Source organism: Protopterus annectens, chromosome 13.part0 (genome assembly GCF_019279795.1).
Source record: "Protopterus annectens isolate FY-2018-M chromosome 13.part0, PAN1.0, whole genome shotgun sequence".
Classification (NCBI taxonomy): Eukaryota; Metazoa; Chordata; order Ceratodontiformes; family Protopteridae; genus Protopterus; species Protopterus annectens.
Window position 1 is genome coordinate 1,015,632,130 of NC_056747.1, and position 72,089 is coordinate 1,015,704,218.

Sequence of the window (72,089 nt, forward strand, 5' to 3'; positions counted from 1 at the left end):
TTTGACAACAACTTTTATTTGCAAAAAACTGGAGTAGCCATGGGCTCCCCTTGTGGGGCCAGTGTTGCCAATCTAGTCATGGCACAATGGGAACACGATTACGTGTCCACTAACTGCCCATTTAAAGACCAGGTGATTTTTTTTACACGCGTTACTTGGACGATATTTTTATCCTCCTGGACGGTGACTTGCCCACGAGTGAAGCGTTAGTGGACTATTTTAATTCAACTACACAGTTTTTGAAATTCACTGCTAGTTTCCATACTGAAGCCATCCCATACTTGGACATTTTACTTTCTAAAGACACTAGCTTTCACAAATATACAGCTAATATATATAGGAAAGTAACGTACTCCAACTCATTCCTGCACTACACAAGTTGTCATCCTTTTCATCAGAAGCGGGCGATCGTCAAAGGTCAGCTAGTGAGGGCAGCCCGCATTATCACATTGGATAGTGATTTTGCCAATGAATGTGGACACCTAAGGAATATGTTTTTACACCGGGGTTACCCACATGAAATGTTACACACTATTATAGAAGAAGTGTCGTCTAAGCGTCAGTGTCATTTTTATAAACCAATCTTGAATAGAGAATTGGTTCTTATGAATGACACTGAACCCTCGAACACAAACTTAGTAAATGTCCACACAAGTAGGCATCCTTCTGAATGTTTTGGTGTCACATTCATAACAACATACAGTCTCAATAGTAGTGACTGTGTTCAGGCACTATGTAAAAATTGGGACTTACTCAAAAAGGACAACACAGTACACCAAAAACTTGGTAATCACCCATTGGTTGTTTATAGAAAGGCAAAAAACCTCAAAGCCCTCCTTGAACGACATAATATCAAAAAACCAATGACAGCTGGCATGTTTAAATGCCAGGCGTGTAATTTTTGTCAATACATCTTGGAATCCAATAGATTTAAAGTTCACGATTACGAATACAAGTTGAACCTAAGAGCTAACTGTAACTCAAGAATGGTGATCTACTTAGCTATGTGCCAAACCTGTACAGCTTTCTACGTGGGCAAAACAGAATGACACCTACGTGACCGCATTTATGAACATACTTATGCGATCAGGAAGCAGAAACTTGACAATGCACTAGCAAAACACATTTCAGTTTATCGCAACCATATGTTTAAATTTTTGATTATTGACCAGATCACACAGGACTTCAGGGGTGCTCCTCTCCCACTTAAGTTAGAAGAGCGAGAGCTGTTTTGGCAAATTAGACTCAATGCATACAGTTCACCGGGTCTGAATGAGAACTGTTCTTTAAGTAGTGTTCTTAAACTTAGGAGCCTTAATAGGTAGGCTGTGTCAGGTTACCTTCCACACTAGCACGACACAGTTATTCTAATGCTCTTGAGCACCTTGGTTCAGTGACCTTATGTGTATTTTTTGCTGAGTATTTTTTGCTCAGAATTTGTAGTTTTATCTTGATACTTTACTTATTACCAATTATGTTCAGCACACTTGATGTGCTTCAACATACACAGTTTAGTGCACTAACATAGGTATTTGTATTAACTCAGTTTTACAAACACCAGCGGAGTTTTTATGCACTTGTAATTATTATTTCTTTGCCTCATTAGCTTAGTAGTAGGCTAGATTTATAAATTTTTTATAGACAACGCTAGTTGTACTTTTAGTCTGACTATTTGGATTTTTAGCTTTTACTTTAAAAGCAGTTTTTAGTCTAGTTGTGTTTGCAAATAGGGCGTGTCTTGTACGTCAGCTTTCACTTTAAGTAGTTAATTGACTTTGTAAGTATTAGCCCAGAGAGTATTTAAGCTGTGACTTTTTGTTTTTCTTGATCTGAAGAAGTTTGTTTATTGGAATAAACGAAAAGCGCTTTATCATTTCGTTCTGTGCTACTGTGTGGTTCCTTGTGTATTTTTGACAAGTCCTTAAAAATCAGTGTAACCAGATGTTCTATCCTCAAAAACTCAAATAAATCTTTGTCCACAAGGCCTTCAGCCAATAAATGTTTCATTTGATATCTTACCTCTGAAATTATTCTGTTCAGTACTAATGGGGAAATGAGGGTATAAGCAGAAGAATCTGATAACAGGCTTACTAATTTGTCTTGGTAGAAGCCCTTATCTAAAACAACCACTGCCCCCCCCCCTTATCTGCATTTTTAATAATTATCTCACTGTTATTCTGTAAGCCCTTAAGTGCTTGTCATTGCTTGTCTGTCAAATTATAAAAGTTCCTATTGCACCCTTCAGATAAATAATTTAAAACATCCTGTTCACAAACCTTAATAAATGTATTAATTGTGTGATTAAAGACAGGAACAAAAGTACTGGGTTGTCTCAAAGTGACCCTAGCTGATGAATTACCATCAAACATACTTTGTAACATCAAATTGCTGCCAAATAACATAATGTCCAAAATTATAGCATTAAAACTGCTTGCTGTGCTCGGAACAAAGGTTAACTCCTTGTTCAGTACATATAGCTCATCCACAGGTAATACATAATTAGATAAATTAAAAACAATATCATTATCACCGGTCATTCTGATGTCCTCCTCTTTTTGAGTTCTCTCTGCTCGTTCAATTGACATGTCCAGTCCCCTTTTTTCTTGACTGGAGCTGGTAGGGTAGCGAAAAAATGGCAATTGCCGTCAATGCCCTGATTGTCTTTGGGCCGTGCTCCCTGAAGTGTATAGTGTTCACTATTCATCGTTAAAGACAAATTTCCAACTGTATTGGCTGAATCACTAGTTTCCCCTTGTATATTCCTACTAGGAGCTATTACTTCACAAGCTGTCCCCTCGCTTTGCAAACTCACAGGATGGTCCTGGAGTACAATGTTTTTCTTTGTAGAGAGAATTATTATAGACGGACACAGGGGGTGGCCATGGGCACCCCCTGTGCAAACACTTATACCAACATGGTTCTTATTTTTTGGGAAAGGCAATTTATTCTAGGACAGACCAATAAATGGAGGGATAAGATACATCTATATAAACGCTTTGTGGATGATATATTCTTGTTGTGGGGGGGGGCAGAATTTTTTAATTTTGTCAGCTACCTAGGATCCACCACAACCTTCCTGAAATTTTCTATGAATTATTCAACAAAAGAGAGAGATTTATTGGACATCAGATTGCAGCAGGATGCAGGGGGGTTTAAAACCACACTCCACAGGAAAGATTGTTGGAAGAATAGCCTGTTGGCAAGGGATAGTATGCATCCCCGATATACTTTCAACAACATCATTAAGGGTCAGTTAGGCAGAGTCTCGAGACTATGTGGAGAGGAGCAGGACTTTACAATAAAAATGGAACAACTGAAAGATAACTTCATTCAGAAGGGCTCTGAGGAGCAAAATGTGGAATAGACCTTTACCAGGCACAAGATTTATAGGCAGGACAGAATGAGCCCATGGTTGAAATCTAGGGAAGTGGACAATCAGAAGAATTTAAATAAGAAATTACAGAATAAAGGTCCAAGATGTATGCTTGCTTATAGCAGCAATATACATGGGGTCTGTGAAATAATTAGGAACAACTGGAAGATCTTAGCCTCTGATGAGAAGATGAGAGCAATAGCTGGCACTCAGCCATCTTTTGGTTTTAGGAAAAACAAGACCCTGAAGGATCTGCTGGGTCATGAGGATAATGGTGTTCATAGACATATAGTGGAAAGGAAAGGGACTAGACCTTGTGGTTCCTGCAAGGCATGCTGCTATATAAATTCACACACTGATTTTATTCACCCTAGCACAGGAAGAAATTGTCATTTTGAAGTAAATGCTAATTGTAGATCTATGAATGTTATCTATCTAGCTACCTGCCAATCCTGTAACTGTTATCATATAGGAAAAACAAATTGTATGCTAAAAACAAGGATATTGAATCACTTGTCAGCCATAAGGTTGAAAATGAACATAATGCTCTTTTTAGACATATTTCAGCATTTGCAGGACATCATTTTAAATGTATGGTTATTAGGGCTATAAAGAAAGGGAACAGAGGGGGCGATATAGTAAATAAAACTGAAATTGAGGAAACTAGGTGGATCATAGAATTGACAGCCCATAGGTTTCCTGGCCTCAGTGATGTCATTCCTATTAAGCCCGCCCTTAAAAAAGGCGGGTTCAGTATTGAATAGTGATTGGTTGTCAAGGATTTTAAATATTTGTCTTTATCAGTAATGTATTGTCTGAAGAAGGGTAATAACCCAAAAGTGCTTACATTGATTTGGAATGTATTTGCCGTTTTAACTGCTATTTTACCTGCTGTTTTTATACTGGATTTTTTGTCAAAAGATAGACCTAGAATTGACTAACACGTGACACACAGGGAAACCTTAGTCAGGTACACACTGACAGATGCAATGTTAGGCCATCTAGTCCAGCTCTGTGCTATGCACAGCACACAGCCATCATGTTAGAGCCATCTCAGTAAATTCAAACAGTAACACAATGTACATATTACTTATTTTGTGATGCAACATTAGACTTTTCCTGAGGTCTGCATCAACTATTCTGAGCCATTACTTTAATTCAACCAAGGTTCTGGACATCTGACTAAAGACATGGAATCAAACAATCAAAGAAACTTGTGTTTCCTTGGGAGTCCCTGAGTTTCCCGTTATCACAAGATCATCTACAGGTGGAGATCAAGGGCTAGCCTTTAGTAAACAGTTTAGTATTAAAGTCAAAAATGGCAGATCATCGGTGGGGAGTACACATCAGCATTAAAAAACCCTGCTGAAAAAAATGACAACTGTACAATGTTTATTTATTTCTTTGTTTGTTTGTTAGCCAGGGTAATAATTTGATCCACATGGACCTTCTTCAGACTCAGTCTAGAAACAGCTTATTTGCTCAGGATCACATGGTAGGCAAATGGAGGTTTACAGAATCAAACTCTGAACTGGAAGCAGCTTATTAACTGCTCATAGCCTTAATTGACTGCATTTCCCTCATGTTAGGGGTTGGAGACACAGCAAACTATTAGGGGACATAGTCAAAGCTGGCAAAAAAATACCATTTTTACTGAGGATAATGGTTTTGGGGAATGAGCTTCCAAAGGCAATAAGTCACCAAGAAAGAGTGGGACCTAGTTTGTTGAACAAAATGAGGTACAGCAGCCTGCAATGGGGTGGCAAACATGTTGCATCTAGAGTACTCATTTTTGATAAGTCCAAATGTATAAATAGTGCATGAGAGCAAAAATCTAAATAGTTCAAGTAGGTGAATTGACCATAAGTAGAAATTCCTTTACCACTGTTGTAGCCATAACATCCACATTGTCTCTGCTCTTAAGAACTTTCTCAGCTCATTCTCAGGACATGCTGGCTATTTCACAATATCCAAGCAGATTATACTACACCAACATATTGTTATACTGCTAATTCTGCCCAATAGGAATTAAGAAAATTCAGAATATACAAGAAGGAGCTAAGAAAGAATATGGCATTAAAGCAGCAGGACAAGACTCACTGCATACTGTGAAACAGTTGATTAAGGTTATGGAATGAGGCATGCAAGGCACAAAGACTATGCAGCTGTTGTGGTTACAGGACTGTAGGAAGATGTTTCGCTCACAGTGTCATTTATCCTATGCTTTTTGAACTTCACAAGATGTTTACCAGAAAAGTATTAACAGTCTTGAAATCAGTATTAGTGATAAATAATCTTCCTTAATTTTGATTTTTTTCAAACAGTATTACTATCTGTGCATAGGTAAGCACTAGGCAATCAGTCTGTAGATCATTTCAACCCTAGCCAAAAAAATCTATTGAAAATGTCCCTCTAGCCAGAAGTTGGGCAAGACAAAATACACCGGGAGAGAATCCGAGGCTACCCATCAAATTATCTAGATTTACCATGAAGGTAACAAGGGTGCTACTCTTAGACATGTAGTGGAAGTTGTTCCACAGGTGAGGGATATGTTGGGATATGAGTCTATCACACTGGTATGTCTTATTTATCTCCTGATGAAGGTTTAGTTCCTTTAACTATATGATGTACCGTTCGTTCTGTGAAGGAATAGGAGATCAAATAAGGTTGGATCTTTCATGGCTCGAGAGGCTGGACATAGATCTACACAAGTAGTCTGTAAGAGACTGACTACAGAGAAAGGGCTTCCAGTCTCTCATGATAACTAAGAATTTTGAGGCTACTGATCTTTTTAGTTATAAAGCTCTGAGGTCTCTCAAGTTGTGTGATATGTTTAGATAAATACATGCCAAATGGTGCATTATATTCAATAATGGGTCTGATAAGATATGAGTGAAGGGAAAATAAGAGTTCTTTGGATCAACTGGAGATGCCTTTGGAAATTAGATTGGCCAGGTAAAAGGCTTTCCGAACTACTATCGAGACATGATGGTTAAAATGTTAAGGAATTATCAAAAAGAGTACCCAGATCCCTTACAACACTGTCTGATTGGAGGGGTGTATCTACTATAAGTGAAACTGATTTGTTTGCCACAATAAACTATGCTACATTTTTAGGTTCATAGGTTCATAGGTTGGTACTAGGCTATCTGCCCTAGGGCATTTATAAGCCTAGCCAGAGTGTGTTTGGCTTTCGCCACCCTTTTAGATTAGTTGACTGTGCCTCTGTATAGTAGGTCACAGAAGGTAGCCCTTTTAAGGTTAGTTTACTGTACCTCTGTCAAGCAGGGACACAGAAGAGATCCCAGGGGTAAACTTACGATCTCCCATCCACTCGTCAAGATTTCTCTTGAAGAGGGTCAGTGAGGGGCTCTGCCTAACATTTATTGAGATTTTGTTCCAGAGTGAGGGAAGCCTCTGGGATATGAATCTGTCCCTCCAGCATGTCCTATTTATTTCTGTGCTGAGGTTCAAGTCCCTGGAGCATGTAGCGCTAAGGGATTTGGATTTCCTGAGGTGAAGCATGTCCATTAATTCTGGGTTGGACATGGCTTAATACGTCAGACACAGATCACCTCTGAGTAGGCGGTATGCAACTGAGTAGAGCTGGAGTTTCTTTAGCCGAACTGCATAGGGCATCTGTTTGAGCCCCTTGATCCTCTTGGTGAGATACTTTTGGGGTCTTTCCAGTTGCTGTAGGTGTCGAGTAAGGTACATCCCAAATGAGGCATTGTACTCAATTATGGGCCTGATAAGTGATGAGTAGAGGGGCACAATGACCTCTCTTGATCTAGATGTGAACCCTTTCGTGATAAGGTGGGCTATATAGAAGGTCTTTCTAAGCACTTTGGCAACATGATTGTCAAAGGAGAGATTGCTATCTACTTGGGTCCCCAAGTCCCTAATTACTTCTTCCATACTTAATGGATTACCACCTATGTGGTAATTTGTGGGAACTTTGTTTTTCCCAAAGGGGATGACTATGCACTTTTTGGCATTTAGCTTTAGGCCATGGCTCTGGCACCAGTTATCCATCTCTGTGAGGCCCTTTTGGAGGATGCTTGTGTCAGCCGGAGAGTCGATTATGGCACCCAGTTTGCAGTCATCTGCGAACTTGGTCAGCCATAGTCCACCCATGTTAGCCTGTACCTTGGAGAAATATTTACCGAACAAGAGAGGTCCCAGGACTGAGCCTTGTAGAACACCACTTGTAACTGGTTTAGAGTCTGACATGGCACCTGCTATTCTGACCATGTGGGTTCTATCCCTGAGCCAGTTTGCAACCCATCTTGTGACATAGGGGTTGATATTTAAGCTGGTGAGCTTATTTATGATGCCCGAGTGGGGTATTGTGTCGAAGGCTTTTGCGAGGTCCAGGTAGGCTGTGTGGACTACCTTCCCTTCATCTATGGCTTTGGTAACTGTTTCAAAGAAGTCAACCAGGTTCAAGAGGCAAGATCTGTCCTTAAGAAGCTGAATTGGGTAGGATCCAGTGCCTGGAGGTTCCCAATGTCTTTGTTTATGATTTCCATGATGATACGCTCCATAGCTTTGCAGACCAGGCTAGTCAGGCTTATAGGGCAATAGTTTTCGGGGTCTGTTGTGGCACCACCTTTGTGGAGTGGGACCACTGTTGCTGTACGCCATTCCTTGGGTACATATCCCGTAGTAAGGCTGAGATTGAACAGTGACTTTATATGAGGGTTTAGTTCTTCTTGGAGCTCGTGTAAGACGCAGCCCGGGACACCGTCTGGTCCCATTGATGCTGTTTTTTTTGCTTTGGAGAGGGCAGCTCTCACCTGTGCATGTGTGATATCAGGAAGGCTACACTCTGTTGGGATAGACATTTTCTCTTTTGGGGAGGAAGGGGGGGAGAAGTTTGCACTGAACCTTTCTGCCAGGATGTTGGCAATGTCTGTGGGTTCAGTGTATTTTTTGTCATTTTGCACTAACTCAGAGCATATCTGGGAGTTGCCTCCAGGTTTCTGACATAACTAAAGAAGGCCTTCTGATTAACTTTAGTGTCTTGTGCAATTTTTCTTTCGAAGCTGGCCTTAGATGATTTTATGAGGAATCGTAGTTTCTTGCTAGTACTGATCAGTGACGCCTTCCCTTTTTGGGATTTTGCTCTGTCATGTAGTAGCTTTCTCCTTCTGTTGTATAGCTTATTTATGGCCAGGGTCCACCAGACAGGTCTCCTGCCTTTGGAGGAGTGAGTCTTGGTTTTATTTGGGATAGCATGCTCCATGCATTCCTGTAGGTGTCCATAGAATGCTTTAGTAAAGGATTCTGCATTTTGGGCCGTATTTTCCACTGGCCCAGGGGCTTTGAAGGATTCCACCTCAGTTTTGAGAAGTGCGAAGTTTGCTTTTGAGAAGTTCTTCACCGTGGTTTCCTTGGCTAGGGGTGGGGATGGAATATGGATGTCCAGTGAGATTTGTTTAAGGTCTGATCTTACCAATGAGGGGTATACCTCTGGTGTGGAACATAGAGACCCCATGTTGGTGGTGACCAGATCCAATATGTTTTCTCCTCTTGTGGGAGTGGTGACCAGTTGTTCCATAGCATTTGAGTTTATAAATTCTAGGAACCGTTGGGCAAGGGTGTTTGGGCTTGAGTAGTTTTCCCAATTGATGTTTGGGTAGTTGAAGTCACCCAATATAATAGTGTTTGGAGAGACCTTCATATTCTCCAGAGTTCTCAGGAAAGCCGAGTGAGGTTCCTGTGTTTGGGAGGGTGGTCTGTAGCAGGCTACAAACTGAAAGGCAGTTTTGCCCACTGTTAGTTGCACATGGATGGTCTCCGATGCTTCGTGCAGTGCCACTAACCTGGAGGTGTGGGTATCTTTGATAAATATGGATACTCCCCCTCCTTTTGCGATTCGGTCCATGTTTTGGGGCCGGAAAGCATGGTATGAAGTATAACCTGTTAGTGCTGGGGTGCTCTCGGGAGCCTTGAACCAGGTTTCTGTTACTGCACAGATATCGATATTCTCCATACTGAGGAGAGTCTCAAGTGCGTGCATCTTGAGGTTTAGACTTCTGGCATTGAGCAGCCATTTAATTGCATTTAATTTGAAAACATTGTCCTTGCACCATTTGTTAACATGGTCTAAGCTTTGTTGGGGTAATTGTGAGTCAGCTGAAGATTAAATAACAGCACCCAATTAAAAGTCATCTGCAAAATTATTTAACCATAGCCCAGAAGTGCTGGCCTGAATGTCTGAGAAATACATGCAAAATGGAAGAAGGCTCAAAACTGAGCCCTGTGGTATACCACTGGTAACTGTTTTGCTTTCAGAAGTGGCACCTGCTATTCTAACCATATGGAATCTCTCAGACAATCAGTTAGCTATCCATTGCACAAGATAAGGATTTGTATTCAGATATGCAAGTCTATCAATAATGCTTGCAGGGGAATAGTGTCAAAGGCCTTGACCAGGTCTAGTTATGCTGTATGCACTTCATAACCACTATTCACTGCTTCAGTGACTTTTTCAAAGAAATTAATGACATGTTACATAGAGATTGCAGTCTATTGGCCCAGACTGCTGTACAATCCTTTGCCATCAAGAGTCCCCTCATTGGGTCATCACTGCCTTAATCCAATTGAACTTGCAGCTGACAATCATAAGTCAACCACACAATCTTATTGCAAAGAGTTTCTCATTGCTAATGATGACCTGTATGCTCTGATCTCCAGCTTGCATACTATCACATATCATTTGGACCCATACCATGCTGAGTTTGTGATGGCTTGCTTATAAGGAATCAGTCCTTTTCTCTACAAGAATGTCTTCACCTCTCTGTGGAAGGAGGCATTTTCATCTCACCTAAAGGAGCCTTAAGTCACTCCATCCATAAAAAGACTAGCATAGACTCTGGCAGCCTTGACAACTATCAATCAATCTTGACCTTTCCATTTATTGGTAAGGTTTATGAGAAAGGTTTCTACCAACAGTAGGAGTCTTATTTGAGCAGCCATGGTGTTTGCGTGATCTATTTCAGTCTGGATTTAGAACAAGGCACAGCACTGAGAGGACTCTCATTAGAGTTCTTAATGAGCTCCTAGTAGCACGAGATCACAGTCATTACTCAGTTTTGGTTCTTCCTAATCTTTCATTGGGTTTTGATTTAGTGGATCATACCATATTACTTGGACCATTGGGAACACTAGTGTGGTATCTCTAGTGTTGTTCTGAAATAGTGTACCTCCTACCTTTCTAGATGCATCCAGAAGGTGGTGCAAGTGACAAACTCTTCTTCCTCACTCCCCTTTGATTATGGGGTCCCACAGGGACCCACTAGGGGACAAGTCTGCCTCTTATCCCCTCAGGTGACTGTGACTGCCCTCTATCATCTAGCTAGTACCTGAAACTCATCCACAGTTGGTTGTTGAGTAACAGACTTAAGCTCAATACCTCTAAAACCGTGTCCATGATAGTACATGATAATAACTGTCCCAAGTTGTTTGTTACTATGGTGACAAACTTTTATTTGTGTCCAATGAGCAGGATCTTATATAGTCTTTGATGACAGACTAATGCTAAAGGACTGCTAAAGGACCAGATTCCTGCTATGGTCAAGTCATAGTGTTTCCATCTGCACAATATCACCTTGATTAAGCACTTTATTCCAACTTGTGACCTTCCCACTGTGGTGTATGCACTGGTGTTCTCCATTCTTGATTATTGCAGTGCCTTATACATGGAGCTGCCAGAATCAGAATTTGCCCACCTACAACTAATCCAAAATACAGCAGTTCTTTTACTGACCCAGGTCTTTAGGTACCATCACATTACACCAGTTTTGTGGAATTTGCAATGGTTGCCAATTAAACAGGGCATTATATACAAGATCCCTTGTGCCGGTATACTTCTCCCTTCACAGCCTGGAACCACCCTATCTACATGACCTTTTATACAGGTACAGGCCTTGCAGGATTCTGCTCTCTGGTACACATGATTGTTTATCTATCCCATCCTACAATTTGGATTCTTCTAGTTGCCAGTCATTTATCCACCAAGATCTTCTTCTGTGGGAACTTGTTCCTTAGCTGTCTCCAAGATAGGGTTGCCACCTTTTCAAATGCCCAAAGTGGGACATTTTTGGTACAAACATCAGATTTTGCAGGGCAAAACATACCCACAGCCAGTACAAATGACAGAACTTCACTTTTTTTCCTAAATAAAAGCTTATTCTTGTAGCATTTTACTTGCTTATTCTGATTCTTATAACATTTAGGTGTCTCAGATACAGAATAACTGTTTTATGCAACTATTACATAAAATATAGGAAATATTTTTTCCTAAAATCTCAGGACAATTGGGATTTTTTCAATTTTTTTGCAGGACACAACTGCCCAAAGAGGGACTGTCCCTCGCAAAGTGGGACAGGTGGTAAGCCTACTCCAAGATTGTCCTACTCTTTATTTAATTGGGGTCTAAAGAAACATTTGTACAATTTTCTATATGGTTGATCAGTTGATATGTTTTTCATAAGAATTTGATGTATTTTATTGTTATTTGAATTGCTATTTATTTCTATTTATTGGTTTAATATTTCTGTTTTATTTATTGTAAATTGTCTGGGATAAGGCACTTAAACTTAAAGCTGAAGTTGAAGATTCCAAAAGGAATTTGGAATGGAGTAACATGCCATGCTGAGCATTTATCCCATACCCAATCCAAACCCTAGGGCTCCACCAGTCCTCATTCTGCAATATTAATGGGCAATGGCAGAGTCCTACATCTGATTCTAATAGGCTTACAATCCTGAAAAACTTCAGAGGCCACCACTTTATGACCCTGAAGCAGTGGCATAGCCCACTGAGGACAATGGGCCATTTCCATGAAACAACAGTTCTACCTGTATGAGGGACTTAGTACTGCAACCTGTTGAGAAGCCAGATTTCCTGCAGTAGCAAGTTGCACAAAAAGGTGGAGCTACTATACAGGATAAGCTCATGGTCATGCAGCTTCACCCGTATGGCAGCTCTGGGTACCAGAACTGCTATACAGGTGAAGCTGTGGTACAAGGCAGCTCCAGTCAAACTCGACAGGCCCACTAACTCCTGAAGTAGGACCGAACTATAATAGAAAGGGGACACACACACACACACACACACACACACACACACACACACACACACACACACACACACACATATTTCTCATATTCGTTCGCTATAACTCCATATGCACTATGGGTAGATATTTTCCCTTTCAAGCTAGATGGGCTTGATCAGTCACACACTGATTTCAAAGATCATCTGGTGATATCTCTCATCATCTCATCTTTATTATTTGAAAGAGAATTATATTCTGTCAGGAAAGAAATGTTACATTCTGCATAACATTAAAAATAGTTAGCAGGTACATTTAATGCACAAATAGCTTGATTTTAGCAGGCATGCACATCTAAAAAAGCACATTTTGTACTTGTGGTTAATGCAAGCATCTTGGGGAATATTTAGCATAGAAAACAGCTTTAAAAGCATTTTATATACTGTCCTTTAAAACATACAATTGGTACTAAACTGATTATGAATTATGATAATAAGAAGAATGTACGCCAGCATTAATAAATACTTTAAAGCCTCTAGCAGCAATTTTCAAAATACAGTCACTGGGCTGTTTATCTATCTCTAGAATTATCACTGATCTTGATACCACACTGGGATTCGTATCTCATGTCTACTCAAGGTAGTACAAACTGTCTGGAACTCCAAAAGGAAATTGGTTAGACTGGGCGTATGACAATAGGAACTCTGTAGATAAGTGTGCTCTGTTTGACATATTTCTTGTCCAGTGTTTTATGTCTAATCTGGGAAATTGTCAGAAAGCTCCATTTGATTATATGACTGCTAGTTCTGTGGCTTGACTCCATCATCTGAGATTCATTATGGTTAAGAAGCCTCCTTTTCAAACTGTTTCTATCCAATTATCCTACTGATGATCATATAGATCATTCTGTGATCAGGCATTACCACAGTCCTGCAGTTCTGGTTGGTGCTGGAAGTCCCCATGACTATACAGCACATCTACAGGCAGTACAAGGACAGAAGTACTGGCCATGTCATTTGGGTATGCACAAGTCTGTTGTCAGGAGATGCATTTATAAGTAAAACAGCATTATTGCAAGACAGAGTTACATCACAAGTAACACAGCCACCAAGGGGAGAGTATAAACAGATACTGGGGCATGCACAGGCACCAATGACCTATTTAAAGGAAAGAACAAAGCTGACAAACAGTGCCATGGATGTGGCAGAGATGCCAGCACAGAGGCTGGAGGCAGTTTTGGTAGATGAGTTACCAATGCCAGCAGTAAGAACAGTGAGGAAGAGAATGATTAGTGAGTGTATTGACAGGGTGAGGCTATGGACAACCAGGACAGGGAGGTCTGAAGAATAGACTAGCTCTGTGTCAGAGACAAACACCATCTAAGCCCAGAATATGCAATAGTATTCGGTAAGTATCCGCAAGTGCACCTTTAAACTATGGTGAATCAGGAGAGGGTATTACTGAAGCAGGCAAGATAACTAGGCGTTCTGGCAACATGCAAATGCACAAAATGAACATGCACTATGGCAAAGTGACAAAAAGATTGATGAATATATGACAGCATTACTATGCAAGGAGTCTAGGAGGGAAAATGGGGGAGCTCCAAGCAGGGATACATGAAGGAAGGGTGGATATTGCATCATGGGTGTGTGGGTTAGTGACAAGAGGGTTGCTACAGGGAGATTTCTGGCTATACATTTGTTATAAATGACCGAAAAGGAATAGATGTAGGGGGCATAGCAGACTAAGTAAGGAAAGGCATCAAATGCAAAGGGAAGGGTAAGGATTAGAACCTCAGGTAAGCACCCAGATGACTGATGTAAATAATGACGAGAGGACTGCTGGAGAATCAGTATAATGTACTGACCTCCAGACATGTCAAGGGAGAACGATGGTAGACTAGGGTAGGGGGGAAGGGGGATATACTCATAAAGCATCTGAATCTGCATGGTAGAGATGGACTGAGAGGTGACAAAGCTCTAAGAAAAGGCCAAGTGGTGCTCATCAAGTTAGTGTGGAACTCTACCAGAAAGGACAGATGTCTGGATGTGGCTGTAACCAATGTTGAGGGGATTAATGATATCCAAGTGAAAGCACTATTAGCCAAAAGTGACCACACCCGCACCATTATATGGTTTAGAGTGGAGAGACAAGGTTAATAAGCCATAACTGATGATGCTAGCTTTCTGGTTGTGGATTACATTGAACTTGGGGAGAGAGTAAAGATTTAATTAGGGGAACAGAGACAAAATGGGGGGCTAACAAGCTATGGGACTGGATCAGGGATGAAGAACTGCTGTGGACAAAGGTTTGAGGAAGAGGTAGAAATAAAGTAAGAGGAGAAGGTCAGTGTGGATATGTAGGAATATGAAGTGCCAATAAAAGTAAAATACAGGATATAGATTTTGCAGCTATGTTGCAGCTATGCTGCAATAAGTGAGAGCATTGTGATTTAAATACAGGATCTGTGCTCATACAAACAACTACAACTCTATTGCTTCCTGAAAATGCACCCACTGGCTGTTTCCATCTGGTCTGGTGCTATAGATTTGTAGTCTAAGTTACAGTAAATGAAAGTATTGTAATTTACTATGGTATATATGCTAGTACAAACATCTACTGCTGCATTTTTGCCCAGAAATGCAGAACTGGTGATTCTCCACCTGGTGTGGTGCCATAGATTTGTAGCCTAATTTACAATGGTGTGATTATTGTGATTTACTGCAGGTTCTGTGCTGCCTTTAGCTGCTCGTATCCTGTTTTTATTAATTCTGTTAAACATTGCTTGATATAAATTGCACTTAAAAGTGTCCTCTGCCTGTTTATCTGCTGCTATCCCTGCTTGTATGGGAGATGATTTGTTAGTGTTCTCCCCAGGCACCTTGCTTCATAGCCTCAGTTTCCTTCCTGCTGTTTCCTCCTCTGAATACATAACTAGTAGCTTTTCTGCCATTGTTTTACAGTTGGCTGTAATTATAGCCCACCTGTGACCCAGGACTTGTAGTTTACATTCACAGTGATGAAAGAACTATGTTTGGCTGCATGATCTATTTTCAGAGCTCCACTAGTTTTAAGTTTAGAGCCATTCCAATTGGTTTTCTCCCTTAGCTCATATTGTATAACTTGAGTTGAGCTCATCCAGAGTGTTTGAATCAATACTCTGAACAGTGTGATAACCCCTGAAAACTGAGAAAAGACCTGCACTGATTGTAGAGCCCTCTGGTAATTCCAAACAATGTATTTTGACAAAAATAGAAGGAAACAAGTTGTGCTGGCTATGCTCATTAACCACCATCATTGGACTTGCTCTACAGTTGGTTATATGTACAATATATTTTTCTCTAAAAGAAGCCTTGGTAAAGCAAATGGGACTCAGTGTTCTAATTTTGTGACTACCATAATCTGTGCTAAGCACAATTAAGATACTCATAGTCATAGTAAACCACACCTTGTCTATGAAAACTAAATTTTACTGTTTTCCTAAACTGGCAAACCCAGTTGATACTGTCATCTGATACCCTACAATCCGGCTACCTCCCCAACAGTATAGACAGCCCCACCCCCAACCATCACTCCTGTTGGATCCATGAACCAGCACTTCATCACAATGTCTGTAGCCGCCTGATTGAAATGGGTATCATGAGACAATGTAAGAATTATCTCATGCTGTCCGACAATCCCCTATCACTTAAACAGCATAATGCTGTGTGTTAGAAATGTAGTTATATAGGTTCATAGGTTCATAGGTAGGTACTAGGCTATTGGCCCTAGGGCCCATATAAGCCTAGCCAAAAAGGTACCCTTGCTTTCGCCACCCAAGAAAATTCTAATGTTCTTGGAAACCAAAATCTCACACACAGACAACCAAAAAATCAGGTTTGTTAGCAGTGTCCATACAACACATAATTCATTATATGCTGGGTTTCTTAAGTCAAAGACCATCTTTCCTAAACAACAAAGACCTCCAAACGTAACACAGACATTAAACACCCTCAGTAACAATCTCTGCCTGAAAAACCTACCACCTCATATAGCACTAGGAGTCCCACAGTCTTCGATTCTAAGCCCATAAGGCAAACATCCACCCAAACAAATATTCTAGTCGTAGCAGACTCACTTGTAAGCCATACAGATATACTTCTTATCAGGCTGAACAAGGAAATAGTCACAGTCAGTTGCTTGTCTGGTGCTAGGATTCATCATATCATGCATGCACTCATGTCCTTGAACAGCAAGTACCAGCATGTCATAGTACACGTGGATGTTAACAACTTGACATATACTTCCCTGGACTACATGGAGATAGACATGATGGAGCTTTCTGACTATGTGCTTCAGTAGGTATAAGCCTAGCATTGAGCATCAATCTACTGTCTCCAAGGCTGATGCTGCGATATAAACAAAAAAATAATCAACTTCAATAAATGGATTAGATTTTCATGTCATTCAAAGGGAGTACACCTTTTGTCAGACTGGGAGGACAGGATCAACAGACCGCGCTACTTTGCCTGGGATGGTCTGTATCTGATTACAAATACTGGCTAAGACATTTTACACCCCATACTGCCTTTTTAGGCAATGGCAACCATATATACCTACCAATATAACTATGAGCAAAGGATAATATGAAGGTGTTACTAATAAATGCTCACTGCCTAAACAAAAAACTCTACTGCCTACTGGCCCTCCTCACCTTGGAGGATTTAGATGTCTTTGTAGTGACCAAGGCATGGTTTAAATTCCAGAAAAGTACTCTGGCTCTGCAGGGCTATAATGCCTTACACACATTTAGAACAGCTACTATGTAGAAGGGGTCTATATTAGAACCACGAAAACTCAGTTCAGCGAATGTCATTTTACATCGAAAATGCTGTTCAACGAACTGTTGTAGTGAGATCGCAATACAGTGAAGCTCGAAAAATTTGTCCTTTCCTCACTGTAGTGCAATCTTGGAGTTGGTATATATATAATTAGCGGGGGGGCTCAGCCCCCCACAAGAGTGAATTAGACGAATGGCATTTTCTATGTAAAAGTCGTTTGCTGAACTGACTTTTCATGGTTCTAATATAGAACCTGTAGGAGGGAAGGATAAAGTCCTACCACAAATACACAGGGTAGTAAGGGAAAGGACAAGAAATCAAATGCCATCATGAAAGCATCAAATAGAGAAAACTAGAAAGCAATTAAGAAGTGTCACTGTTAGAAGAGTATAGAAGAGGGAACACATCAACAAAAATACTCAGAAAGCTAGATGTGATAAAAGCAATGCACAGTATTATAACGGATCAGGCTTTATCATGCACTATCGCAAATAATAGACTAAAAATATCAGCACAGGCAGCAAAACTTAGAAGATACACATATAAATATAAAGGAAAAGTACAAAATAAGCAATTTGATGACACAAAAAAGTTTTGTAGAGAACTGGGAAACAAGGTGAAAGGAATTGAAAGACCACCAGGAAAGAATAGATATATTTTGGAGAAATATTTATGAAGATCCTGTGGAACATATCAAAGATGCTAAACGGATGTGAGACGTAAAAGAAAAAATTAGAAGTTCAAATGTACAGGATATGAGATGAGATTAAGTAATGGCCAGAGAGAGTGAAACAAAGTTAAGAAAAGCCTCTAACTGGAAAACCCCAGGCCCAAATGCAGTACCTAATTTTGGGCTAAAAGTATTAACATCTCTGCATGAAGATTTAGCCATGAGTAAGAACTATTTATATGTGCACCCCAAACAGACACCAGCCTGGCTAAAAGGAAAAACAATGTTCCTACTCGAGTGAACCTGTAAGCTACCCTAAAAACTATAAATCAGTAACTTGTCTTCCGACGACATATAAACTATTATTTATTTATTTGACATTTGTTTACCTGGGTGGTCTGACTGGGTCTACAGAACCTGTTTTCATCGCAGGCCTGGAGAGAAAACCTCCACATACAATACAATACAAATACAGTGTAATCCAATATCCAATGACATTAGAAATACTATAAAAATAAGTTGGAAGAACATAAGCTATGCTACAAGATATTACAATATATACTACACATCTAGGCAATTCTACAGAGTTAAAGCATTATAGACAATAATAGTCACTCTCACCAGATACAGACCCTATGAGTAGATAGTGTCCAAAAATAGTATGTATGTAGGCAGTGCAATGTATGACATTGCCTGTTATAGTACATGAAAAAATAGAATGTTGATTTCAGTTAGGAAAATAGCCAGAAAGTTGGTGATGCAGAATGGATAGCAAGAGAGTTAAGAAGAATAAAGGTATTACAGTCTGAGCAGTAGTTTAAGATTATGGTGTAGAAACAGAGAAGGAGTTATGAGAACGTTAGGATCTTGCAGACTATGAGGGAGTGAAATGTGACAGATGAGGAGGATGAGGCTAGTGTGGAAGAAGAGGAAGAACTGAGCATTAGGCAGGCCTTATGCAGGAGCAGAGCCATGTATTTTTGAGATTTTTTTTAAAGAGGCTTTGAAATGTGTTAGGCCAGGCATAGACCTGGTAGCTAGAGATAGTGAATTCCAAAGTATAGAGACAGAGTATGAATACAGAGAGTGACCTGGTTTTCTTGTGGGCTTTGAGATAGCTAAGAGATTTTTGTCTTCTGATCGTAGGGATTGATTTGGTGTGTAAGGTGTGACTAGACTGGCTAGTGCAGGGCAGGCAGCAGGCTTGAAAATAAGGTTGTGCAAGGTGGATAGCTGAATAAAGGCAATTTGGTTGGGGAGCTCAAGCTAGTTTAGTTCTAGTAGCGGTTTACAGTGGCGTGTGTGATATTTAGAGTTCATGGAAAACTTTTTAATTTTGTTGTAGCACTGTTCCATCTTGCTTAGGGTAGCTGTTTGTAAGTTAGTTAGGATAGGAGCACCGTAAAGAAGGGGGGAAGTAAAAATGTTTTTGCAAGGTTAGTTTTGGTTGCTGCAGTAAAGACATGTTTGTTTCTATACAAGAGTCCCATTTTTGGATACATTTTCTTTACCTTTTGCTGTATATGGGGGTCAAATGAAAGCTTATTGTCAATGATAACGCCTAGAAGTTTGTTTTCCTGCACTATTTCTATGACAGTGTTGTCAGATGCAAGGTTGTTGAAATGATCAGTGACAGGGGAGGTGTTTTGGGGGCGAAAGAGTACTAGTTTAGTCTTTTTTGGATTAAGAAAGAGTTGCGCATTTCTTAGCCAGGATTCAACAGCAGTAAAGGACTGCTGAGTTTTTGAAAATAGTTCTAGTAGTGATTGCACAGTACAGATTATGGTGGAATCATCAATGTATTGAATGAGGGTTTCAGGGTGAGAGGCAGTGTGAAGGTTGTTTGTGAAAATGTTGAAGAGTAGGGGTCCAAGGATGGAGCCTTGAGGGACTCCAGTAGGGTTGTGGAGAAAGGGTGAGAGTTCATTGGACCATTTCACTGCTTATGATCCTTGAAGTAGCTCTGAAACCATTTTACTGTGTTATATGAGAAGTCTAAGTTAGACAGTGTGTTCAATAGTAAGGGTGAGACACTGTGTCAAAGGCCTTGGAGAGATCAAGGAATACTGAGGCAGTATAGCAACCTGCATCTCTGGCCATGTTCACGGTGCCTGTAAAGGATAATAGAGCTGTAGCTGTGCTGTGGCATGGTCAGAAGCCATGTTGGGTTTTGGTTCATAGGTTCATAGGTAGGTACTAGGCTATTGGCCCTAGGGCCTATATAAGCCTAGCCAAAAGGTACCCTGGCTTTCGCCACCCAAAAAAATTATTTTCCTGTGCCACTGTCGAGCAGAGGCACAGAAGTGATCCCCAGGGTGAATTTCCTATCTCCCATCCAATCATCAAGATTTTTTTTGAATCCATCCTGCATGTTCTGTTTATTGTGGTGACAAGGTTTAGGTCCCTAAAGCATGTAGCTTGGAGGGATTGGGATTTCTTTAAGTGGAGCATGTCCAAAAGCTCTGGGTTTGGCATAGCTTTGTGTGCTAGGCAGAGGTCACCTCTGAGTAGGCGATATGTGACGGAGTAAAGCTGCAGTTTTTTGAGACGGTCTGCATAGGGCATCTGTTTGAGACCGGTAATCCTCTTTGTGAGGTATTTCTGCGGCCTTTCCAGTTGTTGTAGATGTCTTGTGAGGTACATACCAAAAGGGTCGTTGTACTCTATAATGGGTCTAATGAGTGATGAGTAGAGGGGAACAATGACCTCTTTTTTTCAAGATGAGAAACCTTTTGTGATGAGGTGTGCCACGTAGAAGGATTTCCTGATTACTGTGGCAATGTGATTATCAAAGGAGAGACTACTGTCCACCTGTGTCCCAGGGTCTCTTATCACACTTTTGGTGTTAAGTAGACTACCACCTATGTACCCATGGTACAGAGTTTTTACCAAAAGGGATGACAATGCACTTTTTGGCACTGAGCTTGAGGCCATGGCTTTGACACCAGGCATCTGTCTCAGTGAGGCCCTTTTGTAGGATATCCACATCTTTTGGAGTTTTGATTATGGTTCCCAGTTTGCAGTCATCAGAAAACTTCATTAGCCAAAGATCGTCTGTGTTAAAATATTGTTTTGCAATAGGTATTGCATTACCTGCTGATGGATACCATTCTTGAGAACTTTGGATATGGGTGACAAGATGGATATAGAACTATATACTGGAATTGATGCAGACAGAGTTTATAGTCATTTAGAAGAAAACTCAATTATGGCAATAGAACAAAAGGGTAATAAAAGAAAGTCATATGGAACAAAGGATCATTTGTTGTTAAATAAAGTCATTGTGGAGAGCTGTAAAAGGGAAAGAATCTAAGTATGGCATGGATAGACTACAAAAAAGTACTTGACAGTATCCCACATTCATGGATAAAAGAATGCTTAAAAATGTATAAGATGCATCCTACACTGGTAAACTACATCTCAGCAACCATGAAACAGTAGAAAACCACTTTGCAGTTAAACCATGGTAAAGAACAAATTATTATTCCAGGGATACACATCCAAAGGGAGATATTCCAGGGTGACTCTGTCACTGTTGCTCTTTAACCTTGCCCCTAACGCATTACACTGTCTGCTTAACAGCTTAGGCCATGGCTATAATTTGGCTCCCAGAAAGCAAAAAAGTGTAAAGACCTCTCATCTTCTCTTTGTTGATGATTTAAAACTATATAGCTTATCAGATGAGGAACTGAAACCACACCTGCAAGTAGTCAAAACTTTTTTCAGATGATATAAGAATGTCATTTGGTCTTGATAAATCTGCAAAAGCAACCTTTAAAGCAGGAAAGTTGCAGCACCATGAAAACATCAGTTTGGGACAGGAATGTAATATAAAAGAACTTGAGCAAGAGGGAGTGTATAAATACTTGGGAACTGATGAAGGATAAACAACAAAACATGAACAAATGCAAATAAAACTCAATAAGGAATATTTTAGAAGACTTAAATTAATTCTGAAAACAGAGTTGACATCTAGTAACAAAGTTCAAGCTATAAACCAGTTTGCTCTTCCTGTCATAACATACAGTTTTGGAGTGACTGACTGGCACCAAAAGGTGTTGAACAGATTAGACAGGAAAACAAGAAGGATGCTTCATGCTCACCAAATGATTTATAAACATCAGTGCATACCAAGATTATATATTCCCCATTCCAGAGGAGGTATGGGCCTCCTTGAAATTGATTACATATATAGATCTGCAACCGTGGTACTGCATACATATCTGTTGACCTCACAAGACCCAAACATGGTGAAAGTTTTGAAATGAGGACAATAAATCTAAGAAGACTTCTCTTCTTAGTGTAGCAGAAGCATATTGCCATCAAGCGGGAATGGAAATCAAACCAGAAGTAGATAAAAATCAGTCAGCAAATGAATGTGCCAAAAAAACAAAAGAAAGAATATAAGGTGAAGGATCAGATGAGAAGGCAAGAAATGTGTAAAATGCATAAATATACTTGCAAGTATAGAAAACTCCTGGAAGAACCTCATGTTGATCAGGACTGAATGCAGGAATGGTTAAGGAGAAGCAAATTCAAACCAAAGGAGGAAAGGTTAATACTGGCGGCCCGAGATTGTGGACTACGTACATGTTGGTTTACAAAGTCCATTGAACATGTGGGAGAAACAGACAAATGTAGGTTTTGTAAAACAGATTTGGAAACAGTTACACATCTTGTTGCTGGTTGTGATATACTAATGGCAGAAGGACTGTTTACTGAAAGGCATAATAATGTGGCAAGATTGTTGCACTGGGGATTGTGCAAACATTATAATATTGAATAGCTAAAAAACACTGGAAACATGAGCCACAAAGCATTGTAGAAAATGAAGTTTACATCACATGGGATCACCCATTACCAACAGGCCAAATGACAGATGCGAGGAAACCAGATGTAGTCGTCCATGAAAAGAAAAGAGTAGCATTGATCATGGAAATCGCTACCCCCAGGGACTACAGTGTCTTGCATACAGCGACACACAAAATCATAAAATATCAGGATTTGCAGGCAGAAATGAGAGCAATGTGGAAGACAGATACCCAGACAGTTCCAACAGTAGCAGGAGCAACAGGTCTTATAAAAAAGAATCTACAATTGTATTTAGATATGTTACCGATAAATGTAGCGCCATAAGAATTGCAGGAGTCATTACTGGGCACATTGCGGATGCTGCGAAGAGCACTTCTGGCTGACATCAAAAATTGAAACTGCTTATAAGACTGTTCCTAAAGTATCTTATTGGTGATATATAACTAAAGGTTTATTGGCTACCTTATCATCAGAATATAAGTCAAATATACTACATTCAGTTACATTAACATCCCACTCGCAATACTGGAGAATATTTAACTGGAAATATCTACATAAATCCTTTTTAACTCCTGAAAAAGTTTCAAAAATCAGCTCATCTAGTAACGTGTTATGCTGGAGATGTCAAGCTTCACCAGCGCAGATTGGTACCATGTATTTTTATGATTGTACTAATATTAAAACATATTGGAATAAGATCAATAATTTTTTACAAGCAATATATTCAGATTCATATATCTTGACCAGATCAGTAATTTTATTAAATGTAACTAAAAATCTTCATTTGAAGAACACAGAATTGTATTTACTCTGGACAATACTAGCAATAGCTAGAAAATGTATAACTAGGAGATGTAACTCCAACACAGCGCACACCATGGAGGAATTTCTCTGTCTGCTGAAGAAGTCTGCATTAATGGAGATCAAAATTAAAGAATTAAGAATCCAACCTAGGTCATTAGTTAACAACCCATGGAGAAAAGTACTGACTTTGACTGAAACTTTACAACTGAAACCAGACTCTTCCTGACAATCTATACATAATGTAATATTCTTACTATTTATATTTGTTCTGGTATTATCTTAATCTGCTATTGTCAGGCTGAATGTAAATATTGTATATAGTTAAGACATTTTTATTTAAATTGTAAACATTTTTATACTATGTTATATGATTAAAATAAAAAAAATGTTGAGTAAAAAAATAAATAAATAAATATATCATGTAAGACTTGCTGAACTCCAAGACTGCAAATAGCTTGCTTGTAATGATGTTGTACTGAACTCAGGAAAGTGTGAGTATTTTTCAGATGTGAAATATAGATATGTGACTGAATTAGCTATTGTTTTTCAGTAATGTAAAAAGATAATCACACACTTGCAAATGTTTTCCAGTAATGAAATATTCATGTTGTGAAATGTATAAAAAGTGTATAAAGTTTGTAGTTGTGATTTTCTTTAAAATGTACATCAGATGTGAAAATAGAAAATATTACAAATGTTTATGCAAAAAAAAAAAAGATTGAAACAATACTAATTTCATGAACTGTAATCATACTTTGACTTAGGAATGGGGCCCATTAGAAACCCAAAAGAGTTGGAGAAATTAAAAACAGGAGGGAAAAAAGGTGGAGGGTCTTGATATTTATCAGGAAACATCTTACATCTAGACTGGTTAAGTAGCATGATGCATTAGGACTTTTTTGCGTGCAACTCACTACCACTCCCTTACCATATTATAGTCTTATTAAAGAATTTCCTCAATTACCCAAGATAGTCAGAGTGCCTAATTACAACAACTGGAGTTCCTCAGCATTAACCCAATGCCATTTTCCTGGGTGACTTTATCCAGCTATAGCCTTGGAAATCTGCACCACTACTAGTTCACAAGCACAGAGATTCCTGGACTTTGTTAATACAGATACTCTGGATCACCTAGTGAGAGTACTCACTAGGAGAAACCACATTCTTGTCCTTATCCTTTACCAATATGGGCGCCTCATGCTCTGCCCCTTATGTATTATCTCTACTCATCAAGTCAGACCATAAAGTGGTTTTCCTAGCAAGTTTCAAATACCCCCCACAACTATATTAAGCTCTGCTGAGTATGCAAAAACATACACCACTAAATAGTACCAGCACATCAACAACTGCTGCATAGCAGCAGCTGTACCTTGCAGGGACAAGCAGAGGGCTAACCTCTAAAACAAGCCTGTCTGGTGGAACCACAACATAAACAAGTTTTACAATAAAAGAAAAATAATCATGGCCAAATATCAAAAGAGTAGCCCATAGCAGGCTAGATCCATCATCATTAAAATAAATAAGTGACTCAGGAGTTTAATCAAAACCACCAAAGCCTAGTTTGGGCCAAAGATAAGCCACTCATGCTAAGGACAATCATAAAGCCTTCCTTAGCTGTGTCCTCATCCTCAAGAGCTCTATGCAGTGATGTGGACAACACCACCACCTACACCAAAGCTGAATACATAGCAAACTTAATAGCTAATAAATGTAGCTCCAACGTCACTCCTCTTTCACCATATTTTATCTCATAAGATATTCCAGAAACTGATACCTTCCTGTCTTCAGTCAGGACCAGGTCCTGAATGTGCTGTCAAATGCCAGGAATATTGCATCAATGAGTCCTGACAATATCCCAGGATGCATCATAAACAGCATGAAGTATGACTTATCCCTGCCCCTAACAGCACTGCTCAACATCATCCTCCACACAGACTTTGTACCAAGCGAATGGAAGACACCAACGGTCATACCTCTGCACAAGGAAGGGCCATTTTCTGAACCAGGTAATTACTGACCCATGAATCTGACCAGTCTCATTTGCAAGGCCATGAAAATATACACTATGGAATTAATCAGTAAGGATACAGGGAACCTCCAAACACTGGACCATCTCAGTTTGGGTTCTTAAAGCCAAGTCTTGATTACTCAGCTTAGAAGACTTCTTTTAAAAGTTCACTAAAGCAATGGACAAAGGAAAGGCAGTGCATACCACCTACCTAGATCCAGCCAAAGCTTTTGACACAAACAATACCTCACTCAGGCATAGTGGAAAAGCTTACCCAATTGGGAATAAACCCCCGCATTACCCGGTGGATTGCCAACTGGTTACAAATAGACCTCAAGAGGTCAAGATAGTGGAAACTACCTCCACAAAAAGACCAGTCAGCAATTGAGTCCCACAAGGCTTGGAAACTGGGACCGCTCATGTTTTTTGCATCTACTTCTCTGAAGTAAGGACAAATACCAAGGGTGTCTTGTTGACAAAATTTGTGGATGACAGCAAGTTTGGAGCAGTCATTGAATCCCCCAAATAGCTCAGCCATGCTGCAGAAATGTTTGATCCAAACAAATAACTGGTGCCAGAGCCATGGACTAAAACTATATGCCAAAAGAGTGCATTATTGCATTCTTTCAGAAAGCCATCACTCTGGGAAATTACCACATTGACAATACACCCCTCAAAGTCAACCCTGTAGTCAAGATTTGAGAACATATATTTACAGTAACCTAACATTTGACCAATATGTGTCCACAGTGGTTAGAAAGTTATTCTATATTGTGCAGTTTACAAGTAAAGATATAGCCCCCAGGTCCAGGAATGTCATTGTCCCCCTCTACCCTTCTCTTATCAGTCCAGTCATTGAGTACAGTGCCCACTTTGGCATGTATCTGGCCAGGCATGTGCAATAACTCAAATGGCCACAGAGGCACATTTATTCAGAGCTTCTCTGTGCCTGGCTCGGACACCTATGACTACAAGACTTGGATTATTCTAAACTCATGTGGATTACAAAGGTGATATAAGTATTTTTTGCAGCTGCTCTTAGTGTCTCAATATTATTTAACACTTCTCTGCTCCATTTATTGATTTGGTTGAATTTATCACTGTTTCTAGGCCTGCACTTCTTAAAGAAACACCATCTGTTTGTTACTGTACTGCTCTTAGGTTGTTTTAACAGTATTCTCATATTCCCCAACCTCCTCTGGTACTGAAAAAGCTGTTCTGAGTTTGTCAAAGTTCTCATGAGTCTGCCAAAATGTTCTCTTATGTTGTGCACTTTTTTTCTGTATTTTGCTGAATATTTCTCAGGGTTAGTGAACTTATTTAGAAGGATTCCTGATACTGCAGGAATTCTGTAAATCATTTGTTACTGCACTCAATACCAATTTTTTTTACATTAGGAGGGGTCTTTTGCACTCTGGTGGGAGCAGAGTTGAATTCAACCCATCGAAGTGGGAAACTGCTGGTTTAAAGTTTATTGTGTTTTTATCTGATTGGCCTGAGGGATTAATTGTGTAAAAGTCTTTCATCCTGCTGGTATAAAAGCCTAGCTATGTGCAAACATGGCTCCCCCTGCCTAGTATATAAGCAAACCTCTCTAGTTTAAAATCCTTTACAGGAAATGCTTTTGTTAGCTTTCCACTGTTCACAGCTGCTCAAAGAGCTGCCAGTTTATGCAGAAGGCTGTACCACTGCAGGTCATCTAACTGGAGCTGCTCAATGTTTGGCGACTTTTGCCAGAGGTCTGGAGAGATTCCATTGAAATCCAAAGCATCCACTACTAAAATAAAAAAAATACTTTTTGTGTTTTCTTTGCACTTTGTTGGCAGTATTTTATCATTTGCTGCCTCATTTTGCTGATTTTTACTGTATTTTTCTGCACTTTAAAAAAGCTGTTCTGTTGCATTAAATAGCTAGTACATAGCATAGGCTACAGTCACATCTGCTGAATCTGTATTGTATTGTGACACTTGAACATTATTCCAGCTATCCTACATTAGGAGGGCCCTGCCTGCACCCTTGTAGCAGAAGTGTGTAGTCTGAGCCTCATCTGAGTTGGACATTACTGGAGGAAAGCTCATTGTGTACATTGTTAGTTTAGCTTAAAAGTGTTTAATTTCACCTGTATTTAAGCCTTGCATTTGTGTGGGTTTACCCTCTTTTATCCATAGCTGCTCAACATTTGGCAACCTTTACAGGGGATCTGGAGAAATTCTGCTGAAATCCAAAGCATCCACTGTTAAAGTAAAAAAATAAGTACCTTGTGAGTTTCCTTTGCACTTTGCTGACTGTATTTTATCATTTTGCTGCCTCATTTTGCTGTTTTTAATGTATTTTTCTGCACTTTAAAAAAGCTGTTCTGTCGCTTTAAGTAGCCAGTATATAGCACATACTAAATTCAGATCTGCTGAATCTAAACTGTATTGTTACACTTGAGCAGCATTCCGTCCATCTTACATTAGTAGAGGTCCTGCCTGCACCCTTGTAGCACAAGTGTGTAGTCTGAGCCTCATCTGAGTTGGACATTACTGGAGGAAAGCTCATTGTGTGCTTTCCCTTTGGTAGTTTAGCTTAAAAGTGTTTCTTTTTACCTGTATTTAAGGTTTGTGTTTGTCCATAGGTTTGCACTGCTCAACGTGGTTCAGCAGTGCCCTGTATGGATACAAAATCCTTGAAAGACAATTTTCTCCTAGAGATCTGTTAATAAACTCTCTCAAGCTTCCCTGCTGCTTTGCGGGAAACTCAGTTGCACACTGAGAAGCGTTACCACAGTTTTCACCCCTAGCCTTCAATAGAATAAATCCCTTTGTTAATCCTAGAGCAAAATCTGGCCAAACTAGCCCACTCCCCAGTAGCAGTGTTATATCCTGGGAAATAAGGAGACCACACAGTTTCTGGAGTTGTAAGGCCTTTCTTTATTAAGAGCCTCCAGGTGCGCACCCATGCTACATGCTCACAACTTCTGCAAGTCATCCATACACCGGAACCAACAAGTTACCAGAGAATACAGAACCAACATTACCTGTTGAATTCCCCACAGTGCCCCTACAGTACAACAACATTATTACCAGCCCGAATACTACATTCCTCCCCTTTTAAGCTATGACACAATTCCCTACATAAGCAAAACTAGGGAGCAAGTCCACGACAATGCATTTAGTCACTTACTTCTAAATAATGGGCTAGTTATTAACTGGTTACCATACAATCGACTATGTTGTTCTTGTAATCAATACATGCACTTTTTTTAACATTGATAGTCCTTCAAGTAACTAGGTTTAACCAGCACACGCTTAGAACAGCGCAGTGGTACCACCTTAGGTGACTCCGGTGTCACAGTTACCACTTCAGGTATCGGTGTGTCCATCCCTGGAACGGTTGGATCCTCGGGAACCTCTCCTTCCGCGTCCCGGCGGTCTCCCTCGATTGGCGATCCTCCTGCCACTGCGAGCCCTTGTTCCGAACTTAACAGTATTTCCGGGGCTGGCAGTTCCATGGAATCCTTCTTCTGTTCGCTCCGCAGAATCTGGTCTACATGTCTCCTCACCAAGAAATCTCCATTCAACCTCACCTGGTACGATAATGGACCTGTACTCTTGACAATGAACCCTGGAATCCATTTAGGTCCATAACTGAAATTCCGCGTCATCACTGCATCTCCCTCCAGAAAACTTCTCTCTCTCCGTCGTCGATCATGACATTTTTTTTGCCTCCACTGGGTCCTCTCTACCTTAGCTCGGATGTTTGGATGCACCAGATCCAATGTGGATCTTAATCTTCGTCCTTACAACATCTCGGCAGGTGACAAACCCGTGATAGACTGGGGGGTAATACGGTAGTTGAATAACACCCTTGATACTTTTGCTGCCATACTTCCTTCTCCAGACTTTTTCATCATTGCTTTAAAAGTTTGGACAGCCCTTTCAGCACAACCGTTTGAAGCTGCATGGTATGGTGCTGATGTGATGTGTACGATGCCATTTTTTTTCAGAAAACCCTTGAACTCTTCACTCGTGAAACATGAAGCATTATCGGATACAATAGTCTCTGGTAGTCCTTGGCTACTGAAACTCTTCCTCAAGCATTCAATGGTAATGAGGGAAGTGGGTGTTTTGACTTGATAGGCATCCATCCATTTAGAATGAGCATCCATGATTATCAAAAACATGGCCCCCATAAAAGGCCCGGCATAATCTATATGAAGTCTCTGCCAAGGTCTACTCGGCCACTCCCATGGGTGTAATGGTGCCCCCATAGGTAAGTTACGATGTTCTTGACAGGTGTTACACTCTTTCACAGTGACTTCAATGTCGTGGTCCAACTTGGGCCACCAAAAATAACTTCGTGCTAAGGCCTTCATTCGGGTGATGCCCACATGACCTTGATGCAACTGCTGTAAAAGTGCCCATCTTCCTGGGGACGGAATTATCACTCGTGCCCCCCACAATACGCATCCAGCTTGCACACTCAGCTCTGTTTTCCTCACCTCATAAGGCCAAAAAACTGGATCAGTTTGTTTGACTGGCCAGCCTTGCTGGACCCACTGAAACACTCTAGCTAGCACTGGGTCTTTGCGTGTCCATTCACTCAGTTCCCTGGCAGACACCAACGTGATGTCCTCCATCATCAGAACTCGGTCCTCCGCTTCCTCTTCCTGGAGATGACCCGGTAGCGGCAGACGGCTTAGCGCGTCCGCATTACTATGGTGTTTCCCGGGCTTATAAACAATTTCGTATTCATAAGCTCTCAATGTTACAGCCCATCTCTGAATGCGGGGAGAAACCATCTGCGGCACTGCTTTCATCTCGTTGAACAGTGACAACAATGGCTTATGATCGGTGCAAATAGTAAACTTCCTCCCATAGAGGTATTTGTGAAACCGCTTAATTCCAAACATTACAGCCAAACCCTCTTTATCTAGCTGGGAATAGTTTGACTCCGCTGGTGTTAAAGTCCGTGACATGAACCCAATGGGTCTTTCTTGTCCATCTGGCATCCGGTGTGCCAGCACAGCCCCTAACCCATAAGGTGAGGCATCACATGACAAAATTAAGTCCTTGTGACTATCGTAGTGCACCAAAACCTCTGAGGACTGCATTAGTTCCTTTGACTGCTCAAACGCTCTGGCCTGTTCCTCTTGCCACGACCATAAGGTCTCCTTCCTTAAGAGCTTATGTAAAGGAGCTAACAGCGTTGACAGATTTGGCAGGAACCTATTATAATAGTTGAGTAAGCCTAAATAGGCTTTCAGTTCTGTAACATTTGTGGGTGCCGGTGCCTCTTTGATAGCTTTTACCTTGGTTGGCAGGGGGTGTAGGCCCGATGCATCCACCTTGTAACCCAAGAACTCTGCTTCCTTGGCCATGAAAGCACATTTACTCCGCTTCACTCTCAGACCTGCCTCTCGCAGTCGTCTCAGCACCTCGTTCAGCGTCTCCAAATGCTCTCGAATGTTCCTACCCGTCAACAGGATATCGTCTAAATACACAGCCACCTTCGGAATTCCTGCCACCAGTCCCTCCATTATTCTCTGGAAAATAGCTGGACTCGAGGAAACCCCAAAGGGTAAACAATTGACTTGGAACAAACCTTTGTGTGTGTTAAGGGTGACATATGACTTTGACCCTTCCTCCAGAATCACTTGTTGATATGCCTGACTGAGGTCCAGCTTACTAAACTTTTCACCTCCCGTCAGCTTTTCAAATACATCCTCCACCTTTGGTAAGGGATACTGCTCCAGCTTCGAAACTTGGTTCACTGTTAACTTGTAGTCACCACATATACGTACAGTACCATCTGGCTTTAATACTGGAACAATTGGTGCGGCCCATTCCGAAAACTTTACTGGTTCAATTATACCTTGCTTAGTGAGTCGCTCCAACTCAAACTCAACTTTCTTCTTCATTGCGTATGGTACGGGTCGAGGTTTGTAAAATCTTGGCGTTACGTTTTCTTTAACGTGTATCTGTGCTGGTGGGCCCCTCCAGGTACCCAGTTCCTCTTTGAACACTTCTTCATTGTTCTCCAGCACCTCTTGCAAGGTCAAGCCCTGCTGTTCTACTTTATGGAGCCGTAGACAGCCCATGTCCAACTCCTTTAACCACGCCCGGCCTAACAGGTTTGGTCCCTTACCTGCTACCACCATGACTGGCAACTGTTTGACTTTGTCTTCATATTTAACAGTCACTTTCACCATTCCCAACGTGGGAACTATTTCACCGGTATATGTTCTCAAAGTCATTGAACAATCCTGCAGCTCCGGAGCTTCTCTTGGCCATAACTTCCCGTACTCAGCCTTTGACAGAACTGTCACACTACACCCCGTATCCACTTCAAACTGCACCATTTTACCATTTAAGTCCAACTGGGTTTTAATGGGATCAACTCTTTCCCACCTGGCCTCTTTCATGTTCAACATTGTAAACACTTCCTCGGCTTCCCTGGTTTGTTGATCTGTACCTTCACGCATGTGGTGTGCATACTGCCGTTTTATTTTTCGGTTTCCCTTCCTTTCCATTATACTGCTCTTTTCCTCCCCCTTTCTCGGCTGGTCCCGAGAGGGCGTTGAGCGGCACATTTTTTTCACATGGCCCTTTTTCCCGCAAGCATGACATTTTTCATTTAAAAAACGACAGTTCCGTGACAGATGTTCACCTCCACACCTGTAACAAGCATACTGACCAGACTTCCCTTGTGATTTATGCTCCATGACCACTTTATGCACTGGCAGTGGGGTAGCACTCCTGCTTCCAACCCCTTCAATGGTTTTTTGCTGTAAATCACGAATGTCTTTAGTCGCTGTCTCTATGGCCTGTGCCAACTTCAAGGCCTTTTCAAACGACAAGTCAGGCTCCGCTAACAATCTGCGTTGTATGCGGTCATCTGCAATGCCACATACGAGCCTATCTCGTAGCATTTCTGTCAGTCTGTCCCCATAATCACAATGTTGCGCCAGTTCCCTCAACACTGCGACATACTCCATAACCATTTCATTGGCCATTCTAGTCCTTGAATTTAGCTTAAACCTCTGGACTATTGCACTCGGCTTCGGGTTATAATGTGACTGAAGCAAGCTCATCAACTCTGTGAACGATTTGTCCCCCGGTTTATCAGGACTCAATAAGTTCCTCATCAGACTGTACATCTTGCTGCCCACTGTGCTCAGCAATATGGCTCGCTTCCGGCCCGCTTCCATTATCTGGTTTGCCTCAAAAAAATGTTCCAACACTTCACAATACTCCTCCCAGGTCTGTATCTGACAGTCGTATGCAACCAGTGACCCCAACATGGAACCAGACATCACTCCGGCAGGCCCCGTCTCTTCGTCGTCCGACATCAACTGCACCCCACCGGTTTCACTCGCAGCGGACTCGGAGGCATCCCATCCTCATCGCCAATATGTTATATCCTGGGAAATAAGGAGACCACACGGTTTCTGGAGTTGTAAGGCCTTTCTTTATTAAGAGCCTCCAGGTGCGCACCCATGCTACATGCTCACAACTTCTGCAAGTCATCCATACACCGGAACCAACAAGTTACCAGAGAATACAGAACCAACATTACCTGTTGAATTCCCCACAGCGCCCCTACAGTACAACAACATTATTACCAGCCCGAATACTACAAGCAGTTACAGTAAAAACCTGCAATAATAGACAGTCAGTTTCCAGCCATTTCTCCAGCCAGCCTGATTGACATGGGCATCCTGAGGCAATGTACTTATTACCTCATGTATACTGACAACCACTTACTCCTAAAACAAAGAAATACAGTATGTGAGAGATGTAATTACAGTATGAATTTGGAATCAATTATTTCACGTAACAACAAATCAAACATCAAACAGATTGTCAGTACACACACACACACACACACACACACACACATATCACCTGTCACATAAAACAAGGTCACAACACATAAACCCACATACTTGGAGGTACTCAATAGAAGCCTACCAAAAGATCAGAGACCTCCCAAGTACAAACCACTTGCACACGCTGCAAAGCAAATAGACTCCACTACACATAACACACACACACACACACACACACACACACACACACACACACACACACACACACACACACACACACCAATGTCTCCTCAAATAAGCCCATAAGGCAAAATACCTCAAAACCAAATGCCCTGGTCATAGGCGACTTCATAGTGAGACACACATATGTCCCCCTTAACAGGATGGACAAGGATAAGGTCACGTTCAGCTGCCCCGTCAGGTACCAGGACCTGTCAAATCACACATGCACTCAAGTCACTCAACACCAATTACAGCTATGACTGTCATAGTACATGTTGGTGTGAATGACTTAAGACATCATTGAACTCTCAGATTATGTGCCCCAAGCAGGTATGTCCCTAGCCCTAAGCAACATTCTACCTTCACCCAGGATGATGCCACAATATAGACAAAAATAATTGACTTCAGCAATTGGCTTAGCTTCTGGTGTCAGTCCAGGGGGATCCAGTATCTGTTAACCTGGGATGACATGGTTGACAGACCACAATGCTTTGCCAGAGATGGTCTTCACCTGTCTCCTCTAGGCTTTTGGATACTGGTAAATGGACTTGCCTCCCCCATAGTGCCTTTTTTAGGCAATGTCAAAACAACAAAACTTCCAACATAAAAAAATCTACTCGAGACAAACTCAAAGTTATGCTGCTTAATGCTAGGAGCCTAATCAGGAAGCTGCACTTCCTGGAAGCACTCCTCACCTTGGAAGATACTGATGTCTGTGCAGTCACTGAGACATGGTTCAAGACTGCAGACAGCATCATGGCCATGCAATGTTATAATGCCTTCCACATGTTTAGACCCCAAAATGAGTGTGAAATAACCAAATGTGGAGGTGTATCCATCTTCATTATAGCCAAATACACCTTGAGACTGGTTAAACAGTATGGCTCTATTGAGGTACTCCAACTAACTATAGGTAAAACACCCTACCCCATCATTGCTAGCTAAAGGTCCCCCTCCATAAACCAACAGAAGGACACTGCCTACCTGGGCTTACTAGTGTCAGTCACTGTACAGCCAAGCACTTTGGTCATGGGTGAGTTCAACTATCCTTTCATCAATCAGGTGACATACACAAGCACAAACATGCTCACCCTGAGGTTCCTGGACTTTGTCAATACAAATGCCTTGGAACAGCTAGTTTGCACCCTCACAAGGGGCTCAAATGTCCTAGACTTCGTACTCACCAACTTGGGGTATCACTGCACTACCCCCTGTGCATTGCCCTCTCCGGTAAGGTCAGATCATAAATCTGTCTCATTTAAAATAATGATCACACTTGACAACCCCACATGTGCAAAAAACTGAAAAATTTCTCCAAAGCAAACTACAGCCTTCTAGGCGATGTTATAAAAAGCTTCAAACCTCCTGCTAACATAGCCAACAATGACTTCTATGCCGAGGAGTACACAAATACCCTGTATAACCACCTAAACAACTCTATAGACTGTATAGACTCAGCTGTACCTAACCAGATCAAAACCAGGTCTTCCCAAAAAAACAGGGCACCCTGGTGGACCTCAAGTATAAATAGGTTATATAACAAAGGGAAGAAACTGATGTCTAAGAACAAGAGGGAAGTTATTCAGCAAAAGGACACCCTCCACAGCTTGAAGAAACAAATCAGGTATCTTGTAAAGTTCTCTAAAGCTAGTTATGGGGCTAAATTAGCATCCTTAGCTAAGGACAATCATAAGGCATTCTTTAGTTATGTCCAAAATCTAAAAAGGAACACCCAACTATGTGCCGAACTTATAGTGGATGGTACCTTTCATACTGAACCTGAAGAAATTGCCAACCTCCTAGCTGACTGATTTGGCACAAACTTCACTCCACTATTCCCAACAGCCATAGCCCAAAGTATACCTGACACCAGTCCTCTACCTAGTATCTCCAAATAGCAGGTCATATCCACGCGCTCCAAGACCAAAAACATGTCCTCTATGGGACCAGATAACATCCCAGGCTGATTTCTAAACAGTCTAAAACAAGACCTAGCAGAACCACTTGGCACTCTCTTTAAACTCAGCTTAGGCACTGGCTTTGTTCCAGCAGAGTAAAGAAGAGCAACAGTAATCCTCTTGCACAAAGGGGGTCCATCAACCAACTCTGGGAACTATAGACCCATAAGCCTAACCAGCCTTATCTGCAAGGCCATGGAAAGGATCATCATGGACCTTATCAAAAAGGACAAAGGTGACTTCAAACTCTTGACCCAACACAGTTTAGCTTTGTTAAGGGTAGATCATGCGTGTAGAACCTGGTGGACTTCTTCAAGAATGTCACCGAAGCCCTGGATGAAGGTAAAACAGCACATTCTGCCTATCTTGACTTAACCAAGGCTTTTGACACAATCCCTCACTGAGGTATCATTGAGAAACTCTCCCAGCTGGGGATTAACCCACACATCACTAGATGGGTAGCCAAATGGCTCAACAACAGAATGCATACTGTCAAAGTCATGGATTCCACATCTCCCAATTGAACGGTTACCAAGGGCATACCACAAGGATCTGTGCTAGGCCCTCTACTGTTTGGAATCTATTTCTCAGAAGTCCACGTGAAAATAGATGGCCTGTGGATTACCAAGTTTGATGATGATTCAAACTGGGCACAATCATTGAGTCCCCAACAATGTTAACATATTTCAAGAGGGGCTAACACTGACAAATGATTGGTGCCAAAGCCACAGACTAAAACTAAATGCAAAAATGTGCATTATTATCCCCTTTGGCAACAAAGGAAGTTCCTGCAAATTACAATATTGATAGCACACACCCCCAAGCTCAGACCCAGTGTGTCTGAAATTTGGGAACACAGGTTGATAGCAATCTGAACTTTAATCACCATGTGTCCACAGTGGTAGGGAAAGCCTTCTACATTGCAAATCTTATAAGTAAGGGCATCGCATCCAAGACTAAGGATGTTATAACTCCTCTGTGCTTGACCCTCATCAGACCACTAATAGAGTACAATGCTCTCTTTTTGATGTACCTCACCAGACACCTGTAGCAGCTGGAGAGACCACAGAGATTTCTCACCAGGAAAATTCAAGGCCCCCAAAACATAACCTACATGGAAAGACTGAAAGCTCTGCCACTGCACTCTGTATCCTACAGGCTGCTGAGAGGCGACTTGTGCCTGGCCTACAGAGCAATCCCTGACCCTACCCTAATGGAAATGCTGCACATCCGCAAATCAAATGGGACAAGAGTCACTTGCTCCAAGGATCTTAGCCTAGCCTGTGACATTAACAGAACATGCTTGAGAGACAGATATATCTGCCAGAGATATAATAAACAACTTTACTTTCATTGTAATAAATGGCATGGGAGCTTTAAGAAACACCAACAGTGGTATCTTGGAATTAAAAGGGGAAGGAAATAAACATATTTACGTAAGCACAATAAGTAGTAATATGTGGGATGGATTTATAAAGGGGATGAAAAACTGAAGTGACTGGAATCAGAAACAAAACAGTGAAGGGGGGTTGCATACCGAGGTATAATATGTGAAAAATAAATAGGAGAAGATATATTAACAGTGATGTACTGGATTAAGAAAATTACTGCAGACAACTAGGATAAATCCTCCAGTTGCAAGAGACAAATTACAGGGAACAAATACAGACAACAGTACAACAATAAGAGGTAAATGGCCCATGGCCATGCATCTCAAATGTCTCTGATTTTGCAGAATGCTCATAATTTTTTTAAATCTTACTTTTGGCCTGTCTAGTTATCAATCACAGCAGCAAGTGGAATGGAGCTGATGATGATGGCAGAACAGCAGTAAATGTAACCACGGGGTGCATCCTCAGTGGGGTAGACTCTGTAGTTCTCCTGTTTGAATAGGCTCTGATTAAACCACAATTTTAGTATGGTGTTCAGTTCTGCAAATTTCACAAGGAAATGGACATCAGGCTACTGGAAGGAGTCTACAGGACACTAACCAGAAGGGTGTGTGGGGTTAAGGGGAAAGGATACACCAACAGAGATGAGACTATTTTCACTAGGGGCCAGAACTGACAGGGGACATGATATGGGTGCACAAGGTAGTGTTGGGGAGATACAAAGGAGTTACCCTGAACAGGAGATGCAGAGAAAGAAATGGGCACAGGAAGTAGATTGTTTGGACCAGCCAATTCCCGAACACGCAAAACTACTACTTCTTAATGGTGAGTGTAAAGATGAGCATGAATTAGATCAAAAACATACAGAATTAAGAGTAATGATACAAAATAACCAACTGCACAGAGTATTGCACTCCTCCTCAAAAAAAAAACAAAAAAGATAGCATTCAAGAAGCACGGGTAAAGAAAAAGAAATAAGGAAGTGAATACTGTCAGGGATAAGTGATCCTCTTGCGTAAAGAACTAGTAATGGGAAAGTGAAAGTTAAGAAATAACCCAACTATGCAAAAATATTCCCACATTCGACACAAGACAAACAGCAACCATGGAACAGTATGCTAATTTAACAAAGAGAATTACCTGTAAATGTCAGCTTGTGTCAATGTGTCTGATTCTCCTTGATGTCCACTTGCAGACTGTGCTGCTCCACGGAGTTACTCAGCCTAACTGTGCTCATGTCCTCTCTGAAAAGAGGAATTTCTGTTTAATGGGCTTACTGAATATTTACTGAATAACATGTAAAGCAGAATAGGGGGCAGGCAAAAGGAATGGGATGACCACCTTTCAGCTGTAGCCATTGCGAATGAAGGCGTGAATAAGAGATGAGAAGAATGACCTGCAGGAGGTTAGGGAAGGAGTTGAATTGATCAGAAAGGGAAAGTCATCATCTGAATGACAGGAAAGCTAAACTCCTACTGCAATGACTTAGGAAAGGAAGCAAGAAGAAAAGCGTTAGTGGCAAATTCAATGGAAGTAATTAGGAGGACAAATACCCTCAAACGTAGGCAAGGAATTGGAGGAATATCATAGAGACGTTAGTGAAATGAGTATATGCCAGTCATGCAGTGATAAATGAAGGAGGTTATGCTGCTGCATTCAGTATATTTGGCTGACATGCTTTCAGTAAATTTATACCATATGCAGAGTTCATTTTATGATTATAAAGAGCCAATAGTTTTACGTAATTTTGCTATATGCTTTTGCTAAGTTTAGAGGACTGACTCAGGACTTCTCATGCCAGAACAGCCCTTCCTTCCATCTTTCAAAACCAATCTGAAAGACTTCCTAGCTAAAATCTGGCTCTATTCCTGCACTGAATAGGTCCTTTTCATTCCTTATACCTCCTTACTCTCCTTTCTTCACTTGCTTCCTTACTGCTATCTAGTTTTCTGACTTTCTCTCTAAATAATAAGCTGTTTCCCTCACTTCATATTGCAATTCCTATTTGTATTACACAAACTTACCTTTAATTTCTCTACAAACTGCCTAAAATTTCTCTAAATTTTAAATGATTGTCATGTACCTTGAGTTGGTTGTTAACCAGTGTTTTATATTATGTCTAATTTGTTATAATTATTTAAACTGCAAATGTTTTTTTTTTTTTTTTTTGAAAATTGTAAAATCATTTGTCTTAAATGTTTTGTAATAATTTGAAGCTTTTCTTCCCAGGCTTCCACTGAAAATGGGCTTCTACCCACTCAGACTTTCCTGGTAATCAAATGTCAATAAATAAGTAATACAACTGAGATGTCTGTTACTGGGTATAGTTTTCTGTTTATTGAATAAGCTTTTTGTAAACAATCTAGCAAGCTCATATAATCCATGTGGACATTCTGGATAGCAGGTATCTGCTCGTTAGAAAATAAAATAGTGCAGACTTAAAATGTCATGGCTGAGTCTATGTAGTTAAGGCCAAACTCCAAAAGCGTAAGATAAATTGAACAAAGCTGAAATGTGGCTTACCACAATGCTGATATTTTATGCATCACTGTTATGCTAAAGTTAAATCACTAAAAATTACTTTACATTTAGTCAGTTTCATACCTACTAACCTGCAGACATTAGAAATAGGAGCAAAGGCCCATAAAAGATACAAATATCCAACTAAAAATCTGGACATCTAATCAGCATAAAATCTGAATACCAAACAGCACATAACTCTTCATGCTTCCAGTAGGAATGCGGGAAACAACTCAGAATCACATTAAAAAAAAAAAAGTGACAAAAATGTAGAAAAAATATAAGTACATTGTTAAAGAAACAGTATAAAATATGGAAACTTTAATGAACTGTATTGCAAAATTTTACCACACAAGGTAATTTATCTTTGCTTCAGAAAAGGGGAGTTGTGAGATGTGTGTCCTCTTCCTTTAACTCATTGTTGCCACTAGTACATTGGTCATTTAGCGGGTCTTCTGAGTACTAGACAGCTTCAAAAAACATGTGGTGAGGGGATTCAGAAAATTGTGGAATGGCTAAATCAAGATTGAAATAAGGACATAGCTCCAAAGAAATAGAGACATCCTAAATTAGTCCTGAAAATAGGAAGATTTTCCAAAATAGATACAGTTGAGAGGTTGTTTACAAAACTAGCAATATAGAATGGAGTTCAATATGCCATAAAAGGATTCACATCAAATATGCATTAAGCCTATAAACTTGCAAAATGTAAACTGCTTTTTACTGGTTTAATTTCTGCCATATGCTAATAATGAAAGTGCTAGATTCTGTCAAGCCACTTTAGGCTATATCCCTTCAAGATTTCCCAGTGAATGCTGACTGTATTTGTGGCTTTAAACAACCAACCAAATGCCTGCCTCACTAATCTCCACTATAACCCCTCCTCATAAACTTTCTCTGTAGTAACTGAAATGCTGTCCAGAGAATTTCACCACTTTGCCGCTGTACATGTTATAGCTGCATGGTAGTACAGCATCGTTAGAAGCGAGTATTATATTTAGTGCTAAGAACAAACCTTTGCAAATTCTGGTTGTGATTCACAGTCACCCCTAACAGAAAAATAAGTAAACATGCACAGTTAGGGTGACTTGCACTTCTCTGATTTAATGTGATATACAAACATGCACAAATTACATTTCACTGGAATGCATTAAAATAAAATGTGCTATATGGTGACTCACTCAGCAACATTACAACCGAGCACCCTACCATCCTGTGCTAGTAAGTAACACTGGTAGCTACCATATCACAAACAGGCACATCACGCATCCAAATATCAGCTAAGAGTGACACACACAAACACACACAGTCACAATTTGCATAGTTTACTAATTCCAGTGGCTGCTGGATGAGGAGGCTAAGTGGATCAGAGCCATTATAGTTTGTGACTCTGATCTACTTAGCTTCTTCTGCTCGATAATAGGGACCCCCCCACACACACACACACACACAGAAATTCCATGTTTCTAGTGCCAGTATACTCATCCATGAGCTCCCGCTCCATACAACCTACAGGTTACATCTGGCAGCAGTCATCTAAAACACACACACACACACACACACACATACACACACACACACACACACACACACACACACACACACACACACACACACACACACACACACACGTATAAAAGCAGGCACACACCCTTGGACCCTTTCATCATACCTTTCAACCTTTAAGCTCAAGAAATCTGGACAAAGGCAAAAATAATGGAAGGACAAATGCCCAAAAGCAGGGATAAATGTTAAATGTTGCCCCTATACATTCAGTAAGTCATTAGAATAAAAGGTTTTGTATTAGCATGCATTTGTCTGAAGCATATGAAGTCAGAAAGTCAAATATATGTGTTTGGTAACTTCAGTCCTCAGTGATTTGGTAGAATACAAATTTTATGAGGAATAGGGCTAAAATATGTGACAAAAATCCAGACATTCTGTAAATATCTGGATAGTTGAGAAGTATGCATTTCATGCACTCCTCTACTTACCTGGATGCACTCCTCTACTTACCTGGATTGGCTATCTGAGCAGGTTGAAGCTGCTTCGCTTCATCCAGCATAGCTTCTCCCTCCACTGAAATGCATAGGTACACACAGCTGAATTACTGCATATACAACATTTTCTGCACTGCACTGCATAGATATTGCACAGTGCAGACCTCTGTGAATCATGGTACTGTACTTTTTCCTTCCAGTGCAGCACACTTGGAGGATAAAGGGCCTGATTAAAATAAGCCTTACCTACAGACTACAACATTTACACACAACACTGAAATATCTTGCTGTTCTGTAGTACAGATGCACTACTGAGCATCAGGGAAAGCATGACTTGGGATAAGCTTCCATAGTGGGTTGCTTGTGTGGCTTTGCCGACTACACAACGTGTCTATGAAACCCTGCCCATGTGTACATTTCTTGTCTGTTTATATGAAAACAGGTATGTGATGCAAGGCTACGTGCAGCAAAAAATGAAAAAAATTCAGTGAGAATTGGATGTACAGCACCGACAAATGCAACTTTAAATCTAGTGCATAAGCAAGGCTTTCTACTGATAAATATTTTAAAAAGTTGTGTTTTCTCTCTCTTTCTTTCTCTCTATTATTATGCCATTTATCTCACCGTTTTCACTTCTGACATGAACAGAAAAGACCCACATCACAAACTGATAAAGCTATGTAATGTGCAGACTATGTAATATGCATTACCTGAACACATATAATGTGCAGGCAATAATATCCTCTCGCTGACCACATAAACAGTATAATTAACTAGTATTCTGTATACAGTATAGTACAGTTAACTAGTATTATACTGACATTTATTAACAGTTCCTTATAGCTGACACAAGATTATTTTTATTTCAATTATCTCCACTAAAAATCCATTTAAGACAACCAGCACTTTCTCACATTATTCCTCCCCCTCATGGCTTTGCTTTCTATCTCCACCACGTGCCCAACACTAATGGTACTTTTTTTCCCTTGAAACAGACTTTTCTTCTGCACCCAGTTCGTCTCTGAGGCACACACACAAGCTTTTATCACATCCCTTAACACCTTTCCTGTCTCCCAAGATAATGCAATAAAATCTTTCAGCCTCTTCCATTTTGTTATGCTGCCTTCTGCAATTTTTTTTTTTTGCCTTGGATGCAGTACCCTAAGTTTTTCTTAGCAGCAAGTTAAACAGCACCACTTATCTTCCTGCTGCATAAACCCTTTCCTGTCTCACTGTCCTACTTTTCTAAGGTTCTTTTCTTAACCATAACATCTATCCTTGTTGCTTTGTTTTCATATTCACCTCAAGTTCACTTCACTTTCTAGCCTTTACTCACAGTGATTAAGAGTTTGTTGCAATGCAGTTGTGGGCTTGCATGTGCCAGAATTTTTCTACTGGTAGTGATCTGTTTTGAGAAAACAATTTACTTGTTTTGATGCTGTTGTTAAGAAAATTTGTGTGAAGAAGTAAAGAACAACAGCGACACCTACTGGACAACTATTTTAGTAACTAATGTGACATTTCATTTCTAACACTTGGGAATGATCAGTTTCTGCATAGTATTAATAAATTTGCGCAGGAAATAAAACTACTGCCTAGATTTGGATGTAAAATATACCTCTCAACCTCTTAGCACAAGAAATCTGGAAAGTCTAAAATACTAGAGGAACAAAGGCCCAAGAATAGGGACATAATTTAAATATTGCTCTTATACCTCCAAACTTACTCCCCTTAAAAAAATTAAATATATACACAGATCATGATACTCCATAATGCCTATCTCACTCCAGTCATTATAAATAAAATATACTCAATCACCTCTTCATTCTATTCTTATTGTGATAATCACAAGGCTGATCTACTTCACATCTTCCGGAGCTGCGAGTGTTCCTACAAGCTATGTTGCTCACTTATAGAGTCCAACCAGAAAAAATGGGCTATGAAAAGTCCACCTTATCTTGGAAACTAGCTCTCCTACATATCATCCCCGCAGGCCTGACTAAACTACAAACATGAATATTAATAACACTAGTCTCTTTACTTAAATACTATATTACATTACATTGGAAGGATAGAGCATCACTCACATGGGAGGGTTCAATTAGCTGCCGAACACCTACTAGCTCACAAATATTAAACCTATACTGAGAAATCCCACACTCTACAGAATTTTTAAAATCCCTTTTTGAACATATTCTAGCTTGAAGTTGGTATATATAATCAATGATGGAATTCTGGCATATGTGTAAATAGTTTTTACTGTTTTACATTTATGTTTTGTTATTCAGCAATGTATTCTCTAGTCATATTACTACCTGTTTATTAATATTGTTACATTTTACTGTATCTGTTTTCACAAAAAAAAGGAAATAAAAAAGATTTTAGACAAAAAAATATTGCTCATAAACTTAGTCGCTAGAACAACAGGATGTGTACTGCCATGTATTTTCCAAAGGATATGAAGTCTAAAACTCAAATGTAGTCATTATTTAGTTACTTCAATCCTCAGTAATTTGCCAGAAAGCCATAAATTTTATGAGAAAAAGACCAAAAATATGAGACAAAAATCTGGACATTCTGTGAAAATCTGGACAGTTGAGAGGTATAAAGTAAGTGTGCTAACCACAAGCCACTCTTGTCAGACACAAACAAGGCCAATGTATGCAAAGCAGAAGCAGTCAATCATAGACATTAATGAAAAGACAATGATTATAATCATCTCAGACTAAATTAATGTATATGTGGATTGCCACAGAAATGAAATAAGATAAATACGCAGAACAGTTTCAGGTTAAGTAGTTAAAACAGTTCTCTTAGCATCATCCTTATTATTATCAATGACAGTATAAACATAAACCTTACAGACCAACAAACATGTGCAGGTCACATCACTCACGGGCACTTTATTCAGCTAAGGTCACCTAGACAAAAAGTGTGAGAGAGAGAGAGAGAGAGAGAGACTTGGCTATCCTGCTGTAGTTTTTACACTTAGTGCAGTAATTAATGTGGAGTCATTCTGTATAATGAACTGCTACACTACTGATGTTTTTTCTGTCCTTCCCAATTTACAGCCACCCTGACTACAAGATAACAATAATCTTAAACAGAATTTCTTCCCTTTTACAATACCCTCTGTGTTAAAAGTTGTCAGTACTAGCAGGACTCAGAAGTGTTTACAGACTGAAGAGTACTGATAAATCACTGCCTGAGTAACATTTCATTCAAAGCTCTATGGGCCACTTACATAACACAGATGTGGGTATCAGGCATCAGATCTCAGATAACCTTTGAGGAAGTTCTCTGCAAAGGAATACTCTCCATATTAACCTTGGAGATGATTAAACACTTGCGTGCTCTTCTTGGTTCCCTGTCAGTGTTTAGACCTTCTTCCGAACTCAAGCTTCCACACTCAAGGCATGCAAGAATTCTTAGTTCATCCCAAGATATCTCTGCGACTAGTATAAAGGGAGGGAGGAAGGGTTTCGCACAGCTCAGGAATCCCCTATTATCGCCCATAATTTGAATATGAAAATCATACCTGCAAGTCAAGACAGAAATAACAAGTGTATTTCAAGTCATCCATAGAGCAACCCCCACCACTCCTCACCAACGCCAATATATCCCCACACGAAACCTCACAAACTTTAACCCCACAAACTTCTCTAATTCTCTCAAACTAATAAACTGGGACAATCTAAAAACTCTTCCTCTAGACCATGCCGTTGAATTCTTCAACTCTACCTTCTTAGATACCCTTGACTCCCAAGCGCCCCCCCCCCCCCCCAAGAACAAAACGTATAAAAAACAACTCAGCCCCTTGGCTTACTAAAGTCACCAAAATACTTATGCAACAAAGAGACAAGACCTGTAAAATTTACCAATGCAATAAGCACCCTGACACCCTTCTAAAATATAAACAACTCCGTAATCTAGCCAAAATACATGTTATACAGGATAAAAAATCATACTGTACCAAACTACAATCAAATCAATCCAAAAACCCCAAACAATTCTGGAATTCCATCAACTCTCTTCTCAACCCAGGTACCAAGATAAATACTTGCCCTGACACTACTAAGTCTGACCCAGAAATAGCCACACTATTCAACTCCTTCTTTATTAACTCTATAGCAGAACTCACCAAGACTTTCCCAAACAACAACTCCCCCCCTCAAGTCAAACCCCCTCCCCAACCAACCACCCCTATCTCTCCTCCCATCTTTCCTCTCAAACCCATTTCCACCTCATACATACAAAAACTCCTCTTTAAGCTTAAGCCTTGCTACAATGCCCCTGACAACATGACCTCACTCTTTCTAAAACTTGTAGCAGACGGAATTGCCATCCCCATTAGCATTCTCATTAACAGATCCATACAAAAATCGTATGTCCCCAAACTATGGCGTGCAGCCTTTATCCTACCCCTCCACAAAGGAGGCAAAAATTATGGCATCTCCAACGTCCAGCCCATAGCCATTCTCTCTCCTATTTCAAAGATACTAGAAAATGCATCCACCTCCAGCTCATGCCTTTCCTTATAAATAACCAACTCTTCACCCCAACTCAACATGGATTCCGTCCCGGCCACAGCACAATAACTGCTTTTCTCTCATTCCTAGACATAGCAAACCACGCCTGTGACTCTGGAGAACTAGTATCCACAGTCCTTCTTGACCCCTCCAAGCCCTTTGATACTGACTCTCATTCCCACCTCCTAAACCACCTTTCCCATCTTATTCTCACACAATACCCTCACCTGATTTAGCAGCTACCTCTCTGGCCAATCTCAGGCCATGAAATGGAAAACAGGTACCTCAACTTTCATTCCAACCCCAGCCAGAGTACCCCAGGGTTCCATTCTCGGTCCAATGCTCTTTAATATCTTTATTAATAAATTCCATGTGGCCATTCCAAACACTAAGATAGTTCAATATGCAGCCGACTCAACTGTAGTCTGCTCTGCTCCTAATCTCCTCAAACTCCAAAGAAAAACTCAAACTGCTTTTTCTACTACTGAGAACTGGATGCTTGATAACTACCTCTCTCTAAATGCCATTAAATCTAAAATTCTACTATTCTCTCCATCTAAATCTCTCCCTCTTGACAAAACCTCCTTCAATATTATCAGTCATGCCAACTCCACTATAGAAGTTGTTTCTTTTGCTAAACTTCTGGGGGTTATTATTGATGAACACTTAAAATTCGATAACCACATTCAGCTAAATATTAAGAAAACACATCAGAAACTTGGCATGCTATATAGAAACTCCCACTTTCTCTCCCCTTCCACAAGACAGACCCTCGCTACTACCTACTTACTACCATCTCTGATGTATGGTACCCCTATTAACCAACCTATCTTCCTCTATCTCTTCTAAACTGGAAACCTGTTACAACAACATCGCAAAAGTTTGCCACCAAGTCCAAATACTCTACCCACCACTGCATACCTCTCCACCAGCTGCAATGGCTAGAACTTCCATACTACCTGGACTACCTCCAAATCACTACAGCCCACAAGCTTATTTTCAAGCCTACTAGGTGCCCTGCACAAACAAATGTCTTACCACTATACACCCCTAATAGAACTCTAAGATCTGCCCACCAAAATCTAATTTCTGTACACAAACCAAATTGTTCCCCAGGTCAGCTTCTCCTATCCTTTTCCTTAGCCAAAAAATGGAACTCTCTCCCTCCTTCTCTAAGGATTTCTGAAAACATTGATCACTTCAAAACCCAGCTCCAGTCTTATCTCTCCAATAACAAGAAATGCAATTGTACTCTACCTGCCTAATCCTGCCTAACACATGCATACATCCATACAAGTAAAGTTTCTTCCCACCTTACCCAATACAAGATCAAGCTTAACTTCTGTTCTCCTACAATTGTGACTTTAATACCCATCTCAGATGTTTTAAAACCTCATTACTATGATGGTTCTGTACTACTGTTCTCGAATGTACAAGCTATAAATATGCATTGCATATTATACTATGTTGCTATTTTACTTACTTATGATTACCTTGTAACATGTACTACTTGTTTAACTATTATAATGTCTACTTTGTTTTATGGAGCTTTTCTCCCTGGGCCTCCACTGAAAACAGGCTCCTTGAGCCCAGTGAACCTCCCCAGTCATCAAACTGGAAATAAATAAATAAATAAATAGAGTGTATAAAATTATAAACCTGTAATATTAACAAACAGTATCCGTTAAGCAGCTGTAGAGACCCTGCTCAGTCATAGGGGAGGGGGGATGCTGAGCAAAGTACACCAACTGCAGAAGACATCCTTCAAAAATGATTTGATAAGATGAGTGACCACAAGGGTCCATTGCATTGGGCAGAAACATGGGTAGAATCCCAAGTAATATCCACAAAGCTGAGGGAATGTAGAAGTCAAACAGACCCTCTGTTTAAAAATCAGAAGACAGAGTCCTGAAACAGATGTGTGAAAAGATACTCTACTCCTGTAATAGACATTTCGACTCTAATAGTGTTTACAAAAGTGGGCACAAAGACCACATGCTTGTGGTGCAAATATCTGCCATGGGCACATTTTTGAAAGAAGCCATATAGACAGTCTCTTCCACCCCAGTGACATGACTTTTAGCAGCATTATCGAAAAGATGCTTAGCATAGCTCTCAACCTCTTAGCACAAAAAATCTGAACAAAGCCAAAAATAATGGGAGTTCAAAGCCCCCCAAATATGGACAAATTTTAAATATTGCTCTTATAGACTTTGAAAATTACTAGAATAAAAGGCCTTATATTGCCATGCATGTTCTGAAGGATATGAAGTATGAAACTCAAATGCCCATCATTATTTAGTGACTTCAGTCCTCACTGATTTGTCACATAAATCCAGAAAACCACAAATTTTATGAGGAACAGACTAAAAAATATGAGCCAAATGAGGCAAAAATCTGGGCATTCTACTAAAATCTGGATAGTTGAGAGGTATGCTGTCTGACAGCAAAAATGTAGCCAGCAATCCATTTGGTCAATGGAAACTGCTATGCCTCCTTTACCAGGAGCAAAGTAAAGGAACTTATTTAGTTTTCCAGAACTTATGCACTCTAGAGAGGTAAAACTATAACTGCTTGTGGAACTCATGCACTCTACAAAGATAAATCTGTAAACTATGGTGAGCATTCAAGTTATGAAAGGTGCACTTCCCCTGGATTCTGCCTTTGGAAAGAAAAAGGTGGGACAATTGGACTGGCTGAGTGAGAGCTCAAACACCACATTCAGAAGGAGATCTGGACATGTATCCACTCTTTGTGGAACATCAATCAATGTTTCTAACATAAAGAGGTTTGCAACTTGGAAATCAACTTGACAGAAGGAATGATTAGCTGGAATTAGATCTTTTATCAGACAAATGTAGAGTTGCATGGGGTACTCATGCTTATTGATGATGCTCTACCTGCAAGATAGGTACCTGTTTATCGAAATTTGTAGCTAGAATTTCCATCCCACCATCAGGAAAAGCCCTCACAACAGTACTACATTACCCCACCACCTAAACATTACTCCTATATATGCTGAGATATAAAGAGATCCTTGCCTAAGCCTCCTAGGCCTGAAAGATACTCTACTAGCTTACCTCAGCCATATAGCACAGATACTGAAACAATTTCCTCATTCACACCCACACCTGCTGTTACTGGGGCTCAGCTATACTGAAAGCTTGCACCCTTAAAGTCACATAACTCTGCAGCACATCCCATAAATGTCTTTAGTCACTCCATTTTAAGACATACAGACAAAACACTTAAAAAGCTGGGTAAGGGAAGGGTGACAGCCGCCTCTCTGGTGCAAGGATTAGGGCTGTCATAGGGCCATTATGTCATTGCACCACCCTAGATACAGTTATAGCCTTGTAGTTGCTCATGTGGGGATGAACAGCCTTTAACATTCCACCCAGGGGGATCTAGAAAGACACTGTTGAGCTCTCTGCTCCTGTTATCAAAGAGGGCAAGGCTCTGGCACTGAGCAGTGTTCTACCATCACCAAGAATGAGGCCTACATTCAAGGATAAAATAATTGTTTTCAGTAATTGGCTAGTAAACTGTTGTCATTCTAGTGTGATCCCCTATGTATCTGCATGCATGGTCAATAGATCTACCTGTTTTGTCAAGGGATGGCCTGCATCTTTCTCCCCTCGCATTTTGCGTGGTGGCTAAAACTCATACTACCTCACAGTGCCTTTTTAGGCAGAGTTTATCTGATGAACATCCCAGCATAGCAAGCTCCAATCTTTATAATATCAAGGTAGCACTGCTCAATGCCAGAAGCCTGAACAGCAAACTCTTCTAACTTGAGGCCTTCCTTAACCTCAGCAACATCAGCATTTCAGAAACCTAGATCCATTTACAGTGATACCACTCCCTACATTTCTGGGTACAGTGCCTATCATGCATTCGGCTCCACCAGTAAATGTGGAGTAGCATCTGTATTTATTCATAACCCCATTATCTCTCACCAAATTTTGCATAATACAAATCTGCAACTTGCTGAAGTCCTAGTTATAAGCAATAAAATCAATTATTATATTATAAACAATTATAAATCTCCATCTATGACCTCTTCAAAGCATGCAGAATACTTTAAGCAGTTAGAACAGTTAACAATTGAACTAAATGCCTTTCTCATGGGTGACTTGGGGTATCTGTACATAAAATGGCAAACACATACCACCAACAGTAAATATACCCAGAGATTTATCTGTGTTGTAAATACCAATACACTTGATAAATTGTCTTCCTACACCATCAGAGGTGTCAATCTTCTTGATCTTATTCTTACAAACATTTCTTCTAATTGCAATCACTCCACTTGTTCACCTCCCCACCAGTCAAATCTGACTATATCGCTATGATCTTCTCTATAAAAAGCTGCTTTGTGGCCCCTAATACTTCCTGTACATTCAAAGAAATCTCCAAAAGCCAGTTATTTACCATTTAATGTTCTTATGGATCACTTTGAGCAGACATCTCAAATGTCCAAATATTTGCAGATTGTCCAGACTTTTGCCTCACATTTTTGGTCTGCTACCCATAAAATTTGTGGTTTTCTGGCAAATCATTGCTGATTGAAGTAATTAAATAATGACAGTCATTTAAGGTTCAGACTTCATATCCTTCAGAAAATGCATGCTAATGCAAAACCTATTATTCTAGCAACTTGTGAAGTTTAAAACAGCAATAGTTAAAATTTGTCCCTATTTTGGGACCTTTGTCCACACATTTTTTTCTTTTTAGTTTTTGGCTTTATCCACATTTCTTTCCCTAGGAGGTTAAGAGGTATGACTCTGAGGCATCTATATCAATCTGGTATAAATATAATGTCAAGCTGAAAACTAAATTTATATGGTGTAACTACCACATCAACAAACTCTATGATAAAAAGAAAAAGATCCTGGCCATCACAAAAAGACGTCCACTTCATCACTATAAAAGGTATTTAAAACTGGTAAGTCTCAGAGACTAACCATTAGGAAACATATGGCCAACTATGAACTTTGGGGGGGTCTCCATGGGGTAGAGTGATAAAAGCCCTGCCTATATTGCAGACAACCATAGTGGGGGAGATGTGTCAAGGCTTAGTGACTGGTTGCAGAGGAACTGGAATTTTAACACGGAACTGACAGAGCAACAGAACACCATCCATGAATGACTGAACAAATATGATTACAAGCTACTGAAAATAAAGAAACTCCAGTTGGAAAGCATTAAAGTCAAAAAAATTCCTAAGGGATTACGCATGTGGTGGTATCCCACCGGACTTGAAAGGAATTCTTCATTACATCATGACTTATTGGCACTCTCTGTCTAGCAAGGATGTAAGTATCTTGAACTTCTAATTAGACATAACAAGAAATTAATTGACACTTTGTCGACAGGATGTAATGCATTGGACAAACTGATAATACATGACGTATAATTTCAACAGTTTAAATATGATTATTCACAAATTTTTATGAGTATTGAGCAAAAAATTGAGTGAATTGAAAATACAAAAATTAGGAAAATTAGAAAGGAATAGACTGGACTATATGAATGAAGTGGCATATCCCAGTCCCCCCCCAAGTCTCAAGTCTGGGGTAGAAGGAATTTCAGAAATACATATGGATCTTCTGAAGTAAGGAATGGTTTAATAGTGACAATAACGGCAATAATAATAGTACCACCAATGCCATTCATGATAATCCACCTAACCATGAATTCAACCCTTTAAAGTATCCACCTGTAAGACAATTGAAGAGGATAAAAGAGAGAACACAGAGCAGAGAAACCAATGGTGGAATTCAGCATAACATACCCCCAGAGGAACCGATGGCAACTGAATGCCCTGAACCAGCCACCCTATCACTATCAATTGCAATGGCAGCAATGGGGGGCCTGGAGACAAACTTACGGGCCTCTTGTACAGAACTGTTTAGTAATAGGGCAAGAACCACAGACTGTGGAACCAACGGGGGAACCAAATGCTTGATTGTTACCAATAAGGAAAGAGATTTCAAGGTATACAATTTTTTCTGTAGAGAACATTGATTTGGATATGGTTGGATATGTTAAGTCGAGGGCTTTCACTTCTTCCTTCTAAAAAAGCCAGTGTGGTACAGACATTGATAAACATTAAACTTTTTCTTAGAAAGATGAATTTCAGCTTAATGTTTGATGATTTAACAACTGCTTTGGACAGTCTTTGGGTATCTAGAACATACAATTCCCCTTTACACCCAAAATTAGAACTTTTCGAGAAGATCTGCATATTAAGGGGCTATTGACTGATTCTAACAACTGTTATGAATACAACCTAACCAAAAAGGAAAGGGACCAGCTTGACTACCTTAAGGGACTTCACGTGAAAATAATGAAACCTGATAAGGAGAGAGGGCTGGTCATTATGGATACCAAGATGTATAGGGAGAAAATGCTACAAATTCTACAGGATGATACTTATGTATTAATCACAAAGAATGAAGTGAACATTGCTTATTATAAAATTAGAAATCAACTAAATGGCTTATTCATTGAAGGGCATATTAGTACTGATGAACTCAACTATTTCAGTATGACTTCCCCCATGATATCCACGATTTACGGTGTGCCGAAAATCCATAAGGATGTCAGTTATCCACCTCTGTGGCCTACTGTGGGTGGTCGTGGGTCCATCACTTTGGCATGTTCTAAATTCATTGATCACAAACTTAAAGGTTTATTACAGCAGGAAAATCATGTGTGCAAGGATTTGTGGTATTTTCTAGAAAGGATAAATAATCTTGAATTCGATGTTAATTGCCATCAACATGAGGGACTTATATACTGTAATTCCCTATGATCTAGGGACACAATGGTTCTGTGATTTCCTCTTACAGGGAGGGATGGCACAGGAACATATCAATTTATATGAGGAATTAATTGAACTAGTTTTAAAGAACAATTTTCTAATATATGAAGGCCAATATTATCTACAAAAGAAGGGGGTGGCCATGGGCTCCCCCTGTGTTTCCCTATTTGCAAATGTGGTTATGGTTCAGTGGAAACATAATTTTTTGTTTTCCACACAATATAAAGATTCATGGTGCTTATATTTGCACTATCTGGATGATATATTTATCATCTGGAAAGATAATATGTCTAAAATAGATGACTTTCTAGGGTATATTTATAAGAGCACTTCATTCTTAGAGTTCACATATGAAATCAATAGAAAAAGAATAGCGTATCTGGATGTTCTTTTGGAAAAGGATTACAACCAACAGAGATATATTTCCCACAACCATAGAAAGGCCACATATTTTAACTGCTGTTTCTTGCACTTTTCTAGTGCCCATCCCGCTCCCCAGAAATGAGTGGTAGTAAAAGGGCAGCTTGTGAGAGCTGCTCGAATGGTCACTACCAATGAATATTTTCGGGAAGAATATAATAATTTAAAAGAAATGTTTACAAGAAGAGCTACCCAAGGGATAAGATAGTTGAATTAATGAGGGAAGTTAGTAATAAAAGTAATTCTGGACATTTTACCCCTATCTTGAACAACAAAGGGAAGGGAAAGGTACATCTAAATGTAAGTATTAGTAAAAAAAATGTTACTTTCTCCTGTAGTTCACTGATCACAACCTTTAGGATAAACAGTGACATGATCAGCTGGATTCTTAATAAAAAATGGGCCATACCTAACAAAGATATAACCCTAAGAGGGTAATTAGGAGGGAAGCCCCATATAGGGAAGGGTACTATTTTTTTGAAAAATTTAAAAATTAAGGAACAGTGTGGGCAATTCAGTATGTCTAAGTGCGGCTGCTGTGAATATTGTAGCTATATTAAGAATGGTGAAAAGTTTAGAATCAATAATTATAACCTTTCTATAAATGTTAAATTTAGTTGTGAGTGTGGGGTATGGTTTATGCTGCATTGTGTGAACTATGCCATTCATTTTATATCAGGAAAATGGAAATCAATTTAAAGGATCGTATATACGAGCACCTTTATGACATTAAGAAAGAAAAAACAACTAATGTTTTCTTTAAACATATAAGAAGTTTTCCTGAACATAGTTTTACATTTATTGTGTTTGAACAAAATTGAAAAAATTAGAAGGGGAGGTCCATGGCCATTAATACTGCAAAGGCAAGAATTACAATGGCAGCTGAAATGTAATGTCTGTAATTGGCCAGGATTAAATGAACACACCTCCATCACCAGCATATTGAAAATGAAAGCTTTAGCTTGCTGATTGGTTTAAAAATCATTCAATGATGAATAGAAAAATTAATTATTTCAAATGGTGTTTAGGAAACAAAACAGTCATATGTATTTATCATAATAATTTTGTTTTTGTTTTTAACAATATATATAGATTTAGGCGTATCATTAGCAGATGGTTTATACATGTTTTATTATGTTTTTAAGGATTTATAAGTGAAGATTCATGTTTATTTAATATGTAATTGTATACATTATGGAATAGGGCTTGTAGATCACGTGATCATATTTTGGTTATTTAAACCTTTTAATCAATGATTTTGTTTATCTGATGAAGTCTTTTATGAAGAAAGAGCTTATCCTTTGTCTATTTTAGAATTAAAGAGCTTATAACTTAAATTGAGCTTGTGTTTGTTGCCGTGGTTTGGCGTATAACACAAATCATACTACTGCCTGACGGCATGGCATTTAAGTAGCCACGATCAAATAATTTTGCCTCCTCTCTTCTCCAGTACTGATCATGCCTCATAGCAACTAGTGCCTGGACCAGCCACCCTCCTTTACCCTCATCCGAGCTATGGCTTAGCACTGTATAATAAACTGTAGAATGCATAATAAAATATAGAATGCATCTTCTATACACCTAGCAGTATAACTTTAGTTATAAAATGTTCACACATAAGATGATGCATATAAACTTAGTTTCTTTCATACAGTAGTATATTAGTCGTACAACTATACTTTTATACATAAAGTACAAATATTGCAATAAGCATGCATGCAGTTAAACATTTCATTAGAAAACCATTGATTTAGTCTTCTTTCAGTTTTCTTTGATGTATGCTGTTATATTGAGAAGTAGGACACTTAAAACAACAAGATTAAGATTTTTAGCAGGACAAGGACTTGACCGTAATGCTAGCCTATTCCTTCACAGTCCCACTTTGTGTCTTTCAGCAAACAGGTACATTAATTAACCTGTGTCTCCATAAATTTATAAATGTCCAGTTTTTCAGGCCATGGTTGTTGATACATTTTTTAGGACCATACATATGCTATAATACTTTTTTATTATTTATATTTTGTGTAGTCTACAGCAAAATGATAAATAAAATAAAAATAAATTATATTAATTGAAATAAAAAGTCCAGTTATGGAAACCTAATATAAACAACAGAATATAAAACAGGTCAATTCCAAAGTTCCAGACCCGGATAACAAAGTCCAGGATTTATTATGGTGAACTTCAGGAGTTGTCTTGTTTATGTGCTGTGAGATTTGTCAGGAATGTAGGCACATAGTCATTCTAGAGTAAGTCCTGTCAGTTTTGTAGAGTCATTATCCTTATGGCTGTTATCTCTGTTGTATTTTCCAGAGCATCTCCCTTTCATTGTTAGTTATTTTTCAAGAAAACTGGACAAAAGTCTAACTTTTTTAATTGTACAGGCTACTCCAAATGTTAGAAATAAAAATGAAAATACACATTTTAGTCACAGGTATTTCTGTTACTATTCTATCCATTTTTTAGGGTAGAGTACTATAGTCTGATTGTTGGATCAATGCAATCAACATAGTAAGTACCTGACCAGTCAGTAGGAAATCAAAGATAAGCCATGCCTCTGCAAATATAGTAGCAGCCTTCAAATATATTCAGCATTCAACTCAGTCAAAAGAGTAGGTGAGACATTTGTGGTAATGTAGCATTTGTTGTCCGCCACTGAAGCAGATTCCTCCTCTAAGAAATTAATACAGGTCATGTTATGTAAATTCAGTGCCACTGTTTTATGTAGAGTTTAAATTTGTCAGTCTTTCTTCAAAGTCTATCTGTAGGAAAGGCTCCAGCAACACAAGATTTCACCTTCTGCATGATGAGAGCTACGTTTACAAATCCAGCAATGGTTCAAGTGCATTACTTACTGTTTTAGCTGGTTTACTATCATAATCTGGAATGGCACATCGTTGAATCCACATTTAGGAACATCCAAACACCAAATGCTGAAAATGCCAAATGCTAATATTCTGGAATGCCAAATCTTACCCCCTTCTCAACTCATGGTAGCACTTGTTTTTAGGTTTATTCGGCTACAGTGAAATTTGGCATTGTGGTTTTCATGGATGTGAGTCAAGTATAAGATGACTTTACAAAGTGCAGTTCAACAAAATGATACTAACTGTTTTGGCTGATCTAAATAGGAGCTGCCATTCTGGCCTGCAAACTGACATGTACTAAGCAAGCCACACAGTAACAATACATACACTTTTTTATTAGCTGCAATCAATAGAGTCTGTAGCAAACAGTTAGCAAGTAAGCAGTCACTTTACTTGCTGCTAACATTTCAGGAAATAAAGTTAATGGGTTGGATATTTTGGGAAATAGGATCAAAGCTCCTTCCATGCAGGAAAAATGTTCTTCCTCTAGAGTGATAGGGTCGATGTCCAATACTCACCTTAGGAGACTTCTGTCTCCTCCCTCATGAACTGAAATTGATGGATTTACTAGCGTCCTCAGAAATGGATTCTTCATTGTTGCTGGTTCTTCTGTTATTGGGTTTCAGTGGGTCATGCAAAATCTCATCAGCATGGAAGTCCATGAACCTTCACAGATTATGGGAATGGAAGACACAACTAGGTAGAACGCCTTCCAACATGGGTCAAGGAAGGTTTTCTTCTAGGGCATCTGCATAGGATATGATCACGTGACTCAAGGGGATGGTAACTCTCTTCAGATGATTTAAGAAATGCCACTGACACCTGTGAAAAAAACTTTCTGCTGAAATTATTGAAATGCAGCACAATATTTTATAAATAAATCACCGTTAAGTTGTAATCTCTCTTTAAATTGTTGCAAAGAGTGTGGAATGTTCATGGAATTACTTCAGAAATTCATGTGGACTTAGCCCTGTTTTTCTTTGACACTGAACTGTTATACATTTCAGGGCTAATGACATTGCATCAGACCATTTTATATCCATTTCTATGTTTCTCATAGCTAGCTTTTTTTCAACAGCATTGTAATTCTCTGCTAACCCTGAAATTTAGGGTCTATAAGGGCAGTGAAACTGTTGTTTTATTTGCAAAGCTTTACAACCCCTACATAATCTAACCGGTAAAGCCTGTCTTGGTCATTTTTCATGAATAGTAGTATCTCCAACCAAGGTACTAATTTATTTAATTGCTTCCTTCAGACTAAGATACTGGCTGCTTTAGAACAGGGAAAATCCATAACCCAATAAATGAATGTGTACATAACAAAAATAAAACTTTTACACTTATTTAACTACATAAACTCCACTTGTCTAGCTCTGTCAGAAGAACCATGACTAAACTATTTCAGTACCTTTATGATAGGTATTTGGGCTTGTAAGGGCAATATACAATCTACAAAAATCATGTGAGAAATTAAACATAAATAACAACACACTATAAAAAACATATACTACTACACAGATGTACAGAGTCAATAAAGCCTACACGGTCTGCTAAAACCATGTTCACGTTGTGGCATGATGTGCACATGGTAAAGCACCGTTTTATATTCAGTTAGTGGCATTACTTGTGTGTAGAACCAGTCAAACATGGTAAACATCATGGCATGCTAATTACAGCATAAGTGGAATTGTATGTTAATCAGCCAATTCAAGATGGAGGAGCTATTCAACAACCTATAAAACAATCGTGTAGAGTCAGTGTAGGGTTTCCCTGCAAATTCCAAAACCTGTTGGAATAAGCCACGGAAGGTATTCTGCATAGAAACACTGCTAGGGGCTGCAGTTGCTGTTATACATATGTGTGCAACGGGCAAAAGTCAATGCTGCTGCTGCTGCAAATAGACCTCAGCCAAGAAGGAAAAGGGTATTTAGAACCCCATTAACTTACAAAACATGATATGTGATATTCTGGAAGAAAGACCCTGTGTATCATACAAGCATGGAAGGAGCATAGGAGATATGATAGTTAGAGGTAGATTTGTAGCGCCTAAGGTTAATGTTGGAAGGGGAAGTATCCTTAAAGGGACCTTCCCTTTATGCATTTATTTATTTATTTATTTGACATTTGTTAACTGGGTTAGTCTGACTGGGCAAGAAGCCCTTTTTCAGCAGAGGCCCAAGGAGAAAAGCTACAAACACATACAACATATACAGTTACAAACCTCAACTAATAATGAAAACAAGGAACTTACATAGTACACAAACAACAATTAACATAAGAATTAGGTAGTTGCATACATACAGAGAGTAAGACTGCAGTTAACACTTGGCAAATAACAAGTTAAAATATGTAAAATAAATTAGCTATATACATTTGACTGAGAGAAAACAGGTTATTTATAGTCATAGACAGTTTTTGATTTTTTTGATAGATTGTCTGCAGGGAAAAAGCAAAGTAATAGGTGTATAGTTACTGTAACATTGTATTAGCAGAGATATAGGCAGAAGAAAGCTGAGGAGGACTAGGTTAAGTTGGAGTAGGCCAGGGGCAAGTCCACATTTTGAGCATGTGATCTTTTAGCATTTTTTTTTTAAACTGAAACTATTAGTGATAGCTCTTAGGTCTGGGGAAAGTTTATTTCAGGTGTTAAGCAACTGAATGACTCTGCAGAAGTTTAACAATTTTCTTCATGGGCTTATAGACTTCCAGGAGATGTTGGTCTGCACTTCAGACAATGTTTTGAGGGTATAAAGAGAGATTAGAGTAGAAAGAGCAGGGCAGATAGAGGGATTATCTAGTATAGAGTGTGTGAGGTTGAGTTAAGGCAGTAAGAGTTGATTTTGTACTTCTGACCACAGAAGATTTTTTAGGGCAGTGCAGTGGTGGGAGTGGTAAGGAAAATCTGCAGCAAATCTGGCAATTTTATTGTAGATGGATTCAATTTTGACCATGAGGTTGGATTGTAGATTAGTGAGTATAGATGCAGCATAAAAGAGAGTGGGCAGTGGAAAAGCTTGTGCCAGAGAATGTTTTGTATACTTAAGTAGTTTTTATTCCTATATAAAAGGCCTAGGTTTTGGTGCGTTTTTTTGATTACCTGTAGAATGTGAATGTCGAACTTAAGTTGGCTGTCGATAACAACACCAAGGAGTTTAGTATGAGTTTCAACTGAGATGGTAGTGTTGTTAAAAGATGTGATTGAGAAGGAGTTTTTTTAATGTTGTAGAGATTTAGGGAGGAAAAGAAGAAGTCTTTTTTTTTTTTTTTTTTTTTTTAGGATTAGGTAAGAGTTCATTGCTGGTTAGCCTTTTTTCCACAGACAGAAGTGAGTCTTAGGTAAGGAACAGAAGATGGGATTATTGGAGCAAAATATGATAGTGGAATCATCTGCATACTGCATAAGAGAGGAGTGAGGGCAAGATGTGTAAAGATTATTTGTAAAGATGTTAAAGAGGAGGGGCCCTAGAATGGAACCTTGTGTTACGCCAGTATGAATAGGAAGGAAGGGAGAAGAGCCTGATAGTCATCTGACAGAGTCTATCAGAGAGGTAATTAGTGAACTAGAGTATAGTAGATTGTGAAAGATTAAGGCTTTTAAGTTTAGATAGAAGCAGCTTGTAGAAGACAGTGTTGTAAGCTTTGGATAAATCGAGGAAGAGGCTTGAAACCAGTTTGTTTTCATCACAAGCTTTGGCAATGTTCTGTGTGAAAGTTATGACAGCTGTGGCAGTGCTATGATGGGACAAAGTCATATTCAGTGGGGGATAGGTGGATTACCTGTATAATATGTTCAAGGATTTGTTTATGTATACATTTTCCAGTATTTGGAGAGAGGGGGTAGGATAGTACTGGGACAATAGTTGGAGGGGTCTGTGGCTTTTCCACCTTTGGAAGGGGAATAATGTAAAATTTCTTCCAACTTTTGGGCACAGTGTTCTCAAGAATGGATTGATTGATACATATGGAGATGGGGTAGGCAATGGGATTAGCAGCAATTTTGAGAAAATTTTGGGGGTAAGTTGTCAGCAGAAGGAGAGCATGGTTTAAGTTTAGAGAGAAGATATTTGATATATGCAGTGGGGATAGTTTCAGAGACAAGGTGGAGGCAGATGAGGTGGAATAGTTTCAGTAGATGAAGGATTTGTATTGTTATTTTTAGTAAGATTTTTGATAGAGTCGATAAAGAAAGTATTTAGAAGAGTAGCTGTATTGAGGTCAAAGCTATTAGGACAGGGACTGGGTGTAGTATGCTTGCCTGGATAAAGGAGCTTATTGATATTGTTCCAAAATAGTCTGGGGTTAGAGTGAGGATTGTTTAGTGGTTTATGACAATATTGTTTTTGCCATTGCCAATGTGTTTCTTGGTAAGGTTCCTGAGTTCCCTATAACTCTGAAAATGTGTTGTCAGATTAGTTTTTTTTTCCAGATCTTTCAGGCTCTGTCTCTCTGTAGGATAAGGTTACAAGTGGATTGAGATAGCCAATGTGAAAAGTTAGATTTTAGTCTAATTTTTCTGATGGGGGCCAAAAAGTTTAAAGTATTAAGGAATATTTTGTTGAATTTGGAGATGGCCTCATCAAGAGGAAGGTTGTATACTAAGGACCAGTTGAAACAGGAAAGTATATTGTTGAAGGTATCAGGATTGAAGATGGAGAGTTTGTGTCAGTCTTTAAAATGGTGGAGTCTATGGAGTTGAGGAGAATGTCCATGAACTAGTTTGGGAAGATGGTCACTGAGAGAACCTGGAAGAGTACATGGATTATGATAGAGGTTTGAGTTGTAAGTAAGGATCCAATCAAAAGTTGTTCCAATGTTGGTACATTTATTACAGCAAGTGGGAGAAGAGACAAGCTGAGAGTAGCCATAGAAGTTAATGCATGTAAAGGGAGAGGAGGAGTTTATAGTGGTACAGTCAATATTAACATCACCTAAGATGATGGTCTCATAGGTGATGTCATCAGAGATCCAAGAGAGAAATTGCTCAAGGAGAAGTGTTTTATTTCCAGGTGGGGATGTAGATGGCAGCAATAGTGAGATGTTTGTGTTTATTAAGTTTACAATTAACTATAAATATTTCAGCAGGGTGACAGTTAGGAGAGGGTGTGGGAAGAGAGTAAAGTGAGAGTTGTTCTCAGTATAGAATGGCAACACCTACCTATTTTTTACAGTGACAATCAAGTCAGAAAATATTATAACCTGGGGAAGGACTTCTGAGTCAGAGATATGTGGTTGTAGCCAGGTTTCAGAGAATGAGAATGTCAGGGGTATGCTAAGTGATCAGGGAGTGAAGAGGGTTCACTTTATTAGTTATACTTTGCATATTAAGAGAGATTATAGTTAGTTTTTTGGAAGGTGGGAGGTTAGCAGAGTCTATGAAGGTAGCAGGGGGAAAATGGTGGGTAGAGAAGGAGGAAATGGAGAAATGTTGGAAGTGTCAGTATAGCTGTATGTAGAAAAATTGGTGTGAGGCCCTGTATTGGGGTGAATGTCACCAAGGCATAGTAAGTTAAGAAGGAAAATTCTCTTAGAGTTTGCAAGAGGGTAGAGTGTTGAGTACTTAGGTCTCATTTTTTAATGAAGAGAAGTACGTGAGAGGATTTTAACTTTGTGGAAATTTGTTGTGCAGTTAGAGAATAGTGAGGGAGCAATGGAGAAAATTATAGAGGTTTGTACAGGGTGGAGATAGCATAGTTGTGGTAAAAGAGCTATGATAAGAGGTAGAAAATGTATTTATTTTATTTATTTTATTTTACATTTGTTAACCGGGAAAGTCCAACTGGATACATATCCATTTTCAGCGGAGGCCCGGGGAGAAAAGCTCCAAGTTATCCAAAGCATTTATTAGCAATATTAATAGAGATTTTAATATCTAGTAGCAACTAATTAAGTATTTAACATGAAAGTAGCAGTAAATAATTGAAAGTTCTCAAAAACATTTAGTACCAATATCAAAATAAATGTAGATATTAGTGAGAAATAATTAGGTATTTAACAAAGATATAGCAATAGATCTATTTACAAAATTATTGTAGCCATTTAGGGGGAGAAATGGAGGTTAAAATGATCTTAGGAAGTTAACACTGGGTTACAGTCAAAACGTTAGTTGAATGTCCGTAGCTAAGACATGAAAATCTTTATGAAGCAGAGATTGAATAGTCAGGAATTTAGTAGAGGTATAACTGAAGGATACCCTTTTACAGTTGGTAAGGAAAGAAAGCTAAGAGAGGTTTGTGGGATAATGATTATTTAGGCGGGGTTTAGACATGGACATAGCCATTGTGAAAGCATATGTGTTTTTAGAGCTTTTTTAAATTGAGGCAATGAGCTATTGGAAGTTATTTCTGGAGGAAGGGAGTTCCATTTTTTTCCAGTAATGTTGGAGAACAAGGAATCTCCAGTGGTGTTGTTTGCTTTTATAGTTTGAACTAGCATTCTGCTGGATGAGCGAAGGGATGTTAGGTTATTATAAGGAGTGATAATGTTAGTTAGAACTGGAGTACTGTTTGGTTGGTATAAGATTTTATGAGTAACTATGAGTTGGTTGTAGTTTATTTGATTGGGTAGTTCTAGCCAACCTAGTTTGTGAAGATTGTTACAATGGTGGGTTCTGTATGTGGAGCCTGTGGCAAATCTAGCTATATTGTTATAGCAGCTGGTCATCTTGTTGAGGTTTGATTTATATAGATTAGTGAGGATGGGTGAGGCATAGAGAAGCGAGGACAGAAGATGTATGCGAGCTATGATGGTTCTGGTGGTTGGGATTAGATATTTCTTAATCCTGTACATAGATCCTATTTTTTTATTTACTGTTTTGATGGTTTTGTCTATTTGGGTGTTAAAACTAAGATTGTTGTCAATGATTATACCTAGTAGTTTGGTGTTTGGTTCAGGAGAAATTGTGGTTCCATTGTTTGAAAAGACTGTAAATATTGGTGGTGTTTGCTTTTGGGTGGGGGTGAACAGTAGTAGTTTGGTTTTATTTGGGTTCAGGAGGAGTAGACGAGTATTAAGCCAGTTTTCTACTTTGTTAAAGGTAGACTGGGTTAGGGATTGTAATTCTGCTGGAGTAGAGGCAGTGCAGATTAGTGTGGAATTGTCTGCGTACTGTATGGAAGTTGCCTGTGGTATGGTTTTGGGTAGTTCATTGATAAAAATAGAGAAAAGAAGTGGACCTAGAATGGAGCCTTGGGGAACGCCAAGGGTGACAGGTAGAAGGGGGGATAGATTATCTTTCCACAAGACAGCTTGTTGTCGACAATTTAGGTATGAGTGAAACCAGTTGGATACTGATTTGTCTATTGAGAGAAAGTTTAAAGAGTCTAAGAGTAACCTGTGGTTTACCACGTCGAATGCTTTAGATAGATCGAGGAAGAGGGCAGAGGAGAGCAGATTTTGATTATGATTGTGGTTGATTGTGTGAGAGAAGGAGAGAAGGGCAGTGGTAATACTATGGGCTGGTCTGAAACCATGCTGGGATGATGCTAGGAGTGAGTTGTGGGTGAGGTGGGCTAATAGTTGCTTCTGTATGCATTTCTCCATTATTTTGGCTAGGGGAGATAGAATAGCGATAGGTCTGTAGTTAGAAAGTTCTGTGGAGTTCCCTCCTTTATGAAGTGGAATAATGTGTGAGATTTTCCAGATGGAGGGGATGTAGGATTCTTGAATTGTACAGTTGATTAGGATGGAAATAGGATAAGCTATTACTTTAGCTGCCTTTTGTAGGAATTCAGAATGTTAGAATAAATAAGTAGGAGGAACAGAGGAAGAGCAAGAGCATGTTTGAAAGAGGTTGGTAAATAGCTGAGAGAGAGGGGGTAAAAGAGTAATAAATATGTTGGAAAGTAAGAAATGTAGATGGGAAAAAGGAATAAATGTGAGAGAGGGAAAAGCTGGCTGGAATTGCAGAGGAGATAGAAAGTATGGGTTTAAATGTGTAGAAATAAGCTAGATAGAGGGGAGATGTAGATTAGACAGAGTTCACTTGAAGTAGGTGGAGGGTGGAGTTTGTGATTGAGATAGTGGGTGTGTTTAATTAGGTTAAAGTATAAAAGTAATAAACATGTGGGTGGTTGCGAATGGGGGTAGGGTAGGGGAGCAAAGAGAGCCTGAGCAAAGCGAGGGCAAATGGATTGAGCAGAGCCAGCAGTCAGGTAAGCTAGAGAAACAATCAGTTAAACCTTGGCCAAGTGACTTAGATAAATTTTGAGCAATCTATTTCAATTCTGATTCTAAATCAATTCTTGCAAGCAAAAACAAAAACAAATTGTTGGAAGCTAGGAATTTGCAATTATCTTACTTTAATTGTATTACTGTTTTTATCCTTCTTTTTGTGGGGAGCTAGTGCTGGGTTGTATGCACACCACAATCAACTGAGATTTTAAGCTGCAACTATAGGAGATACTAGAATAGGAACATACATTCAGTTTACAGTACAAGATTCCATGCAGAAGGCTCAGGGTAGTAGGTCAGTCCTGTGTTAGTGGGATTACTTGGAGCCACTTCTGTCCTGGTGAGAGGGAGTTCCAAAAAAGCAGCAGGGAGTCAAGAACAATGGGATACACTTGCACAATACAGTGAAATTGGACTCTAAAAAAAGAAAAAAAAATAACCAGTAAAGAGGGCTGGGGAGGGAGAACGGTTGATATTTTACAGGTCTAAGTAAACACACCACAGTTAAAGCAAATAACAATAAACATATAGTTAGAGAAACAAGAGGAGGAAGAAGTGGAGTAGACAGAAAGGTAGGCAGCAGTTTAATGGGATGGAGGGAATGGGTTACAGTATGTAATTAGAGAGAATTTGGAAGGTCTGAGCAGGGGAGTGTGGAAGCTAATTGTGTGTGGGAAGGTATAAAGCAGAAAAATAGGTTTAGTTAGAGAGCTGTGGATATAGGTAGTTTAGTGTGCAGAACAAAAACAAAACAGTTTTCAAAATGGTCCAATTAGGCTCTGTTTAACAAACATTGATATGCACCAGCATGCAACGCATACTGTGATACATGCTGATAATAGCCATAGATAATCTAATCTAACAAGCTTCACGGTAACCTGGCCTAACACAGTGGGTAAAAAAATGTTGTGTCTATGTAGACAATTTACTAATTACATTTACTAGCAGATACCAGGTGACAATGAGATGGACCAAAGGTAATGCACCATACAATTACATTTATCTAGATCCTTGCGACTTTAATATATCTCTAAGGTGAAATGCAATTCAGTTCAGTAGATAGCAATAAGTAAACTGGGAGGAACATGCAGAGGCCTTACATCTACTCACTGTGCTCACAAAGAAACAGTAAGCACATCTTATTCAGTGCAAAGTAAAAATAGCAGTCAATGATTTTTAGGTGAATACAGTACTATGAGGTATCACAGTTTAATAGCAACGTAGTTAACAGTGTGACAGAGTAAAAAGCTAGATTATATGTTCACAGCAAATCCTATAGCCATTTCAAGAAATGATTTCAGTTACTTGGTGTGAATACAAGGTGCAGGATGTGAGGTAGTGATTGGGTCTGGGAAAGGGGTTTGAAAAATGGCACCCAGGTGGTTCCAGGCTAAGTAACCTTGCTTCAGATGTTATGTTCTTTTGTGGAAGGTGTTCTTGTTATAATGCTGTGGTTAAGCTGTCCCCAAATATTAGTGGAATCAAAATATGAGTCACAAAATATTTTTAGATTTGACACTGAGGAGGTTGTCTATGTACTTAGATGCCCATGTAATAAATATTATGTTGGTGAAAGTAAAAGGGCATTCAAAGTTAGAATTTTAGAACATATTAGGGACATAAAGAAATGTAAGATCGAGACCCCATTTGCTGCACATTTTAAAGAATATTATGGTAGTAATGCGGAAGGACTTCAGGTCAGTATATGAGAACAGGTTAAGGTGAATAGGTTCAATAATTCTCTTTTGAAACTTAAACTATTACAAAAATAATCTATTTTTATATTAAAATATGAAACTTTAGTCCCTAAGAGACTTAATACAGAATGTAATTGGAAGGTATTAACTGGATAAATGTTTTGAAATGATATAATCGCTTTAATTATTTTATTGAATAATTAGGGGGACATTGTTTTGTATGAAAAGAACGTGTGTTATTTGTGTTTTTGATACTCTGAAAAGGCTTTTTAGCTGAAGCACCAAGAGAGATTTTATCTGAATAAAATACTACTGTTTAGAAAACTGCTTGGTGTATTCCTGGTCATGTAAGATCTGTTGTTGCTGCATCTGATATTTGGTTCTGCTGTGGTCTCTAACTGCTGAAATTTGATGGCCTGTGAATCCTTTAACCAACTACCTATAATTTTTTGTGAGAACAATATTGACACAACACAGAGGTCCATGGAAAGTTCCATTCTTTCTTCCAATGAATGGTCTGCTTCAAAGGAAAATTCTGCAACTGGTGAAAGTAATAATTTGGATTATATGCTACCAGGGTTAAGGCAAGAGATGTAATAATCAATTTATATCAATTGGATAATGTTCAACTGTGACAGCTATGTCTCCTGAATTACAGGTATTTTTTGATTAATTAGATAAGTTGGTGTTCAAAGAAACCTCCGTACATTTTTATTTGCTAAGCCTGCAATGATGTCTTGAATTAGAAATAACACTAAGGGGCTTGAGAGCCATGAAAAGCCCCTCTACACCTTTTGATCTTAATGATGAAAACGATAAACATTTTCAGGCTAGATGGACTGCTATTTTGATAGAAAGAGATCTCTTAAAAAGTCAGAAAATTAAGGAAGAGATAAAAAATATGTACAGAGGTGTTAAATAAAACCAATAGTTCATGTTTAGAGGTTTTTCTTAATGACATGAATACTAAATTAACTGCCTTTGAACTAGAAATTATTGATTGAAAAAATACAAACTTAGACGTGGTATGCATGACGATGACCAGTAGAGGGCATTTATTTGGAAGATGCAGCAGAGGAAGTCACACCGTCATGTGACTTTTCAGTTTAGGGGAACAGAAGAGCCTAGTAATGGAGGAGTGTCTGTTTCTGCAGAGAGTACAGTTTCATTATTGGAGTGGGAGAATAAAGAATTTGTTTCTGAACAACATCCACCTTTACCTCAGGTATAGAATCCAGGAGGTTAGAATAATTTTCTTTGTGGACAGTCACAGCCACAACAGAATAGAAAAAGATACAGAGGATACACTGAACAGCAAAATGGGATATTAAAGAAGAGAATTCCTTCCCTTATTCAAAAAGAGGGAAATGGTATTAATTTGCTGGTTATGCATTGTAGTAATTGTGATTATGTCATTAATTTGTCTCGTGCTTTATCTGAAACTGAGATGACTGTATTGAAGCATGGTTTAAAGTTTGTACCTACAGTTCTTCCTAAACTACATGAAATAAAATGTGAAGTTTTCAATTTTGTTAGAAAAATGTATTTGAACATTTGTTTTAAGAATGACATGAATTTGGGCACTGTTTTTGTGATGCAGTAAACAAAGCCATGTCTGACCCAGCTCTGTTAGAAATACTACATCTAAAGAAATGCCAATCCCTCTGCACCACATGCTCCAGAGACCTCAACCTCATTACCACAATCAACAGAACATGCTGGAGGGTTAGGTTCACAACCCAGAGACTGCCCATGCTATGGAATATACTTCCCATACATGTCAAGCAAAGCACCTCACTGGCCCTCTTCAAGAGAAATCTTGAGTGGATGGGAAATAGAAAATTCACCCCGTGCTCTCCTCAACAGAGGCACTAGAAACTAAGGTCGGGTGGCACGATGCCAGGGTAATCCTATGGGCTAGGCATGTAAAGGATCCAGGGCCATTAGCCTAGTACACACCTATGAACCTATGAACCTATGTGAGCTATAGTAGCAGTAATGACAGTTTTTATTCATGTTTATCTGATGATGGAATTAATGCTTATTTTCAACTGGGTACAAATGCAGTAGTCTATAAGAGTGATTTTATGCCACCATTTAGTAATAACATTTCTCATTTTTCTAAACTGATTAATTATGATATTGAAGTGAAATTTAATGAATTTATAAGCAACTTGGGAAATGTGCAATATACTTTGACAAGAGAAGAGTGGAAATGTTTGAATTCCCTAAGTAAACATAACAATTTGATTTTAAACCAGCTGACAAGGGAGGTAGATTGGTAGTAATGTGTTATGATCAGTATTTAAAGATGTGTTATCAGCATTTAAATGATAGCAATGTGTATAAAACTGTTAATTATGTTGAATATGAAAATGCATTAGAAAATTAAAAGGAGCTGTTACATAAAGGTTTTAGACTGGGATATTTTTCAAAACATGATGTGAATAAGACATTTAATTGTGAAAAATGCACTATGGCACTTTTTTTTCTGTTTTTCTAAGATTCACAAATGTATGACAGACCCCTTCAAGTCGCCCCATTGTTTCAGCGTGTAATTTTTTTTACGCATACTTTAGCTACCTTCTTACCTATAGTAGTAAAGTTGCCTTTTTATATACAGGATGTTTTTGATTTCTTGAAAACAATAGAGGGGGTTAAATGGAAACAGGAAATATATTTTGTTACACTGGCTGTATCTAGTTTATATACTAGTATACAGTATAACTTTGGTTTGGAAGCATTATGTCATTTTTATGTGATAGCCCTGTGTCTAGTTATAATATTAAGTTGGTAGATTTTTGTTTAAAGAACAATTTCTTTGAATTTAATGGTACATTATTTAAACAATTACAGGGAACAGCCATGGGGGCAGCATTTTCACCCATGTATGCTAACCTGTTTATGGGTTTCTTTGAAAATGAATATATTTATAAAAAAGATGTTTTTAATAAATATGTTATTAGTTATTTCAGATTTATCGATGACTTGATTTTTATTTGTAAAGGTGGTTGGCATGAGGTGAAAGATTTTGTTGAAAGTTTAGATAATAATAGGTTTCAGTTAAAATTTGATGGTCTACGAGTAGGACACAGAGTGTTTTTTTTAGATGTGGTGTTAGAGATGGGGAACAACACCTTACTGACTAGGGTTCATTGAAAATTTGAAAGTGGTAACCATTTTCTACATGGTAGTAATTGTAATCACTCCATACTTTACGATCTATACCATATGGAGAGTTTGTTAGACTGTGTAGGCTGTGTAATAGGGACCAAGATTTTGAAAAAAGAAGTAGAAAAGAGTTTTTCCATTTTTAAAAGGAGAGGTTATGACAAAAAACCTGTTGGTAGAAGGTCTTGAAAAGGTACAAAAGTCTATGGGTAATAACCCCTTAATCAGATATTATAGAAAATATGTACCATTGAACAATAATACTAAGAAGAAAGAGAAAGTCTTTTTTGTAAGGAAATACAGTTTTTCAGTGTAGATTTAGTGCAATCACTTGATTTTTTTGGGCTTTCTGTACAACAAGAAGAATTTTGTGATATTCTGGAAGAAAGACCCTGTGTATCATACAAGCATGGAAGGAGCATAGGAGATATGATAGTCAGAGGTAGATTTGTAGCTCCTAAGGTTAATATTGGAAGGGAAAGTAGCCTCAAAGGGACCTTCCCTTGTGGAAGGTGTTACTGTTGTAATTTTGTGGTTAGACTGTTCCCAAATATTAATGGAAAAAATATGAGACACAAAATATTTTTAGATGTGACACTGAAGGGGGTTGTCTATCTACTTAGATCCCTACGTAATAAATATTATGTTGGTAAAAGTAAAAGTGCATTCAAAGTTAGAATTTTAGAACATATTAGGGGACATAATGAAATATAAGATGGAGACCCCAGTTGCTGCACATTTTAAAGAACATCATGGTAGTAATGAGGAAGGACTTCAAGTCAGTATATTAGAACAGATTAAGGTGGATAGGTTCGATAAGTCTCTTTTCAAACTTAAACTATTACAAAAATAATCTATTTTTATATTAAAATATTAAATTTTAGTCCTTAAGGGACTTAATACATAATATAATTGGAGGGTATACATTGAGTAAATGTTTTGTAATGATATAATTGTTTTAGTTATTTTATTGAATAATTAGGGGAAATTGTTATGTATATAAAGGATGTATTTTTTTATACTCTGAAAAGGCTTTTTAACCAAAGTGCTAAGAGATAATTTATCTGAATAAAATACTACTGTTTAGAAAACTGCTTGGTGAATTACTAGTTGTGTGTGATCTGTTGTTGCTGCATCTGATATTTGGTTCTACTGTGGTCTTTAAATTTAGGGACTTGTCTTGGTGGTGGCAATGGTTTGTATTTATGAATGTTTGTGGATGTTTATTTTTATATTTATATGTATATTTATATATGTATCTGTGAAGATTGGGGAAAGATGGGCGAAGGCTGCCAGCCTAGTCAAATAGAATTTGATACATAATTCTATCATTTGTATAAATAAATGTAAAATACAGGCTTGTGTTCTTAAATGAAAGAAAACACTGTAAAATGTGAACTTCAAGATTATTGCAACATTGCCATCTGCTGTAAGGAAAACCAAGCCAAGCATTTCAAATGTTCTTTGAAGTTACAATTATCTAAAAAATGGTGCCAAAGCGACTGGCTGAACACATTCTTTCTATTGTCTAACTTAAGGAATAATTGTTAGAGTATACATGTAAAATTTCTTTTATTGTTGTAGTTTCCTGAGCAGGTGTTAGCTTTCTAAATAATGCAGTTTGTAGCCTGGGAACTCCAGACTAAATGTCAAAATGATGTATTGTTAATACTGGGAAAACCTAAGTGTCAAAATGATGTAGTTTGGGAGGGCCTTAGCAGAGCTGTTTGTTAGTGTTTTAAAAACTATTTTTCAATGAGTGACTAAAAGCATTTGTCTTAGACCATCAACCTAGCACTGCTTGCTCTTTATGTATGTAAGTAGGATTATAGCACTGTATTTTCTCTTAAGATTAGCTAAAGATTAGAAAGTTAGATTAAGTGTTTTTCTTTGACATCAGACCTGTCCTACTGTATTATTTTAAGTTTCTGTGTGATCTCTGAACTCTTAGATATTTCTGTGGTGTAGTAGTATTGTCTTGTGTTTCAATTATTTATTATTAAATATTTTAAAAACCTTTACCTGTGGCTGGTTTGTGTAGAGTAGGCTCTAGAGTACATTGCATATTCATAGAGTTTACCGTAATAGGCCACTCTAAAATAAGCCTTAGACTGAATAGTCACATTACCAATTGAATAATAATATTGCACAGTAATAATTGGACACTCTTTCAAGGGTCTTTGGGTAGCTGATAATATAAGCTGGTGGTGGCAGAAATTACTACCGTATAGTCTGGGTAAAGGGGCACAGCTGGAGAATCTATATCAGCCTTTTCCAGGAGTGTCTGTGAAGTTGTATAAATACTTATCTCAAAGTGTGTGTGCTGTGTAAGCTACCTGGGCAGGGACACAAAGCACTGGTTGGACAAAGAGGGTACTGGAGGTTAGCTTGCCAGCTAGGCTGAGATCTGGACCCTATAGCTGTGCCAGTGGGGAGTCTTATTGGGGACCTGGAGAACAAGGGAGCAACCAGCCCAGGACTGACTGTGATGTCTGTGTGCACTTAAGGGAAATTGTATTTTACTGTGTGTATTAGTTATCCTTTCCTCTTCTAGGAGACGACCTCCCTGGTGTTAGTGGTGAGGATTGAGGCTCCTTGATTGCTGGGCCAGGGCATGTTCATCACATAGTGGTGGCAGTGGTTGGGATAAGATATCCTCACTTGTGGTTTGCAGTGGTGTGGGTAGAGTGAATCCTGTAGTTTATGTACAGTGATCTCTGGAAGTGTTTTGTACTCTAAATCAGCCACACAGAGTATACTCAGAGTTCAGATCACAATTGTTTTATTTCTTTTGTTAGCTTAGTTAGTCAGGGTGAGCAGGCAGCATGTCAGCACGGGAATATGGAAAGCTGACAAGGAGCCAGCTGGTGGAGATGTGCCAGACTAGGGGACTGGTTCATGAAAACCTGACTGAGGCAGACCTGATTGCAGCCTTGGTTACAGCTGCATCAA